General features: G+C 37.2%; 1 long non-coding RNA gene across 1 annotated transcript; it reads right to left on the bottom strand.

Annotated features, from left to right (window-relative positions):
• Nucleotides 1–28284: 28284 nt before the first annotated feature.
• On the bottom strand, nt 28285–34987 carry LOC114694762. Its single transcript, XR_003734753.2, has 3 exons — nt 34922–34987; nt 32313–32365; nt 28285–28379 (listed from the first exon to the last, which is right to left on the bottom strand). It is a non-coding gene; the product is annotated as an uncharacterized LOC114694762 (long non-coding RNA).
• Between the last annotated feature and the right edge of the window lie 37102 nt (nt 34988–72089).

Genomic DNA, 72089 nt, shown 5'->3' on the forward strand with positions numbered 1-72089 from the left:
TGCCTCACCATTGGCCAAACAGCTTTATTTATCAACCAATCAGAGCAGCATATATTCACAGCATACAGAATGACATCACCCATTACTCAATTCCAAACGGATCAAAGACTCAAACATAAAATCAGATACACTGAACCTGATAGAAGAGAAAGTGAGGAATAGCCTTGAACTCATTGACAAAGTTTAGAACTTTCTGATTAGAATACCATTAGCACAGACACTAAGATCAACAATTAATAAGTGGGACCTCATGAAACTGAGAAGCTTCTACATGGCCAAGGACATCATCATTCAGAAGTAGCAGCCTACAGAATAGGAAAAGATATTTACTAACCCCACATCCAATAGAAGGCTAATATCTAAAATATATAAAGAACTCAATAAGCTAGATATTATTAAAACAAAAAAAACCTAATTTAAAATTGGTTTACAGATCTAAATAGACAATTCTCAATAGAGGAAGCTCAAAGAGCTAAGAAACACTTAAATAAATGTTTAACATCCTTGCCACCAAGGGAATTCGAATCAAAATTACTTTGACATTCCATCTTACATCAATCAGAAAGGTTAAGATCAAAAACACAAGTGATACCTCATACTGGTGAGGATATGGAATAAAGGGAACACTCATCTGTTGCTGGTGGGAGTGCAAACATTTATAGCCATTATGGAAATCAGTATGACAGTTCCTCAGGAAGACACAAAGCAATCTACCTCAAGATATATTCAAAGGATGCCTCACAAATGCAGAGATCCACAACTGAGTGCCAGGCAGAATACCAGGAGTCCAATCAATGAGAGAGAGGAGGATTCTAGGAGTAAGGGACATCAAGACTATGATGGGAAAAAGTACAGAGACAACTAGCCAAACTAGCAGAAACACATGTACTGTGGACCAATAGCTGAGGAGCCCCCATGGTACTAGACTAGGCCTCTGGATAGGCGAGACAGTTGTTTAGCTTAAACTGTTTAGGGGACTCCCAGGCAGTGGGATCGGAACCTGTCCCTAGTGCATGAGCTGGCTTTTTGGAACCTAGTGCCTTTGGTGAGACACTTTGTGCAGCCTTGGTGCAGGGTGGAGGGGCTTGGACCTGCCTCAACTGAATGTACTAAGCTCTACTGACTCTCCATGGGAGCCCTTGCCTTGGAGGGGGTGGGAATGGGGATTAGATTGGGGGCAAGACTAGGGGGTGGGTGGAGGAAGGACAGGGGAATCGGTGGTTGGTATGTAAAATGAATAGAAAAATCTCTTAATAATAATATTAATAAAAATAAAAGAAAAAAGAAATAAGGATGCTTTATTCTATGACAGAGACAATTGCTAAACAATGTTCACAATTGCTTTATTCATAATAGCCATAATATATATGCCCCTCCAAGAAATCAATGAATAAATAAAATAAATAAACAAAATCACTAAGTGGAATATTACTCAGCCATTAAAATCATGAAATTTGCAGGTAACTGGATGAAACTGGAAAAAATCATCCAGAGTGAGGTAACACAGATCCATAATGACAGATACAGCATGTATTTGCTTATAAATAAATAGTAGTTGTCAAGTTAATGATATCCAACCTATAATCCATAGAATCACAGAGTTTATGGATAGAGTAAGTGACTGGTAGGAGGTTCAGATCGATCTTTCTAGGAAAGGAAAATGAAATAGTTATGGGTGAATGGGGTGGAGGACTGGATCAGGAGGGTCTAGTTGAGAGGGGGAGGTAATAGGCAGATGAGGGAAGGAATATGAAAAGGAGAGCTAAAACTAAGACCATTTGAAGGATAGTATGAAAACATACTACAGTAGGAACTTCATAAAATATATGAATATATGAAGGGGATCTAAATGAAATTTCCAAATAATGGGGAAGCATAACCCCAACTGGCTGTCTCTTGTCACCAAATGAAGCTTCCAATTACCAGGATTGGGTTACATCTAATTGAGTTGTTGGCCAAAGGGTCACCATTGGAAACCCCCCAAAAACCCAGGCTGTTGCCAATACTATAGGTTGCTCTCCACGAACTGATAGCAAGCTCAATTGCCGAAGAAAACACATATACACTCACTGAACATAGAGAAGTCTAGGTGATGCCTACAAAAATCCTTTACCCCTGTGTGCTAGCATCCTTGATTTAGGAAGGTCCCAAAGCAGAAACATAAATACCAACCCAGCCACAAACCCTTTGATCTACAATGGTGTCCTGCCTGCAAGATATGATAGTACATAGGTGTGATAAAGCACCAAGTAATACCAGATTTGACTTAAGGCACATTTTACAAGATGGAACTCATACCTGACACTACTTGCCAAGAATCTGAGACTAGATAGACAAGGGATCTAGACTAAAAGCAAATACTAATGTTATTATCAAAACAAACCAAAAAAAAAAAAGGGCAGCAATAAAATGACTCCTAATGAAATCTGCTTTACTCATAGATCATATCTTGTTCAACCATCAGAAAAGCTTCCTTTACAGCAGTTGGGAACAAATACAGACACAGCCAGATATTATGCAGAGAAAGAGAGACCTTGAAACACTCATCCCTAAATGGGATGTCTCCATCAAATCCCTCTCCTGAGCGATAAGGAAATCCAGTGGGAGAAGAGGCAGAAAGAGTGTACTATCAAAAACTGATGCAGCATGCACAGAACCTACAGGGGTTTGTACCAGATGGGCCCTATATCTAAAAGGAGAACTGGACATATGCCTGCAGAATACATAATACAGAAGCTGTCTCCAACTGATAAACACAAAGTAAACAAAAGTTTTCACCAAGGGAGTCTCACCTGGGACAAACACCACTCTTAAGGATAGGCTGCATACGCAGCAGTAGATGGCCAACAGAAAATGAACTCAATTGCAATTATTGGAGGTTCCTTGTCATATGATTTCATGTCAGGGCTTTTCAAAAATCTTATTTTTAATTTTAATTTATTTTACTTATATATTTCTCTCTTTTTACCTTACATGTGCTTTGTATACATTATGGCTCCAGTTTAGAGTTCTTATTTTCCCTTAGAAGCTTGTTTTCTAATGAGAGACAGAAAGGGGGTAGATAGGAATGGGAGAAGGATAGGGAGGAACTGGGAAGAGTAAAGGGAGGGAAAACCATAATCAGGATATATTATATGAGAAAAAAATATTTCTAATGAAAGGAAAAAAAATATTCCAGCATTTTTCAAGTTGACCCAATAACTATCTAGCATAGAGAACAAAAATAAATGAGTAAGAGACCAGATACCCAGTGGAAAGTAATAATCCTGACATATATTCCCATTTCCAGGTGGGTTTCATGCCCTGGACTCATCATTTTTTGAAAAGGTTGAGTTTCCAGAACAAAAGGACCAGAACTCATGCACAAGTGATCTAGCATATTCCAGGCCTCAAGTGACATATGGCTTGTTATTCAAATGACCACATACTGAAACACTTGCTGTACATAGTCCAGGTTGGTGGAAAACAGGAACTTATCTGATCTTGCCCAGCATGCACTTGTAAAACAGGCCAGTGTAATCTGACTGTTTAGACGTGTCCTTTCTCTATTCTGTCAACATCCATTCAATGACTATTTCACCAGTTACATCTAACTCCAAATGCTCTCTTCTATCTGCCTCCTCCTTACTCCCAGTGATGCCTATTTTATCATCATCTCTTATTTATATCTACTAAAATAACTTGTTATTGGAAGTGTTTTTGGTTGCTCTACTGTAGCTAGAGTTTTCCTTCCTTGCCCACAGTCAGGACAAATCTTTGTCACCCGCCAGTCCCACAGCCACTCAGACCTAACCAAGTAAACACAGAGACTTATATTGCATACAAACTGTATGGCCGTGGCAGGCTTTTTGCTAACTGTTCTTATAGCTTAAATTAATCCATTTCCATAAATCTATACCTTGCCACGTGGCTGGTGGCTTACCGGCGTCTTCACATGCTGCTGGTCATGGCTGCGGCTGGCAGTGTCTCTCCGCCTCCGCCTTCTGCTTCCCAGAATTCTCCTCTCTCCTTGTCCCACCTACTTCCTGCCTGGCCACTGGCCAACCAGTGTTTTATTTATTGACCAATCAGAGCAATTTGACATATAGACCGTCCCACAGCACTCTACCCTGGCAGTAGGATTAGGATCCATTCCTGGTGCTGGCTTTTTGGAGCCCATTACCTATGGTGGGACACTTTGAACAGCCTTGATGCAGGGGAAGAGGCTTGGACCTGCCTCAGCTGAATGCAGCAGGCTATGCTGACTCCCCATGAGAGGACCTACCTTTCCAGAAAAGGGAATGGGGGTATGGTGGGGGGAGAAGGCTGGTGGTACGAAAGGGAGAAGAAAGTGGGATCCGTGATTGGTATGTAAAATGAATAGCAAATTTCTTAATGAAAAATTAAAAAAATAATTTCATGATGGTTTTCTTAACAAAATAATGCTATGTTGATCTTCTCCTTAAAAATGATCAGTGAAGTCAGGATGTATTATATGAGAGAAGAATAAATAAAAACACAATAAAAAAAAGATTAGTGGCTCTCATTTTGTCGCACATTAAAACTAAAGCTCCTAATGTTGTAATTTAGGGCCTATCATAGCCAAGCCACAGTTTGTTTGCAATATATTTTCTTTACATATTATTTTATATGCAAAGGCTACTTTAATATAAATTTGACCTACAACAGTGAAATAAAGCCCTATAGACCTGACTCAACTGTCTAAGTACATGCCACTTGAATAAACAAGGAAACCAACCCATACTTGATCTCTAGAGACCATATATAATGGTGAAAAGAGCAATATGATGCCACAAAAATTCATCTGACCTCCATGGTGTGTCTGTCATACGCATGTGTGTTAATAACACACATCAATAATAATAATAATAATAATAATAATTAATAATAATAGTAAATTTTTAAGAAAGTATAATCATGTTGACTTCAATCAGTATTTATGATAGAATAGCCCCTGGACTCAAGAAATAGCCAACTAAATAGAGGAAAGAAGAAAAGAAGGGAAGGAGAAAAATCTTTACACATAAATCTATGTTTGAAATCACTCTTGGAAAATGAATAAGAAAACAAAATAAAAGGGGAAAAATAAGTATTCCTATGAAAGAGTCCAGTATAGGAAAGACAAGATGGAATAGAGAAAAACTCAGACATCACATGAGATATTTAGTGATGCCACAGCTTACAGATATGGAAACTAAGGTTTAAGTAGGTTAATTATTCCTTTGTCCATACTTGCAGAGCTAGTAGACAAAGCTTTCAAGCTTTAGTCTCAATGCCTTTGGATCCATATTTTACTGGGATATAAATTTATGCATAAATATTTATTGAGCACTCATTGAGTGTCAAAGACTGCAATTAAAAGCAAAGACACATCAGTCACTCTCTGTAAACAGCCTATTGGGCTTTGCGGGTGAGTGAGGAAACTGAGCTCCCAGCCCAGTCTCACTGCCCCTCATACATTATTTCCACTCTTCAGTGTTCTCATAGGTATATACATGCATACATACATACATACATACATACATAGTGTGTATGTATATGTGCATGCATGTATATGTATTGCAAACACTGAAACTGTTTATGTAAGTTCATACAGATAACTTTAAACTGCTGTCCCCTGTTCTCCACTAATTAACCTTTGACAAAAGAATCCTCCTGTTTCAGAAAAGAATTAGACCAAGATTACTTAGAAACATATCTAAAGAAGCTCCTAGCTGGAAGGAACTGCTGCAGCAAGTCCTTGAGAGCAAGGATTTAGTAAAATCCTCCACTGTAAAATTCAGCAACATGTTCTCTGCATTCCTAAAAAACACATTCACCTCTATCCTTCATTTCCATTTTGTTGTTGTTGTGTTAACATATGAAACAAACTACTGACCTCATTGTCAGGGATCCAAAAGTAGAAAATCTATCTACTTTTCTACAACCACAACACTCACCGTCTCCCCAACTGTGAGAACTCTGCAATGCACAGGAAAATTAGTGGATAAGCAGGCCACCCATGTCTTAAGTGGATTCCCAGCCTCTCAAATAAAACCTGTCAATCTACATTGGGCTCTGTGAGAAGGGCATCTGCAGGACCCAGGAAGGACTGATAAATATGGATATGCTTCTTGTTCTAAAGGAGCAGTTAAAACACATTTCTGGAAGACTTTCCCCTGCAGTTCAGTCATCAACTAGACAGAAAGTTTTTAGTGCCCCCTATTATCTTGAGTGAAAAAAATTCTTTAGGGCTTAAAAGAAGACATAGCATAAATTGGATACAATGGAAAAGAAACCTTTGATTGATTGATGGATGGATGGATGGATGGATGGATGGATGGATGGATGGAGTGAATTTGTGTGTGTGTATGTGTGTGTGTGTGTGTGTGTGTGTGTGTGTGTGTGTGTGTGTGTTTGCTTGTTTTATAGCCAAGGTCATACTATATAGGTGACCTGATGTTTGTTATATAGAACAGACTGACCAACTCACAGCAATCCTCCTGCCCCCAGCCTACATTTTCTGGAATTACAGATGTGCTCCACCCCACAACACACTCTGAATTATAATTAATGTTATTTTAACTTGATTATTACATTTACTCGTGTGTATGTGTGTGTGTATGTATCTCTCGTTCGCTCGCTCGCGCGCATGCGCGCACGTGTATGTGTGTGTGTGTGTGTGTGTGTGTGTGTGTGTGTGTGTGTGTGTGAGAGAGAGAGAGAGAGAGAGAGAGAGAGAGAGAGAGAGAGAGAGAGAGAGAGAGAGCCCATGTGAAGGCAGAGGACAGCTTTCTGGTATTGATTTTCTTTTTTTATCATGTAGATCCTGGGATCAAACATCAAACAGATCTCCAGGATTGGCAGCAGCAGCACTAGCTGCTGGTGTATCTCAATGGTTCTAGTTCACATACCTATAGTATACTTTTTAGTGAAATATGTGTACACACACACACATTAGAATATAGTGCTGGGCAGAGAGTGGGAGCAGAGGTAACACATGCCTAAAACAATAATTCATTTGTTCTACCTCTTTATCCTCTCAGATAAAGGTCAGGACACTAGAAAACTCTTCATATACCTGCTCCTACCTGACTAATCACTAATAGAACTGGAAGAGTTGAACCGCATTTTATGTTCTAGAGATAGTCAACCTATAAACCTACATGAAAAATCTCAGTCTCAAATTTCTAAAAAATGCCATAAAAAGGTCTTGCAGTTTATTAGCTTTAATTCTTGCAAAGTTATGTTTATTTGGCTTCTAATTTTGAATGTACCCCGAACAACAAATTAAAAGCTGTTAAGCTTTGGCTGGGTTTGAGTCCCCTCTCAGAAGTCCATTTTTATCAAAATAAGACAGGACCCAACTGTTCAGAGACGTGAGGTTTTCTTTATCTCAAACAAACATAGCTAGAATATTAGAAAGGAGGAAGAAGCAACATTCTCTGGAAAGGCTTAACATTTTATTACCAGCATGCACACTTGCTTTGCAAAATCTCCCAACTGAACAATGGTTTGCATTATCCTCAGCCTTCAGTTCGCCTCCAAATCCTCTCTCGCCAGCATTTCTTAGCTCTCCCTGCACTGCTTGACAGTTTTGTTATTTCAGTCGGATTTTCTGCAGTTTTGCTTCTCTGTCGTCTGGATGGTTTTATTATTTACCATATTCTTTCTTTCGGACTGTGGGTTTTCTCCTGGTTTTGGCTTTTCCGGGGTTTTGGCAGGTGACTGCTATGAACTACAAGAGATTTGGAAGCGATGCAGATGGCAGACATAGTGTTGTGTGCTTTCATTCATGATGGGTTTCCGTCTTTTTTATAACAGGTGGGAAAACTGCCAGCTCCTATTTCCTGTGCCTACTTTTGACATATTTAGGCGAGACTGTGGGATTGACATGCAGAGCTATAATATTGCTGGTTTAAATAGGCTGTGGTAGTTGGAATTTAAGGGGGAAATATCTGTGGCTATTTTTCATGAATCTTCTTGCATTTGTCTTATACTTTGGTATGTTCAGACATTCCATTTACCTTTGAAGTTAACATCCCCTTCCTTTTACAAGAGTCAAATTATTTCCCAAAGTTTTATTTTAGTTTCCTTGCATGTCCCTTGTACAAATACACATAATGATGGGTTATCTCTCAAATCTTACAAAGAATTACCACTAAAATAACAAGAATTGCTCCCTCAACTGTATATTAAACTTGTTTCTAGAAATTATTTATAGAAATGTGAAACAATCACTTCAGATATCTTGAGACAGTGGCTCAAACTTAGATAATCTGTCCCTTTTCAGGATAAAAATGTTGCCACTCACAAAGCTCACATTTAGGGCCACATATCATAAGCCAGGAGAGTACATATTTAATCACAGAAAATTTCCCTGGAAAACTGGAAACAACTAAGTGTGCTTGGTGCCACAGTTTCCCTTGATTATGCTTTTATACTCTCATAGGAAAAGTTGAATTATGGAAAATATAATTGAAATTAATGTCTATGCAAATTTAAAACCCAAGATAAAAACATGCATAAGCCCCTAGCACAAGAAATGCAAACTTAAACAAATCACAGTTCATTGATACAAATCGTACACTGTATCAACGTATTGTTTTATTCCTTTGTATATTATAGAGCATCTTATTGTTTTATGGTTTTACTGTAGAAAGTTTCACATTTTTTTGTGTCAGCCTACATGTAAGTAACATGACAAAAAAGCAAATCCCTGGGGCCAGTTTTCCCTATGACCCTAAACATGTCACCTTCACTCAATAGGAATCAGTCAGTGGGTGGGGCATGTAAAACCTATGAAGCCCTTGCCATGAGGAACATGAGCAAGGATTCCATATATCCCTAGAGATTTCCAACATCTCCCACAGAATCAGGGCAAAACAACTTATTGCCATTGAGGACCCCATTTTTCAGTAGGACATTGACCTCTCTGGTTCTTACTACAAAAATTCAACAGCATTTCCCCCTTGTTGATACACCAGAAAAAAGAAAATCCCCCTGCAACTGCCAGTTGCCCCTGGAGAGCAAGATACCATCCATCTGCATTTAAAAACCATCATTATCACAATTTAGCCTTGGAAGTTTGCAAAAGAGAGCCCCAAATGACAAGACAAATCTGTCACACAGTAGGCATTTAATAACAGGGGTTGTGTATTCTTCAGGCAGATAATGCAAGTATGAAGTTTGATCATTTATATCATTTAAATATTTAATTTATTTACTCTGATTAAACCAATAAGTGAATTATTTATATAAGTAATAAAACTAAATACTTACTGCTCCTTAGTTCTGGATGCTTCACTTAATATATAATCATTATTTCTTTTATCTTATTTTTTTGAGATTACAACACATTTACATCATTTCCCCCTTTCCTTTCTTTCCCCAAAAACTTTCCAAATACCTCTCCTTACTCTCCTTCAAACTCATGGCCTCTTTTTTTTTCGTTAATTGTTAGTGTGTGTGTGTGTGTGTGTGTGTGTGTGTGTGTGTGTGTGTACATATATATCCCTAAATACATAAATACAGTGTGCTCGGTCTATGTAATGTTACTTGTATGTATGTTTGAAGGAATGGTCAATAGGTATTCGATAACCAGTTGGTGTTCTCTTCCCTAGGGAAGACTATTTCTACTTCTCTCAGCATTCTTTAGTTTCCTGTGTCTCTTTAATGCTTAATGTATGCTTAATGTCTCACGTGCTTTCCTCTCTCTGCTTTAGCATGTCTCCTGTTGTTGTGTTTGTTCAGCTATTGTGTAGGGAGTCATGTTGGTAAGATTTATAAAACAACTCCCATCTAAGACTCAGATGTCATTGTGAAAAAGGGGACATAAAGGTTATTAAAGCCAGTGCAAAGGGGAGTTTGCTTTGAGATTGTGTCTTCTAGTAATATCAGAAGCTACACTCCTGAAGTCTCACAATTATGTACTTGTATTTAATGGTAAGATATCTCATATTTAAATGAAATGTATAAATACAGGTGCAGTTGCATTATATAAAGATTTTGAATACTCCAATTAATATACCAGCCTCATATCAAGTTATCTCTTAGAGTATGATCATGTATAAAGTAATGAAATCAGGTCTCCTGAGTAATATATATTTTGCGGCCAAAAGTTTTCATAAGGAATCATGACCTTCTCATTAACCTATACACATATTCAAAGCCAGAAACTGTAGCTATAATTGTCTAAAATAGTATGCCTTGTAACACATGACTTGAGATCACTTTTTTCTGTGAGAACCTTAGGAAGATTTCAAAATAGAATTGAGGAAGAATAAATTCATTTTTTTCATAAATGATTGATTTGCCTGTAGAGAATTTGGGAAGAAAGAATAAAGAATAAAGAAAGAAATGAAGAAACAAACAAGAAGGAAGGAAGGCAAAGATCTAAGTAAATTTTTTTTATCTTCATTCAAATAGAAAATTTATTACTGCTATAGCTCGGAAAGGAGTCAAAGTATTCCTTTTTATAGGTATTACATAAATAAAAGATCCTAAGTATTCTATCAGAAAAATTCTAGAAAAGATGAAAACTTTCAACAAAGTGGAAGAATACAAAATCAACATACAAAAATTAGTAGATGTTCTCTAAGCCATTAATGCACACACTGAGAAAGAAAATATAGAACCATTCCTACTCAAAATAGCTTCAAAAATTATCTGGAAATGAAGACAAGCTTTGATGATGAAAGACGTCTGCAATGGAAACTTCAGTTCTCTGAAGAAATCGATTAAGGAAGACACTAGAAGATGGAAACGTCTTCCATGCTCATGGATGGATAAAATTAATGTTATTAAAATGACCATCCTACCAACAACATTTTACAAAGTCAATGCAATCTCAGTCAAAATCCACATGACATTCTTCACAAAAATAGGACCCAGGATAACCAAAGCAATCTTGAGCAAAAAGAACAATCCTGGAGGTATTACCATACCAGATCTTGAGCTGTATTACAAAGCTATGGTGATAAAAAGAGCATGCTACTGACATACAAAGCAAACGTGTATCAATGGAACAAAATAGAAGACCTAAACATGAGTGAATATAATTACAGACATTTGATATTAGACAAATAAGTCAGAAGCACTTGGGGAAAGACAGAATTGTCAACAAATAGTGTCAAGGATACTAGGTGCCCAAATGTGGAAAGATGAAAGATGACCCATATTGATCACCATGTCAAAAACCATCTCAAGATGAAACGTGAAACACTGAAACTGCTAGAAGAAAATATAGGCAGTGACCTTCAAGACAGAGATGAAGGAGAGAACTTTTTCAATAGGTTTCCATCTGCTCAGTAATTAAGGCCAGCGACTGGCAAATAAAACCTTATAAAACTAACAAGTTCTGTAGAACAAAAGAAACAATGGATTGAGAGAATAGGAAAATCACAGAATAGGAATCTTTGCCATCTATGCATCTAAGAAAGGATTAATATACAGAATCTATACAGAAATAAAAAAATAAAGAATTAAGGAAACAATTCAATTTTAAAAATGGGCTGTAGATCTGAGCAGAGAATTTTCAATAGAAGAAATAGAAATACTTAACAAATCCCTTGAAGTGTTAAACATTCTTAAAAATCAGTGAAAATGCAAAATAAAATATCTGCACAATTTCATCGCATCCTAATCAGAATGACTAAGATAAAAAAAATTATCTCCTTGTAAGGATGTAGGAAAGGTGAACTCTCATTCACTCTTGGTGGGATTCCACAGTGGTGCACCCACTATGGAAATCAAAAAGTCTGAAGTAGGTCTACTATAGGATACAGCTATACCACTCTTTGGCATCCACTCAAAGGGCTCTCTATTGCACTACAGAGAAGCTTGTTCTGTGTTGTTCATAGCTACTCTATTCACAGTAGCTAGGAAATGGAAATGATCTAAATGTCCTTCAGCTGATGAATGGATAATGAAAATGTGGTACCTATACACAGCAGAATTAATTTCATTTCTGAAGAAAAAGAAAATCATGAAAATTTCAAGTAAATGGCCTCGAACTTACAGAGATCTGCATGCCTCTGCCTCTCAAGTGCTGGGATTAAAAGTGTGTGCCACCACTGCCTGGTTAAGAAGTCTCAATTTTCTTAAGGGTAAATAACAGTAGTCTATTTGGACATAAGGCCCACTCAGTAGGAAGGAATTCATGATGGATACTGTGAAGCTGGATAGCTTTCCATGACTAAGGAGGTAATAAACCCAAGAGGAGAACCCACCCCTGCCATTTTCTCAAACTAACATGATTTTTAGCTACATTCTAAATAGTTATTCCTATACCCAGAGATAAGTGTAGCTCTCACTGCTCATCAAAGTAGTTCATTTTGCAATATATGGAAACTGTTACCAAGACCCACATCTGGTCAAATGCAAAGTCTAAGTAATTGTGAGATCCCCATCCCTAATTAGTACTTTTGCAATACAATCCTTACATTTAAGGCTCAAAAACATCATACACGAAGGGTCAGAAAGAATGTAAGAGCCGTAAGACCAAGATGTATGATGTGCAATAGTGTTTTCTAGACAAGACAGGGAAGCTGAAACTCATAAAAATCTCAACAATATGGTTGCCTAAACAAGATGTGTATTATAACATTATAAGTCATCATGATAATGTGAACGAGGAGAATTCATAAGACCCTATTTTAGATGAAGAATTACAGGCAATGAAGGCCTGCTGCAATAAAGAATCTTATCCAGTTGTAAGTGGTCAGCTCTACTGGTGGAAGTATTAAGGCAACTCCACATAGTTAAAAGGGAGGTTTATTTCGTGGGGTAATTTACAAGTAAAGGGATAGGTTATAGGTCCAGAAAAGGTGCAGTCCAGGGTGTTCTCTGGAGAACTCTGCTCGGTCTTCCTTCAGCATTCGGGATCCAGGAACCAAGGAAGCTAGCAAATCTGGATCTCAGGGCTTAAGCTCTCCTGTCTCAGCCCCACCTCGTAGGCGTGACAATCACAGGAAGCCTCAGTGGGGGTTTCACTTCCAGGACAAAGCTGGAACAGCCATGCACTACACAGCTCTAAACACATGTACATAAGAGCAACACTAAATGACCTCAAATATTGTACATACATGTACCAATAATAATTAAAGAAGAGATTATGAATTTGAGAGATAGTCAAAGATATGAGAGGAGATGGGGGAGCAAGTGGGAGAAAATATTGAAAAATCAGGTCTCATGTATTATAACCTCAGAAAAAAATTAAATATAAAAAAATCAATTTAAATCTAACATTGGATATCACCTATATGTATCATATGTCTAATATGATATATTAGACATCATCATTATCATGCTATTAATATATTACAATAAATATACAATTATTTATTAATCAAAGGACAAATAAAATGTTTGAAAACATATCATATAGCTATCCTGTGGAAATCAAGGTTTTATGTACTGTTGGGAGGAATGGAGAAAGATATAACACGAGAGAATTTGGTATCTAGGAAAATTATATCTAATTACCCTTTATCCCAGCAATCCATATAAGCTTCAATAGACAATTCTGCAGCTATGAAATTAAAGGAAGAAATATTACTGGGCTTGGTATTGAGTCATCACTAGGATAAATTATTGGGTGAAAAAATTTTCACTTTTTTATTTAATATCATTACTTAATAGTGGGGAATTGAACTAATAGCACTAACAGGAGTGGGCACTGAAGGGCACACATGTGCATGTGTATACATATCTATATAGCTCAATGATGGGTAAGATCCTCTACAGCTCTTCCAGAAGAACCAAGTTGAGCCTAGCACCTGGTTGCCCACCAGCTCCAGAGAAACCCAGCACCTTGGTCTTATTGGCACCTGCACAAATATTTACAAAACTAAAGATTATAAAATTATATCCTAAAAACAGTAAAAGGAGATGACATAGAGTTGAAATTCAGACTTCCATCTTTAGTTTTGACTTTGAAGCCTTCTAATGAACTGCGTATCCACTAAATAAAATTAACAATTGTAACTGTATCTTGGAAAGAAACTAAATAAAGTAAGGGTATGTGGAGGAGGGATAGTAACAGGAAGGATCAGGTGGAGGGAGGGACAGTGGAGGGAGAAAGTACTAGGAGAGACAATTGGAATTGATAGGGCATCTCTGGGAAGAGCTAGAAACATAGTGCAATGGAAATTCCCAGGAATCTATGAGGGTGATGCTAGCTAACACTCTTAGCGATGAGTGGTAGGGAGCCTGAACTGGCCATCTCCTATAATCAGGCAAGATGAACAGTGGAGGGACTGGAACATCAACCCATCCACAAAACATTCGACCTACAATGTATCCTGCCTACGAGATTTACTGGGGTAAAGGTGCTGCAGAATATGTGGGAGTGGCCAATCAATGACAGTTCCGACTTGAGACACATATCATGAGAGGGAACCCATTCCTGACACTGCCTGGGGGGCCAGGATCCAGAGGCTAGATAGCCCAGAGACCTAGGATAGAACTAAGCAGGACTGAGGGGAAAAGTCAACGAAATGATCCCTAATGATATTCTGCTATACTCATGGATTGATGCTTAATCCAGTTGTTATCAAAGAGGCTTCATCCAGCTACTAGTGGAAATAGATAAAGAGTGTTTTTTTATGTTAGCCATTCTGACAGGTGTAAGTTGGAACCCCAGAGTCATTTTGATTTGTATTTCCCGGATGCTTTCTTTTTCCCACTGTATATGTCTGGCTTCTTTGTCTAAAATCTCCTGTCCATAGGTGTGTGGATTTACGTCTGGGTTTTCAATTTGATTCAATTGATCAACCAGTCTGTTTTTATGCCAATACCATGGGATTTTTATTACTATAGCTCTGTAGTACAGCTTGCAATCAAGGATGGTGATACCTGATAGTGATGGCCATTTTTACTATGTTAATCCCACCGATCCATGAGCATGAGAGATCTTTCCATCTTCTGATATCTTCTCCAGTTTCTTTCTTCAAAGACTTGAAGCTATTGTCATACAGGTGTTTCACTTGCTTGGTTACAGTTACCCAAAGATATTTTATATTCTTTGTGGCTATTGTTAAGGGTATTATTCCCCTGATTTTTTTACTCAGATCATTTATTGTTGGTACATATGCTTTTGATATTTTTTTTTGTTTTAATCTTGTATCCAGACACTTTACTGAAGGTTTTTTATCAACTATAAGAGTTCCCTGGTAGAATTTTTTGGTTGCTTATGTATACTATCATATCCTCTGTGAATAATAATAATTTGACTTCTTCCTTTCCATTTTGTATCCCTTTGATCTCCTTTAAGTTGTCTTATTGCTCTACCTAGAACTTCAAGTGCTATATTGAATAGAAATGGAGAAACTTGACAGCATTGTCTTATTCCTGATTTTAGTGTAATGCCTTGAGTTCTCTCCATTTTTGACTATCAGCTTGCTGTATATTTCATTTATTATTTTCCAGTATATCCCTTGAATCCCTGATCTCTCCAAGACTTTTATCATGAAAGAGTGTTGGATTTTGTCAATGGCTTTTTCATCACTTAATGAGGTAATCACATGTTTTTTTTTTTTTTCAGTTTGTTTAGATGGTGGATTATATTGACAGATTTTTGTATGTTGAACTATCCCTGCATCTCTTGGATGAAGTCTACTTGATAATGGTGGATAATCTTTTTGATGTGTTCTTGGATTCATTTTGTGAGTATTTTATTAAGTATTTCTGCATCAATGTTCATGAGGGAAATTAGTCTGTCATTCTTTTTTGTTAAATCTTTGCATAGTTTGGGTATCTAGGTGACTGTGGGCCTCATAAAAAGAGTTTGGCAATGTTCCTTCTGTTTCTTTATTGTGTAATAATTTGAGGACTATTAGTATTAGCTCTTCTTTAAAGGTCTGGTAGAATTCTGCACTAAAACCATCTGGCCCTGGGCTTTTCTTTTTGGTTGGTAGACTTTTAATGACTGCTTCTATTTCCTTAGGGGTTATAGGTCTACTTAAATTGTTTACCTGAACTTTATTTACCTTTGATGGGAGCTATCTATCAAGAAAATTGTCCATTTCTTTGAGAATTTTTAAGTATGACCTAATAATTCTTTGGATTCCTCAGTGTCTGTTGATATGCCCCCTTTTTGTTTGTGGTTTTATTCATTTGGATATTGTCTCTCTGCTTTTTAGTTAATTTGGATAAGGTTTTTAACATCTTGTTGATTTTCTCAGAAAACCAACTGTTTGTAGAGCTTTCAGGTGTGCTGTTGATTTGCTAGTATGAAATCTCTCCAATCTCTTTATGAATGCACTTGGTGCTATGAACTTTCCTCTTAGCATGGCTTTCATTCTGTCCTACAAGTTTGGATACATTGTGTATTTATTTTCATTGAATTCAAGAAAGTTTTTAATTATTTAATTATTTCTGTATTGACCCATTTTCTTATTCAGTAGAGAATTGTTCAGATTCTATGACTTTGTAAGCTTTCTGTTGTTTCTGCTGTTGAAATGCATCTTTAACCCATGGTGGTCTGATAGGATTCAGGGGTTATTTCAATTTTCTTGTGTCTGTTGAGGCTTGCTTTGCGATTGAGTCTGTGCTCTATTTTGCAGCATATTCCATGAGGTGCTGAGAAGAAAATGTATCCTTTTGTGTTAGGGTGAAATGTTTTGTAGATAACTGTTAGGTTCATTTGGTTCATAATGTCTGCTAACTTCAGTATTTCTCTGATTAGGTTTTGTCTGGATGATCTGTCCTTTGATAAACATGGGTTACTGAAGTCTCCATTATCAATGTGTGAGGTTGGGTATGTGATTTAAGCTTTAATAGTGTTTCCTTTACAAACGTGGGTGTCTTATGTTTGGGGCATGAATGTTAAGAATTGGAAAATCATCTTGGTTGATTTTTTTTTCTTTGATGAGTATGAAATGTCTTTTTCTGTCTCTATTGATTAACTCTGGTTTGATGTCTATTTTGTTTGATATTAGAATGGCTACACCAGCTTGTTTATTAGGGCCATTTGCTTGGAGAATTGTTGTCTAACCTTTTACTCTGAGACAATGTCTATCATTGATGTTGAGGTATGTTTTTTTATATTCAGCAGAAAGATGGATCCTATTGTTGCATTCATTTTGTTATTCTGTGTCCTTTTATTAGGCAATTAATCCCATTCATGTTGAGAGCTGTCATTGTTAATTTGCTAATTCTTGTTATGTTGGTGTTGGTGGTAGTGTGTGTGTGTGTGTATGTGTGTGTGCATGTGTGTATGGGTGTGTGTGTGTGTGTGTGTGTGTGTCCCTTTTTAGGGTTTTGCTGATATGGGATTATTTATTGCCCATAGTTTTGTGGGTGTTAACCTTTTGTGTTGGAGTTGTTCTTGTAATACCATCTGTAGGGCTGGATTTATACATAGATATTGTTTAAGTTTGACTTACTGTGTAATAATCTTGTTTTCTCCATCTCTGGTGATTGAAAGTTTTGCTAGATATAGTAATCTGGGCTGTTACTTGTGTTGTCTTAGAGTCTGAAGGACTGTCCAGGCCCTTCTGGCTTTTAGAGTCTTCATTGATAAGTCAGTTACAATTCTAATTGTTTTGTCTTTACATGTTATTCAGCATTTTTCCTTTGCAGTTTTTAATATTTTTTCTTTCTTCTGCATGTGTTTAGTGTTTTGATTATTATATGGCAAGGGAACTTTCTTTTCTGGTCTAATCTTTTTGCTTGTTGTGTATGCTTGTACTTTTATAGGTCCTTTAGGTTAAAAATTTTTTCTTCTATGACTTTGTTAAAAGTATTTTCTGGACCATTGAACTGAGATTCTTCTCTGTTTTCAACTCCTACTATATTATTCTTAAGTATGATCTTTTCATAGTGTCCCAAATTTCCTGAATGTTTTGTGTCAGGGACTTCTTGAATTTAACATTTGCTTTGACAATCAGTCTATTTCTTCTTTCATATCTTCAGTTCCTGAGATTGTCTTTTCCATCTCTTGTATTTTGCTTGCCTCTGTAGTTCCTGTTCACTTACCTTGATTTTCCATATCCAGAATTCCCTCAGTTCGTGTTTTCTTTATTGCTCCTTTTTCCACTTTCAGGTCTTGAACTGTTTTATTCATTTCCTTCAATATTTGGTTTTTCTATGCTTTCTTTAATAGGTTTATTCATTTCCTCATTAAGGACCTCCATCATCTTTATAAAGATGGTTTTTAAGGTCATTTTCTTATATTCCAAATGAGCTGGAATATTCAGGGCTTCCTGTAGTAGGGTGGCTGAGCTCTGGTGGTGATATATTGCCCTGACTGTTGTTTATTGTGTTCTTACACTGGTGTTTAGGCATCTGGGTTTAGGATGATTATAGGTCTAGGTGCCGGCTTCTAAGTTTTTCTTTGTTAGATGAGTGCTTTGTTCCTCAGTTTCTGCTTCCTCTAGGGTCTTCTTGCCAGAGCAGACTCTCGTTGAGTAGAGTGTCTCTGTTCAAGTTGGGGGCAAGACTTCTGGCAGCTGGAGTGGTTTCTGATCTATTTGGGGGATCTATGGGGTTCTTCCTGATCTACCAGAGGTGGGATAGAGTGACAAGGAGAGGAAGGCCTGTTAGAGATAAACTAGATGAGGTCTGGGGAGTGTTGGTAGTCCATGAGTGGGGAGAATTACCTGGAGATCTGGGTGTTGGCATGGCCTCATGCTCTGATGGAGCAGGGGTTTCTGTCAGAGGTGTGGGCCACAATAGGATGATGAGTGTTAAGGTGTTTTTACAACATATATTCTTTTGGGATATGTCCTAGGACAAAATGAAACAAAACTCTAAACTAAAATGTGTTTTTTAATGTTAGTGCTCTCAATGATTTTATTGCTAGTAGAAACCCTAGATTTGTTTGTAGAGGACATTATGAATACACATAGGATGAAACAACTGAGTAGCATGTTAAAGATATTAGGAAGCACAGTTCTCAAAGTAAGGGAAAGAAATCTCAACATGACAATCAGATAATTGGTCTGGGCACGGTGGCATAGCACACACCTCCAGTCCTAGCACTTGGAAGGCAGAGGCAAGAACATCATGAATGACGTCACCATCAGCCACACAAACAGGTCCAAGATAGACTGAGCTAATGAAACCCTGACTCAATGGGGTATAAAAATCAATAAATAAATGTATTTTTTAAAGAAGAGGACCTAAAATAAGGATGGAGATGTAGAGAGATGTTAGAGAGGGTGCAAAATATTAAATGGAGAAGGTAGAAAATTGTGAGTGGGTACTATCAAAATATATCATATACATGTGTTAAATTACCAATATTTTTTTAATATTTGCAAATTAAAAATTAGAAAATTTAAGTACATACCATGCAATCTTAAATTTAAGATGCCAATGTCACGATCAATTCCTGAAACATATTCTTTCCAAAAAGAAGACTGAACTGTCAAGTTCTGTCCCCTGAAGATCTCCAAAAGACACTACACTTTGGTAACAATTGGCAACCTTAGAGCCTCATTTAAAGGCAATTTGTCACTTAATTCTAAAATAACAAAAGATCTTTAAAGAAATGCATGTTTCTAGGTCTTGGAATATTCAAATGGGCCCTGGCACATTTTGTGTTAAAACTCAAACCAAAACCAACACCATCTACTAATAAACACTACAAAAAATATGGAGTCACAGGGGTAAAACAGGAGAGCTAACCAGCTCTGATCAGTAGCAAGGGGATTTGCAAATCAGAAAAGCTTTCATCTGTGACTGATTAAAATATACCAAATATTTCTTTACAAATCATTGATGAACTTTGAAATCACATCAATAACAAATCCTCATTCTAAAAATTAATGATAAAAGTAGGTTCTAAAAACTCAATTATACCCTTATTATGCCATTGCTTTTGGCAATACCAATATTGCTTGAATGTCTTTTTCATTATCGAACAAATTTAGCGACCAATTATTTGAAAATTAAAAATCATGGTTCCATAACTTCAAAGAAAAGACAGAGTCTTAGCAATGGTCACTGGGAAATCAGTAGGTAAAAGGCTGATGAAGAACCTATGGTATGCGACACTACAGTCACTCAGGTGAAATGGACCATTCTCCTATCATGATGATGTGCAAGGTCCATGGAATCTCTTCAGGTGTCATTTGAAAATGAGATTGATTCAATTACGATGTCAGGTTTATAATTTATAGGAAAAAGGGATAAATTAGCTAGGTGAGTCCATGTCAGCACATGACAAGCAGTCAAACTCAAAGTCTTAAAAAAAAAACTGCAAAGCTAGTCTATTTTTCAAGAAATAAATGATAGTTACAAGTACTACCAAGTTCTCTGTATTGTTCAGGTTTGTATTTTAATTTGAACAAATTTTAAAGTTAGGGATATTTTTAGATAAGTAAGCAAATTTGAAGTATACTAGTTTTCAGATATACTTAATACTAACAGTCTGTGATTTACTGTGAAGTAAATATTAGCAAAGCCAAAAACTATTGGAAATAAATTCCTTAGAAGTCATACTACCTGAGATCTGTGTATAAAATAATTAAGAAACAAATGAACAAGGGATGAAAACAAATTTTAAAAAATTGGTTCCTAGAAGTCATCCAGTGATTAAATAGTGGCTTGTTGTGCTGTTCATTTTTCTTATTTGTAAGATTTTCCATGCTAATATTTTTGTATCAAGTGATTCCAAACCATCTACCATCTACTTGTACTACTAAACAATGCAAACACTGCAAAAACTGCAGGCACAGGAGAGTCCGCTTACATAAACTTCGACTGTGTTCATTTCTTAAGTGGTATCATTCTTCTTGAGACATTATGTATTTACAGGCATTATGGCAGTATGTTCTGCCTCACATACTTTCTTAATCCATCACATAACACTGCATGAGACTTTCCTATAATTTCTTTGTAATAAAGGTAAATAAAACACAATTCTGCCTACAAAGAGTCCTCTGTGTTCACTTGATATTTTATCTCAGCAATTTCCAATCTGTGGATCCTGGACTTCTGGTAAATCACAGAGAAAATTACAAAGAAATAAAAAAAAATGTGTGTCTGGTCTAAACAATGCTTTTATGCATGGAAGTAGAAGTTTTGTGTTTTACTTATTTTGAATTGACAGACAAAATTGTTGTATTTATTATATACTGTAAGATTCTGTGAAGTATAGTATATTGTAGAATGACTAAATCTAGGTAGCTAATACATTATCACACAACCCCCATTTTTTGGTGAAAACACTTTATGTCCACACTTTTAGTGTTTTACATAATAGAACTATAGTTGTACTATATCAACAGTTAACTGAGATATCTTTAAGATAGATAGAATAAAATTTTAATCAGATTTAAATTATAACTTTTCTCATAAGATTGCAAGTTTTTCACATTATAACCACACCTTGACCTCACTCAGAACCTCTGGATATTGGATATGACACTATCCTGTGTTTAATTTCCTAGCATTTTTAGAAACAACCATAATTGTGTTACTGGGGAAAATTATCTCTAAATGTTCCTGTTAAAAAATATTCTTAGAGGTGTAGCCTTCCATCAATCATCGAAAATGAATCCTTCCAACAAAATGTTAATAGGCAGAAAAACTCCATTCCAGTCTAGAGAAGTCCAAATCCGTACAAATAGAGAACCATGGACTTGTACAATACAGTGACATAATAACTGACAACATTTTCTCCCTAAGACCACAAAATGAAGAAAATTGAAGGATTATTACAACACAATCACAAGTTTTAAAATACAACTGTGCAAAACTACAAAGCCATAGTGTTGCCAGTATCAACAGCCAAGAGAGAACGTAATTGTGCCCTTTATAAAACAAAATAAGTCCCTGTGGGTTCTTACCTAAATCTAGCCTTGAGGGTAACCATCCAACATTGGAAAAACTAGAATGGGTGGAGAAAATAAACTGGGAAGGATGTTCAACATGCTTGTCACCATTAGTTATTATTTAGAGCATATGAAATTTTGATTACCTGCTCAGAAGCTTAACTATTTTGTTTACAGTGCCCTTAAAGCCAAGGTACTTCTCATGTCATTATTTTTCACTCTGATGTTCCCCTCCAAACATTTTCTTTTGTAAGCTGAAGATTGTCAGGTGTAATTACATATATATGAGGCATAGGTGTTTACTCAAACAAAGGAAGATTTGGGTTCTTTTGATAAAATGTTAAGCACCATGTGTGGATTAATTACCTCTTCCTCCTTCATATGACCAAGCTAAAGCTGGAAGAAATGTAGGACCTAAAATCACAGATACCAGCGCACAAATACTCACCTAGTATAATGAAGGCATGAAGTTATCATTCTAACTAGGACACTGTTAAAATGTTTTGAGAAAGAACCCTCCAGACAGCCTGCCAGGCAAGCAGGCAGGCTAAGTATAGATCTTTACCTCTCCCTCTTCCTCCCAAATCCAGTCCCCCAGTCTCATCCCTAGCTCTGTAGCAGATCACCTGCTGCATTCCTCCTTCATTCTCTAGTCCCTTCTCCAGTGGATCACACAGACCTCCTCCTCTAACCTTTCTCCCAGCTTATCACCTTAACCCAGCCACCATCTACATCAGGCTTTCCCTGTGAACCCACTGGACATGAAGGCCAGAGAAGCAGCCATCCTATCAACTCCAACAAGCACTCCGTGAGAACACACAAGCCAAGCCTGCCAGAGGAGCGAATAGGCCAGAAAAGCAGGTAGGCAACCTTCAGACCTTCACTCTCCTTCATCTCCTCCATATGCAATCCCTCAGTCACATCTCCAGTTCTGTGCGTTGTGGCCTCTGACCTATTCTCTCATTCTCTGAGCTATTCACAAGGAACTAAGCAGATTACAGTGAACCACACTGCTTTCATTCCTCCTGTGGTCCCCATTCTTTACGATCAATTTCCAAAACCTAGAAACACGTTGTACCTGGAACCCCCTGTGGCCACCTCTTGCCAGTTGCAAGAAGTATTCCCTACCAGACAACACACAACTACTACAACCTCCTAAGAGTCAGACAGAGCAACAGAAAGCAAGGAACAAAACTCTCACCCAAAAATGACAAGACTAGTTATCAGCAACTAGAATTACAATCATCCCAAACCCAGATGCCTAGACACCAGTGTAAAAACACAACCAATACCAGCAAGGACAATATTTCCCTACTAGATCTCATCAACCTTACTCCAGTAGGCCCTGAGAAATGCAACATAGCTTAAGTGCAAGTCAAGGACCTTAAAAAGCCTTTATGGATAAAATAGATGCCCTTAGAGGGGGAATTAATATATCCCTTAAAGAAACCTATGAAAACACTGTTAAATGGAAAGAAATGAATAAAATAGTCGAAAACCTGAAAGGGGAAACAAAATCAATAAAGAAAACTCAAACATTTCTAGGAATCTGGAAAAGAAACATTTAGGAACTCAAACAAGAAACTCAAAGGTAAGCCTCACTAAGAGAATACAAGAGAGAATCTAAAGCATTAAAGACACAATTGAAGAAATGGATACATTGGTCAAAGAAAACATTAAATCTAAAAAACTGACAAAAACAAGAAAATTTGCAATACCATGAAAAAAGTCAAATCTAAAAATAATAGATATAGAGGAAGGAGAAAGAAATCAGGTCAAAGACATAGAAAATATTTTTAACAAAATTGTGGAGGAAATTTTTCCTAACCTAAAAAATGAGATGTCTATCAAGTTACAAGAAGCATACAAAACACCAAATAGGCTGGATGAGAAGAGAAATTTCTCTCAGCACATAATACACAAAACACTAAACATACAGAACAAAGAAAGAAATACAAAAATCTGCAAGGGGAAAAGATCAAGTAATATAAAAAAGATGGACCTATTAGAATAATAACTGATGTCTCAAGGGAGACTCATAAAGCCAGAAGGGTATGCATAGATATTCTACAGACTCTAAGAGGCCACAGATGCCAGCCCAGACTACTATACTCAGAAAAATCTTTCAATCATATTAGATAAAGAAAGAAACATATTCCATTATAAAACCAAATTTATCGAGTATCTGTATACATATCCAGCCCTATGACATTCACTAAATGGACAGCTTCAACCTGAAGAGGTTAACTGATACTCAAGAAAAGAAAGACCAGCCAAAATTAAAATCAAAGAGGAGGAAAAAACAGCACAGGAACAAAATAAAAGGAATCAACAAACATTGCTTGTTGATAACTCTCAACATCACTTGTCTCAATCTCAGATAAAAAGAAACTGACAGAATGGATGTGAAGACAGAATCCACACTTACAAATCGAATCTAAGAACACATCAAAAACATCATTCACCATGATCAATTAGGCTTCATCCCAGGAATAGAGGGATGTTTCAATATAATCAGTAAATGTGACCCACAACATAAACAAACTGACAGACAAAAACTACATAACCATCTCATTAGATGCAGAAAAGACCTTTGACAGTATTCAACACCCCTTCATGATAAAGGTCACAGAGAGAATAGGGATACAATGAACATACCTAAATATAATAAATGCAGGTTTCATCAAGCCCATAGTCAACATCAGCCTAAATGGAGAGAAACTCAAAGCAATTCTACTGAAATCAGGAACAAGTCAAGGTTGTCAACTCTCTCTACATCTATTCAATATAGTACTTAATTAAGTCTTATCTAGAGAAATAAGGTGCTTGATGGAACTCAAAGGGATATATTTTGGAGGAGAAGTCAAAGTATATTTATTTGCAGATGATATGTTAGTCTACATAAACAATCCTAAAAAAATTCCACTAACAAACTCCTACAGCTGAAAAATATTTTCAGCAAAATTAACTCACAAAAATCAGAAGCTTTTCTATATAAAAATTGCAAATGCACTGAAAAAAATGAGGGTAACAACACCTTTCACAATCGTCTCAACAAACATAAAATATCTTGGGGAAATTCTTAGCAAGAAAGGGAAAGCCTTGTATAATTAAAAAAAAAAAACTTTAAGACACTGAAGACAAAAATTGAAGTTAGAAGATGGAATGATCTCCCACATTCATGGATCAGTAGGATTCAGACATAAAAATGGAAGTTATCCTTTTGAAAGCAACCTACAGATTCAATGCAATATCCATCAAAATTCCAGCACAACTTCACAGATTTTATAAGATCAATTTCAGCTTCATATGGAAACACATTTTTAAAAACACAAGATAGGCAAAAATATTCCTGAATAATCAAATAACTGCCTAAGATATTACCATCTTGGAATTGTACTATACAGCTATAGTAATAAAAAATCATGATATTGGCACAAAAACAGACTCCTTTGTCAAACTGAAGATCCAGATATAAACCCACACACCTATGGACACCTGATTTTTGTTAAAGAATCCATAAATATGCATAGGAAAAATGATACCATCTTCAAAATTGGTGCTGATCAAACTAGGCAGGTGCATGTAGAAGACTCCTAATAGATCCATACTTATCACCCAGCACAAAATTCAAATCCAAAAAGATCAAAGACCTCAATGTATGATCAGACACACTGAACCTGATAAAAGAGAAAAAGGGGAATAGCCTTGAACTCATTGGCACAAGAAAAGACTTTCTGAACAGAACACATTAGCTTAGGAATTAAGTCAACAATTAATAAATTGAACTTCATGAAACAGAAAAGCTTCTGTATGGCAAAGGATACCATCATTCAGACAAAAGCAGTAGCCTTCTAAAGTGGAAAAGACTTTTCCCAACTTCACATCCAAATCGCCAAATAATGGGGGAGACAGGGCTACAATTGGAAGTCTCTCATACTCAAATGAAGCTTCAGGACAGAAATGGATTATATCTAATGGAGTTGTTGGACAAGGGAGTACCACAGGAATCCCCAAAATACCTAGAGTGTTGTAAATGCTATCACTTCTTTCTCCAGAAAGTGATAGCAAGGCCCTATCGCTTAAAAATAACACCAGCACAACTCATTGAAAATGGAGAATTTGAACTAGTGCCTACCTATAAACCTTCCCCTCTACTGCATTCTTGATACCAGAAGGTACTGTGCAAGGAGAAAGGTAAAACATCGACCCAGTTACAAACCCTTTGACCTGCAATAGTGTCCTGCTACAATTTCTGCTAGTGCAATAGTGGCACAAAGCTTATGGGAGTTACCAATCAATATCTTATTTTTTTTGTTTTTTTTTTTTATTCATTTTTCATACCAACCACAGATCACCCTCTCATCCCTCCTCTCACTCCCCCCCATTCTCCCTCCCAACCCACCCCTTATCCCCTCCTCTGACAGGGTAAGTTCTCCCATGAGGGGACAGCTAAGCCTGGTACATTCAGTTTAGGCAGGACCAAAACCCTCCCAACTGTATCCAAGGTGAGCAAGGTGTCTGACCATAGGTAATGGGATCCAGAAATCCAATTCATGCACCAAAGGATAGATCCTGATCACACTGCCAGGGGCCTCTCAAACAGACCCAGTTACACAACTGTCTCCTGTATGCACAGTGTCTAATCCAGTCCCATGGAGGTTCCACAGCTCTTAGTCTAAAATTTGTGATTTCCTTTGAGCTTGGTTCAGTTGTCTCTGTAGATTTCCCCAACAGGATCTTGACCTCCCCCCTCCCCCACCCCCCACCCCACCCTCCACTCCCCGCTCATGTAATCCCTCTTCCCAGTCTTCAACTGGACTCCTGGAACTCAGCCTGGTGCTTGGTTGTGGATCTCTTCATCTGCTTCCATCAGGTACTGGATGAAGGCTCTATGATGACAGTTAGGGTAGTCACCAATCTGATTACCAAGGTAGGCCAGTTCAGGCACCCCTACCACTGTTGCTAGTAATCTAATCTGGGGTCATCCTTGTGGGTTCCTGGGGATTTCCCTAGCTTCAGGTTTCCCTCTTATCCCATAATGTCTTCCTCTATCAATATATCTCTTTCATTGCTCTCCCACTCCATCCCTCCCCAAGCTGGACCACCCTCTGTTTCCCCTTCCCAAGGTGATCCATACATTACTCTTAGGTTCTTCCTTGTTTCCTAGCTTCTCTGGATCTGTGGTTTGTAGTCTGATTACCCTTTGCTTCACTTATAGTATCAACTTATGTGTGAGTACATACCATGTTTGTCTTTCTGAGTCTGGGTTACCTCACTCAGAATGACATTTTCTAGTTCTATCCATTTGCCTGCAAATTTCACAATGTATTGTTTTTATAGCTGAATAATACTCCATTTTTATATGTACCATATTTTCTTTATCCATTCTTCTGTTGAGGAGCATCTAGGTTGTTTCCAGGTTCTGGCTATTACAAATAATGCTGCTATGAACACAGCTGAGGAAGTGGCTAAGATAAAAAACACTGATGACAGCTTATGTTGGAGAGGATGTTGAGCAAGGGGAACACTCCTCCACTGTTGGCGGGAGTGTAAACTTGTACATCCACTTTGGAAATTAGCATGACGGTTTCTCAGAAAATTGGAAATCAATCTACCCCAAGGCCCAGTGATACTACTCTTGGGCATATACTCAAGGGATGCTCAATGCTATCACAAGGACACTTGATCTTTTTTATTTTAAGGCTCCACGAGATAGAACCCACAACCCACAGTGTTTGTGTAACCAATGAACTGAAACTAGATAACCCAAGGATGTAGGAGAAAACCACATACTAAAGGAATGTAGCAAACAAGACATAATTATATTCTGCTATACTCATGTAAAGTATAAAAGGTCTTGTGCACACCGATAAGCACTGGAGAAGCCAAGAAAATTAAACACACAGCTTAACTCTTCAATAGAATGAGGTACTTACCTGTTTTCCCAGAATGCTAATGAAAAAAGCAGTTTACCACCTAGTAATCCTTTGTTACCTGTTGAGCCAGGTCATTTCCATATCTTCCAACATTTATGCTTTACTTATCCCAGGCCCTTTTCCCTTATATCCTTGATCATTACTTCTGGATCATAAAACCCAACCTTGGGAGATGTCATTTGTATTTTCCAGCAGCCTCAGTGTCTTCTGTGTTATCTTTGGACCAGGCCAATCATGACACCCACAGGCATTATGTTTACTTCAGTCAATCTTCCTATACCCTAATCTTGGAAACTATCTCTGAGTCAACAGGATCCATTCTTGTGAAAGATGCCAGATGTACTTTGTAAAGAATTTCAATGCAAACGTGTCTGTAAAGTGTTGTGTACTTGGGACTGAGTTAATTGTTATCAGGAAAAGGTTTTTTATGTGTTTTTTTTTTATTTTTTGTTTTTTGTTTTTCCAGAACTTGTACTGTGCTGAAATATGGCTAAAGCACAATGATCTAGGTCATAATCCATAAAGCCTCAGCCCAGCACTGGTTATGAAAATCAGGATGATCTGAGTTTCATTCTTACCTCACATTGATCTTTTTTCTGCCAGTTGTAAATCCTGCATGGACCTTCCCACATACTGGTAGATAAGTGCCTTGCTTAACCATCGTTGGAGAAGCTTCCTCCTGCAGCAGATGGGAAGAAATATAGAGATGTACAGACAGACAATATGCAGAGAGTCAAAGACCTCACAACACTCACCTCTAAACCCTACAGGAGATGGGACAGAAAGAGTAGACACCAAGGAAACAAGGCCTTCTAGACACAACAGGACAGAATTACATAACAACTCACAGAGACTGAGGCAGCATGCATGGGGCCTACGGAAGTCTGTACCACATGGGTTCCTAGGGCTGAAAGGAGAACTGGACCCATGGTTCCCCATAACAACAAGTTATTTCCAATTGATAACCATTTGCAAATGAAAAACTGGTTTTCCCCAAGTGAGTCTCACTGAGAAAACAAACTACTTTTAAGGGTAGGCTACATGCCCAGGAGTAGAAGGACAACAGAAAATGAACTCAAAGGCATCTTTGGGTTTCTTGTCTCATAATGTTGTGTCTGGGCTTTTAAAAAATTCCTTTTACTTTTTTTTTTTAATTCAGTTTTCCTTTTTTTCCCCTACAGGTTTTGTGTATATAATAGGGCTTCATCTTTGTGATTTTATGTGATCTCTGGATGTGAGACAGTGGGTCTCTGCACCTCTATCTGTTTCTTGTGCGCTTTCGTTGACCCTTTTCCTTCTGTTTGTTTGTTCTATTCCAGTTTGCTTTTGTTTATCTTATTTTATTAGTATCCCTTGCAAGCCTACTTCTTTTCTAACGAGAGACAGAAAGAGGGTAGATGCAGATGTGGGGAGGTGGGGAATTGGGAGGAATAGAGGAAGGGGAAACTGTAATTGCAATACATTGTATTTTTTTTTTAAAAAAAAATATATTTCCAGGAGCAGAAAAAAAATGTTGAGAGAGTAACAGATCCCTCCTCATTGTTTTCCCATCTTCTGTTTATGCTTGTTTTTTATGTTCTTCTCTGCTGGAGCTCTGTTTGTGCTTTTCTCTGAAATATTAAAGGTTAAAAAAGTCATTACTGTAAAAAAGTTTCTATATATAAATGTGCCTAGATCACCTCTCAAGATCCTACAGCCTAACATTAAATTTGCCTATAGCTGAAGGAATGTTTAATATTTAATATTTATAGCTAAATTTATTTGAGACTGGAGGTGGAAGAGGCTTTTACACAGAAAGAGCTGTTCATGAACTCGGCACCAAATCTTGCAGTTCTATTACAGTGGCCAGGCCTCTGGGTCACTTTTATAAATCTGATAACTGTAAATTCAGAGATAAAGGGAATGGTTTGATAACAGAATAACATGGACCCGAGATTAAAATGATGACCGAAGAGGGCAGTGAAATGAGATGAGTTCCTTCCCACGGCTACTGATGGCACTTGGAAGAACAACTCGGCCAATATGGGGCAGCATGAGCCAGACTGCACTGGCTGAGAGAGGTGGTGTTGAGGGCAGGGTTTATTACAGCTTTGTTCTCTCGCTGCTCACACCCCCGTGTGCCATAACTGACTGAAACGATAAACCGACTTCCATGGAAGTTGACTTCGGTTTCTTTGTCCATTTGTAGAGGAGTAACATGAAAAGAAGGCTCCCCTGTACCGTGAATCTAAAGGGGCTTAGCTTCCAGTGTCCTCAGCAGAAGTGAAACACTAAAAACTAAAACTAGTAGCAAGAGGAAATTAAATGTAAGGAATTCAAACACAGAAAACGTTAGCTTCATCAGTGGGTCACTCGGAATTTGATTTAAAAATTTAACACTCTCACTTCTAGAGTGCTCTTTTTCTTATGCTTAAGGGATAAAAATATGCCTCTTCTTCTTACATTGGGGTAGGAACATGGAACCAAAGGGACTGAGACAGAATAACTATTAGTTATATACGCAGAATTGCGTAAGTTGACGTGCGAAAACTCCATTCACACCAGAAACTATGTGCCAAGGCATTCTCTTCAGACCTTGTCTGTGATATGTCCCCTGGGTAAATCACTCATTCAGCTGGAACCCAGAAGTGAGAGCATGCAAGCTATCCAATTCCTATTTAATTCTTTCTGCAATATAACAAGTCTTGTTTTTTAAATGCTGGATGGAGCTGGAGAGATGGCTCAGCCATTAAGAGCCACTTACTTCTCTTGGAGAGAACCTATGTTTGGTTCTAAGTACCCACATGTCAGCTTACAAACACCTAAAACTCTGTTTCCAGGGGATCTGACACCTTCTGCTGGCTCATTCATGCATGTAATACACTTACAAACACTCAGAAACATATACATACACATAAAATAAAGTAATTGTAAAAATAACATCCTGGATGAGGCTAGAGACACATCTCAGTGGATAAGAGCACTTGCTACTCTTATAGAGGACCAGGTTTGAGTCTCAGTACCCACATGGCACCTAACAACCATCTGTAACTCTAGCTCCAAAGGATCTGCCACCCACTTCTGGCCTCTTTAGGCAATGTATGCTAATGGTACACATACATGCATGCTGGAAAAGCACCCATACACATAAAATAAATAAATCTTTAAATAAAAACACATAGACTAGGGTCCTGGGAAATGGTGAAGAATTTGTTGTACAAGCACAAGGATCTACATTCAAATCTTAAGAACCAATATAAAAAGCCAGGTGCAGCAGATGATTCTTTTACCCCAGTGGTAGGTGATGGTAAACAGTACGATCCCCAGGCCTGCTGGCCATGCAGTTTAACAAAATCACTGAGCTTCAGGTTTAGTGAGAAACTTTGCCACAACTAAGATGGACAGCGAGTGAGAAATATACCAAGTGTGAACGAACCCCCTACAGCAGACACACAGAAGGAAAGAGAACAGGATGTTGGGAAGAGTCATTCAAATATAATCTGAAGTTATCTAGTCATCAGCAATAGTGCAGAGATGGGCATTGTAAGGTCCAAGTATCGTCGTAAAATTTGTCATTAACAATTCTCTTATTACAGAAATTCTGATTTCAAATGCATGCATCACTGATGGAAAAACTCTCACCCTACACCATGTAAGTGGGAAGATGCTGGTAAGACAAAAAAAATCTTCAAAAACAATACATAAAAACAACACACAATCTTGGTCCATAATGCAAGCACAAATAACCACAGAGAGTATGTAGCACCTTAATAGATAATATAGGTGAATAAACAAAATGTTATTTTTGTCACAAAATAACACAGCAAGAGCCACTAGGCCAGTATTGCTGTAGTAAAAACAGAAACTGGGCTCAGCTGACCCTAGTCCAACTGCTTCTTGGCTCTATCAGAGAGAAGCCTAAGAGGAAACAGAAAATGCCTTAAATTAAATACATAGTAACTGTTCATCTCTGTATGTTATAGTCAAATTCCATAAACTGAGAACTTACAGATTTATTTCACAACTTTTTAAAGTTTGGAGGTTCAAGTTTACTATTTATACTATGTTCCCACATAGAAAAGTCAATAGAGTCGTCTGTAACTTCTCTTATAATGGGCTCTATTTTTATGGCCAAATAACCTCAAAGGCCCTATACCATCTCATCATGTTGGTGATTGATTTGAGAAAGCAATTGAGACTAGATGAATTTTGAAGAGATACATATGTTCAGAAAAGAATAATAACTTGTCCCAAATCCATCAAATCCATCACGGCAAAAGAAAATACATTTGTTCTTGCCAAGTTCATCCTTTGCTTTAGTTTTTTGTTCAAATTTTAGACACTAGATTCTAAGGGATTTCCAATGACTCCATCTTCTGTTAACCATGAAAGTAGGAAAACAATCATCACAAAACCTCTGGATTTTGAAAGAGCTGATGGGGAAATTTAATTCCAACAGACCCCAAGGCACTCAAGTTTCCCTTCCCATAATATCTAACTCTCCTTTGTCTTGAAGCCTTCCCTTTCCAGATGATACACATTTCAGTCCACTTCTCCCACCCATTATTTACTTAATAAACACCCCCCTGGTTAAAAGTCTCCATTTATAAACTTAGAAATATGTAAGGCTTACCCAAATCAACACCCAGGGTCTACAGGTAGACATAAACATGGCCTCCTATTTATCTATGGTGTGACAAAAGTAACCATTACACTCATCCAGGAAAAGACATATCATATCTATGTTTTATTTCCAAGTTATTTGCTAACATCTAATCCACTAAATCTTTCAGTGTGCTTAACACTTCAGTATCACTTTTAAGGCAATGGTGAGAAGCAATGGTCATAGGCAATCAGAATAAATATGAATAAAATTTACATTCTAAAAATACTTTTATCAGTATTAATTATACTAAAAGATAAGACTCAGCAAAATTAGAAATTTGTACAACTTCAGCAAAAATGCTGGTGTAATTTCATTTCTGAAAACCTACAACTCAAAATGAAATCATGGAAATTGCATACCTTAAGAATCGCTCACATAAGAATCTATCATCTTTCAACAGATGCCACATAACTTTTAACTGTGAAATAAACTATTGAAACCTCAGTAGCATATTTTAAGACAACTTAGAGTCATATATAAAGAATCACTGGTTTGTAACAATAACCAATGACAAGTATATTTTACCTGAAATTCAAATCTGGAAAGTACATTCTAAAGACTTACTGTGACTCCAAACTCCAAAATTATATTTGGAAAAAAATTAGGGTTAGTAGGCATTTACTAACTTGGAGTTCCAGAAGTAGACAGTCATTTTTCATTTTTTTCAACTCAGTGCCTATGTATAAATCACATAAACATTATTTACCATTTCATCCCTGACATGATGCCATTAGTATTTGTAAGAATGAGGTGATGGTTATATTCATTATTAGTATTGTTGTTACAAATTCTTAGACTAACAAATGGCCAAGTCAACAAAGAACTCTGAAGGTTCAAAACAGGATTTTTATTGTGTCCTTATCCAAGCCTCCATTATACAGAACTAACCCCTGGCTTCTCAGCTACTTGGCTGGCAAAAAAGAAGTTCCTCAAAGATCTCAGCTAGCATCTCTACTTCATGGTATTTTAGACTAATCATTTTCCAGTACATCCCAAAAGGTATCAGTCCTTCTCTTTATGGCTGCTTCCCAGGCTACCATTAAGGCCAGGTTTTTGCCCTGACAGGAGATGGAGCTATGTATGTGGCAAAATTCCCACAAACATAGTGAATGAGATGAAAATTAGAGGCTGGTAGAGACTTTAAAGCAGTGGTTCTCAACCTTCTTAATGTTGTGACTCTTTAATACAGTTCTTCACGTGTGGTGACCCCCCCAACTATAGAATTATTTTCATTGCTACTTCATAACTATAATTTTTTATACTGCTTTACATCACAATGTAAATATTTTTGGAGGTAGAGGTTTGCCAAGGGGGTCACCACCCACAGGTTGCAAAACACTTATTTAAAGCCTTATTTATACAGCCAGCATTCTGTAGATAAATATGGCACTTTCATCCATGGTAATTTATTGTACTTTGAGAATGTGGGCTGCTTGGCAGAATGGTTACAGGATTATCAAGCCCACATTTGCCTTTTTTTAGTTCTACTGATGGGAAGGGTGGTTCACCAATCACCTCCTTTGGGACACAACTAAATGGGATATACTAACTAGAGAAAATAACCTTCCTCTTGCTGTTATTATTTCATAAAACTGGAATATCATGCTGAATGATTTTTTTCTCTAGCCAAAGCTCCTTGTATTATCCCATCCTGATGCTGGTCATGACTCCAAGCATGGAGTGAAAAACTTACTTAATCTATGAGGGAAAGAGTAAATAGAAAATGTCTGCTTCCTTAAAGGAGTATGGCAGCATTTGTGGAATCCATCCACCACATCATGCAGGGCATTTTGGGAGGAACAACATAAAGATCTGGTGTGGTCACAAGGTTTCTCTGTCCCACCTAACCAACCATGGTCCCACAGCCTGCTTATAAAATAACCACTTAGAAGCTTTTATTAATTATAACTGCTTGGCCATTAGCTCAGGCTTATTATTGACTAGTTCTTACACTTTAATTAACCCACAATTCTTATTTATGTTTAGCCACACTACTTGGTACCATTTCTCAGTTCTGCCTTGTCATCTTGCCTCCTCTGAGTCTGGCTGGCAACTCTTGACTCTGCTCTTCCTCTTCCCAGCATTCTTCATGTCTCCTCGCCCTGCCTATACTTCCTGTCTGGCTACTGGCCAATCAGCATTTTATTAAACAGTATACAAGAGCATTATCCCACAGCAGGCTGGTAGTCTAGTCCCTGCCAAGGTATTCTCTAGTCAAGTGGTGACAGGAGGACCTCTGTAAATAAGTTGCCTTTGTTGATCAGTGAGAGTGATGAGAAGCACGTCCACCAGGTGCCTTTGTTGTCTTCAAAGGGAGAATGATATCTAACTTGGCTCACAAGTTAAGCTTCTTGAGATCTTCAGAAATTTATACCCTTGCCTCTCACCCTTCCTCTCTAGTGCATTTCACAGGCGGCTTTGCTAGCCAACTGGACTGGCATAAATAGACTGTCACCTTAGAAATAGGACTGTCCTTTATGGGCATATTGATGGACTAGGTGTCAAGGTTTTTAGAGCAGTAGCATGACTGGGGCAAACACTGTAACCCCTAGACCTGATATTGACAAATGTCCTACCTTGCCCAAATGCTCCTATTTGTCACATTGTCTTTGCTAAGCCATACCTGAAAAGAGAAGAACATAAGAGTTTATTGGCAAGGTTTCAGAAATAAAGTGTTTGGAGTAAAATGTCCATCAATAGTTAAATATTTAAAACATTAAAAGAACAATATGTCTTAATTTTGTATTTCAGCATCCTCAAATTTGGCTATAATTCTTGAATGTCTAATTAGCAAAGGTGATCCAGGCTTTACAGATTTTGATTAAGACATTTCATTTGTGTTTCTTTTTTTGCCTTTGGAAAGTCATTAGGGATTTAAGATAAACTGTAATAAAGAATAAATTCTATAGCATGTAACATAAATTAGATCTTTGCAGAGTTTACATTTAAGTATAGTTAATATAAGTATTTAAGAAAATAACATACATGTCATGGTATAAATGCTTTGGAGATCACTAATAAAATTGGTGTGTTGTCATCTATCTAAACAGGCATCAAAATCAAGGAATATCCAACCACCAGTCTCATTCATATCACTAATTTCAATATTGACTTGAGAATGTCCATTGTCTTTCTGTGTATATTGGTTCCTTATAATTTATCATGTTGACCTTGTTAGCTAGGGATTTTCACTAATACAAAATACCATCCATAGTAACGTCCATTGTTATTTTATATACCATCAAGAAACAAAAAAAAAAATGTACTGTCAGTTATAATCACAAGAAACACTCTGACTTCAGTGACATTACAATATTCAAATATAGGCAGCTTAGAGGCTGTGAAAATAGCTCTGACTGTTCACAGGAAATTGTTATTTGAAGAAAAGAGGTGAAAGGAGAGGAAGGTGTTCTGCTGCCGGCTCTCATGGCTCTCTCATTTCAAAGTGCATTCCTATTTTGGAGTTCAGGAAGAGAAGCCTATTCGACTTCTACTTTTCATAAAGAACCAGTAATGTAAGGCAAGCCTACCAATCCTACTTACACTGTGCTGGGATTTTGTTAAATGTTTAGAGAAGAAATTCAGTTGAAGGGAAAAAAAACTGGACAGGCACAATCAAACAAACTACACATTGGGACAGAACACAAAGGATCGTCAAATTATTGATACCAGAAACACACAGACAATCCCAGGTTAGAACTGTGCATTTCAAATACGTTAGGCTTGAACTGTCTTTGAGAACAATACTTTTGCATGAGCAACTGCCATCCATGAGGAATCTGCACTCACCTTATACCCTTTCTGTCCTCGTGGGCATGCTACATTGAATTTGAAAGCAACACTCGCCCTGAACTTCCGCAGAAGTGCACAGACAGATGCCAAGTGCAACAAAACCCCAGATCCTGAGATTTCAGGTCAGCAAGAAAAATGCCAAACAACAGACCCATTTATGCTCACACTGGCAAGGACACTATATCAAAAAAATCTAAGCTTTTTTTCCTTCTGCAATAAAAAAAAATTAAAGAAAAGAACAGAAAGTCCTTGCACAGGCCTCTATCAAAACACACCCAAATTTTGGTTCAAGACTTACTTATGGAAACAGAGATGCTTTCCCCAAAGCCCTTGTATGGCAAAGCATTCTGCCCAATCTCCAATAAGGACCAAGCATCATAAATCCATCTTCTACCCAGGATGGCCCCTTGACTGCTGAGGAATCATCACACTCTTCACACAGCCAAGCTGCTTTGACATGAACTGCTTCCTCAGCCTTCCCTTGTGTTCACTGTCATGAGTAACACTATGAAGTTCTTAGTTGATGTTCCAGTACAAATCTGGAGACCTCTATTAATTTCTCATCTTATTCTACCTCCTCCATCCACTTTAGAAGCTAGACACTCTTGAGTTTCATTTTCCACTTTATGCACAGCAGCCATAGGAAGCAAATGGAACTACAGTGTTTCTTCTAAACTGTTTATTTCTCTCCCACTCCTTCACTGTATTTCCTACACAACCACAAAATAATTGTTTTTGAATCACAAAAGCATCAGTCCTGTGACATTTCCTACGATTATATATTTGATTATATTATTACCCAATTATGTTGTTCCTGTCATTTGCCCTTGTGTTCCTATTGTTATTTCATGGTCTAGACTTCAGCTCCCCCGTCTGCAAAGTGGGATTGTCAATGAAAACACCATCTCATACAAGAGCCGTGTAGAAGGACAATTGTATCAGAGAGATGCTGGTCATGCAGCGCCATGACACCATGCATGACGCCATGCAGCGTCAAGATGCTGGTTTCAATGAAAATGCAAACCCCTTACCAAACCACACCTTTACCCCTTATCTTGTTCTGCTTCACTGCTCCCCACAGTTCCTCTGCTTGTCTTGGCTTCTTTGTCCTTACTGAGCACACTATAATTTTTTCCCTTTTGAGGGCTTAGACCTTTGTGCTTCCTGTAAGAAGCAGTCCTCAACACTCTCTGGGCTTCTTTACTATAGGGTAAAAGTCTGAGTCCACTTCCAGGTTTGAAAACCTTCCACAACCCACCAATCCCTGAGCCCCCAAACCCATGAATAGGGCCCTGATCCTGAAATATCACCTATCTCTGAGCCCCCAAAACTTCACCAATCCCTGGTCCTGAAATTCCACCTCTCCCTGAGTTCCAAAACCCACCAACACCCCACTCTGGAAATATCCACTCAGAAAATCTTCTCCCCTTGCCCCGAAGCCCTATATAAACCCATCTCCTGCTGAATTCCCTGCTGCTTCTCTGCAGAGGCAGCCACCATCTTTTGTCTTTCCCAATAAATCTCTTGTGTGAGGTTTATTGTGTGATGTCACTTTGTGGTATTCCGTGGCTTGTAGCTGCCAGGGTACCTTTCCCATCTCAGCTGTATCACTTACATTTACATCATCCATACCTCAGACCTTGTGCTATTTCTAAATTGGATGTCCTTGACACCTGAAGCCAATCAGCATCACTTTCTGTGATGCTCTAGTCTAGAATGTTGCTCTGATTCATTTCCTCCTTCTAAATCTCTGAATACCATATTGTTATCTTTGTAAATTTTTAGCATCTGTTTCTTCATAGAACTCATCAAATACAGGTCATGTGGTTATCAGCTGTCAGAATTTGGGCAAGTATTTAACCTCTTTGAATTACAGTTCCCCCGTGTGTAGTTAGGTTAATCTAATGCTTTCTTCTTAAAAAGCATGAAAGATACAGTAGCTAATTCATGTTAAGTATCTACTAATGTCTGCCTGACAAAAAATCAAATTCATCACACATTAGATTTTGCTTTAACAAGGAACAGAAGAAATAAGTAAAATAAACACTACCATACAAAGCCAGTTTATCCCTGAAGTGAGACTGCATTAGAAATGGAAACTGATATAACATTGTCTTGATACTTATAAACAGATGACCTGAGCACTTTGATGTGCTAAGAAATGCACATAGATGGTCCAACCACCAAAGCTGGAGGGGTTCCCAGTTTGCCTTGTCACCTTGTCAATTATGATCATTTACTAAGGGACACAAACTTTGGTCTCAAATGAAACATCAGAGTGTGTCCTGCTTTCTTTCCTTGGAATCTGAAACTGTTAACCTAATGTTTAATAAGCCTATAAAGACATCCCAAAACAATTATTTTTATTAAGCAACACCGTTTTGTCCCCTACATGCTTGGCCTACTCCAAACAGACAAGTTGACGAAGTCATAGAGTCTCTCTGTTGATGAGTCCCACAGGGCTAACCTGCTCTGGGCAGTGCTCTAGACTACCTGAAGTCATGGTGTTGTGTGTCTTTTAGTAATGTTTATTTTGGTTCTGGGCTGTTAGTAGTAAATCTCATTGTGACTCACAAAAGATACCATCAGTAGTATGGGGCACTGTGAAGCTTGCATGAAATACAAAATAATTATTTTTCCATATAGTACTTTGGATAGAACTAGTACAGCCATCAATCCATCTATTCCTGAGAAGTGGCCAACATTTCAGAAAACAAATTGCAAGATGTAGGGGTTGTTTATTACACTATAATCTGGGGAATACATTTCTGATATGTCATTTTAATTTGCAAAGACATGATTAATAAAATTATGTGTTTGTTACTCTCAGTCTGTCCATGGTGCAATTTTATACTTTGAGCCTTGTATTTAAATGACAGAGCAATTTGAGGGAAGGAACAGCACTGGCTTCAGAGGTAAACACATTTATCTTCCCATTAGTTCAGATGAAATCTATCTACAGGCAGGTTATGTGCCAGGACACTGATGTATGCCATAAGGATGCACTGCTATGAACTCTATCTCAGCAAAGTCTTCCAGATGGAAAATAAATTCAAAAGCATCTCCAGAGAAAAGTGCTAACAGGAAAATTTTCACTCTCTGGTTACATATCTCTGCTTAAGCATAGTTCCTCTTAAGAAAAGCCAGTGCATGTATCAGTAGCAATTCTAGAAAGCCTGAGACCTAACCAGGCAAGCTCAATGAACTTAAGCAAATGCAAGCAAGTTTCCTTTAGGTTACAGCCCAAGAAAGTAAGTTTTCAAATAAGTTATATGAGTTAGCTGAAAAAAAAAACTCTATAAAAATATGCATATTTATTTTTGCTTGACTTCAGGAGAATCTGAGAAGATGAAAGATGTTTAAAACAAAGTGCATAAAACTGGGAATTATCTTAAACCTTCAGAAATACATCAGAGAACTAATGTTGTGTAGAATTATCCCAGGAACATGGAGAAGGACATATTAAAACAAGACATACACTCTAAGGAAGTTCTTGAGAAATGACCTAAAACAACAGGCACCATTAACAAGGGATTTAGGACAATCATCCTAAGAGGCTATTGCTAAATGTCAATACTGACAACTGTCCAGTTCAAATAAAGACAATTTTTATAAGTTAGCAGGGACATACTGCTGTCTGTATATCCTTTTATGTGTTCTCTACATATATGTATGTCAAGAACCCATGAACTAGTTATCTACATTTTCATTTGGCAAGATCTTAAAATATATTTATTCTCAAAGGTAACTTACCAGTGTGGTACATGACAAAATTTTTCATGGAAGATGCAACACATATCTATTAATCTCAGATAAGGATTCCCCAACAAACCATAGTGTGGATACAACCAAAGTCCAACTTCATGAACCAGTGAGTTGTACTGGGGTTACTTACAGGAGTATGGGAGAAGGTTTACTTATAGGAGCAGAAATTACTCAAAAACAGCTGCATAACCAAGGCCCACCCAGCATGGATGACAGCTCACAAAAGCTGGGAAGCCTGGAGCACACTCCCAGCCTCCAGGCAGCTCATTGGGTTGAAGAGTGTCCTTTCAAAGGGACTCAGCTGGTCAAAGCCTCTTCCCCACAGCTCTGCTGGGTTTTGCTTCTTCTAGGCAGCTAGTCTAATCTCTGAGTCTTCTTTGCAGCCTAGCTTGTCTGGGAGTCTTCTTTTCAGCTCAGATTCCTTCTGTCTGGGGGGAATGATCACCTTTTAGTGTTGACTCTGACAGAGGGAGAGGGGCCCAGTGAATCTGGTCAGTTTCAGGGACTTCCTGAAGCTATTCGAGCTGTTTAGGTTCTAAGCTTAAGAAGCTTCCTACAGGACAAAATGTTGCAATCTTAGAGGCAACTGTTACACAGCACAGTGACATCTGCATTAGTGACATTTTTCCATATTGGCTGCAGCACAAATTTAATATGTAACTGGCAAGCTGCAAAGAAAAGGCTTATAAATTGCCAAAAGAAAATGGACAAAAAGGTATTAAAAAGTAATATACATGACATAATTTTCCTATTGCCATCACTAAATATAAATTTAAAATAATTATATATATATACCATAAGACTATCAGAGTTGGTCACAAGTTAGACTGGCTAAAGACTTCAAGTCCAAGGATGGTCACTGGCAAGTTTCCTGTTTTGTTTTCTGGTTTTGTTTTGTTTTAACTTTATGGATTTCAGATTGGTACAGAAAGAAACCATTACACAAGTAAGTACAGATAAGGCAAAACCTACCACCCTTTCTTTTTTAAGGAGAACAGTCTAGCAAGATAAAAATAAATATCTTCAGCTAATATCTAGCCCCCTGTGGGCCTCTTCCACCTGACAGGATGCTGTCAGAAAACACTAGAGAGGAATCTGGAAACTTTATTACTGTTGGGAGTTTCTAGGTCCATTTACAATATTACCAATGGAGACTGGCAGTGGACACTAAATCACCAGTGCTGTGTAGCATTAGTGAGGACCTGCCCAGTCTTGCAATCATCCAGTCTCAGCAGAGATTGAGTGGACATTCTGGAGTGTAGTGCAAAGCACAGTACTGGCTCCCTCCCCAATCAGAATGATGTCACGGTTAAAGTTAGCCTAGTTAAGATGGAATATTTAAAGACCTGGGGGAGGGGAGGTTGTAACAATCAGAAAACATTCGACTTTTAAGCAGAAACAAAATCATCCATCAAGTGAAGAATAAGAAATCTCTCAACCACAAAAGACATTCAACACATGCCAATACTAAAACACAAGATATTAGAATTACCTAACAAAGGTTGTGAAGCAACATGATAAAAATGTTCCAATGAGCCAATGAGATGCACAAATAGAAAGTCTTCGACCAGAAACAGAAAACACAAGCAAAGGAGAACCAAATGGAAATTTTAGGATTGAAATAACTGAAATTTAAAAATAAAAATAAAAAATCTCACAGTTCAACATTGAAACAGAAGAGCCAGCTGACAGAGTAAATAAGAAAATACTCACTCTGAATGAGATACAAATAGTACACTGCTAAGAAAAAAAAAAAAAAAAAGAGTGTCAGGAGCTTCTGGAATTTATCCAAAGATATAACATTCATATCAAGAAGAGGAAATCACTAAAATGTACCCAAAGAAACAATGTCTGAAAACTTCTCAAACTGAACAAGAAAAATAAAAGATTCTATAAGCTGTTGGAAATCTAAATAGCATGATGCAGAAGAGCCTATACCCAAACAAACCATAATTTAACTTAAAAAAAAATAGACAATGGAAAGAGATTTAAAAGCAGCCAGGAAAAACTGAAGCTTCAACTTTAAGGAAAATGTATTCGAACAATTGATTTCTCCTTGAAAACAAGAATAGTCGAAAATGGTACAGTATTTATGAAGTGATGAAAGAAAAATAATTGCCAACCCAGATCTTTAGCCAGTATAAATGTTATTCAGCAATAAAAGGGAAATATTTTTAAGTTATGGGTAACTAAGTAAATTGTTACCAGTATGCCTACCTTAAAATAATGGCTAAGGAAACATTGTGAAAACAAAATGAAAATGATAAAATAATTTTAAAGGAAAGAAAAACATCACTAAGAAAAAACAGACTAAGCAAAAAGTACCTATAAATATGATAATCTTTCTCTTTTTGAGATTTTCTTTAAGGTTATAATTTATATTAACTTTAGTTTCCTGAACATTTTTCATTAATATTATTCATATATGAATAAAGATATATGTATAATTCTCTTATCTTACACAATCACAATTTGCTGTCATTAAAATGTATCAAGCATTTACTTCTTTCTGAGATGTCTAAGTTGCTTGTTGAAGCAAAATGTTATAGTACTTACTAATAAGGCTATAAAATGCTTTAAAGGTGAAATACTCATAACATGTCATAATGGGAGATGGTAAAGTGACACAGGGAAGTGTAACCCTTGTGTGTTTAACAGAAACAATGAAAGTAAAACCTGTTATCTCCTAATATGTTTTGTGAGTTAATAAATTACCCATAGCAATAACAAAAAAAATCCATAGCATAAGGGTTGAGTTTCATAATTTACTTTTGAAAAATTATTAAAAATAAGTTAAAATTTTAAAGAGAAACATCAAGCATTACTATAGACCCACAAAACTGGAGTCCTAAAAATAGGTTCAAATAACCCACAGTAGTATACAAAAGAGAGAACAGAAATAAATACCAAGGGAAAAAACAACAAACAGTAGTTAAACCCAAATTGCACCAGCATTTATGTTTAATCTAAATAATCTAATTATGCAAATTAAAAGACAAAGATTAAAATAGATTATAAAGCATGATCCAACTTTATATTGTCTATGAGACATTCAGACAACTTGAAAGTAAACAGAGGGAAAGAAGGCACAGTATGCAAACATTAATTAAAGGTAAACAGGATAAACATCTATTAGATGATACTAATGATATCATATGAGGTCAACCTAGAGCAAAGAATATTAGTCATGGTGGAAAAGATTGTTAAAAGGATCAGTCCACCAAATAGAATTATCTTGATGTGTATAAAACAAATAGAGCTACATTCTGCAAATGCAAGGCAAACATGAAATGGGAAATGGGCAAATCCACAAGTGTATTTGGAGAAATTAACTCACATTTTTCAACAAAATTTAGAACAAATAGACATAAAATTCTAACGAATATAAAGGACTTTAACAACCTGATTGTCATTTACACGATGTACCATGTAACAGCACAACACACATTCTGCTAAGGTACCTATACGACAGAAACTGAAATAAGTTGCATCCTGAGTGTTGACATCATAAACACACAGTGACAGTGAACACCACAAGACTTAAAAAAATAAACAAACTACAGAAGTAGGAGGCAACTGACTGGGAAGAAGAAACGGGCGGCAGCATTAGGTAAGAGGAGTCAGAGACTGTGATGGCAATAGGGGATGAATGTGATCATAATACATTGTATACAGTAGTAAGTGGCCAGAAATCTAAACCCTAATAAAAACATAAATAACTTCTAAGTTGTTAAAAATCATAGTCTGTTCTCTGACAAGAAGAGCCAAACTATAAATAAACAACAACAAAAAAAAAAAAGACAGGAAAATATAGCTAAGTATTTGGAGATTGTCTTAGATTTTATTGCTATGGAGAGACACCATGACCATGGCAACTCATAAAGAAAACATTTCATTTGGGTGGCTCGCTTACAGTTTTAGAGGTTAAATCCATTATCATCACAACAGAAAACACGGCGGCATGTGAGCAGATGTGGTCCTGGAGCTGAGAGTACTACATCTTGTGGACAACAAGAAGTCAACTGACTACTTAAGGGAAGCTTGAGCAAAAGAGACATCAAAGCCTGCCACCACAATTATAACAAAATAAAATATAGTATAAAACAAAGACCATCACAATGAAGTCAGACAAGGCAAACCAACAGAAGAAAAGGAGCCCAAGAGAATTCTGGCAAGAATCATTGACTCACTCTTTCACACACTCAGGTGTCGAATAAAAATGCTAAACTGAAAGCTATAGTATGTATGCAGAGGACTTTGTGCAGATCAATGTAGGCTCTGTGCTTGCTGCTTCATTCTCTGTGAATTCATATGAACTTTGTTCAGTTGATTTAAAGAGGCTTGTTTGGAGTCCTCCATCCCCTCTGGCTCTTCTTATATTCTTTCTGCCTCCACTTCCAAGTGATGCCCTGTGCTCTGAGGGGAGGGATTTGATGAAGATATCACATTTATGGTTGTATGTTCCAAGGTCTTTCTGCATAATGTCTGGTTGTGGGTCTCTGTATTTGTTCCCATCTGATGCAGAAGGAAGCTTCTCTGATGATGGCTGAATAAGACACTGATCTATGAATATAACAGAATATCATATGGAGTCATTTTTATCACTACTTTTTTTTTAACCAGTAGTATTTGATTTTACCCTAGGTCATGGGCTATCTAGTCTCTGGTTCTGGGTCACCCAAGCAGTGTCAGTTATGAGTTCCTTCTTGTGGAGTGGCCCATGAGTCAAATCAGATGTTGAGGGAGTACCACAAGATTTTTACCACCATATCCTCAGCATATGTTGCAGGCAGGACAACATTGTAGATCAAAAGGTTTGTGCCTGGATTGGTGTTTACATCTATCTTTTGGTAGCCTGAAGAATACTTTACCATACCAAAGGCACTGGAACAGAGGGGGTAAAAATTCTACATAGACACCATCACTACTTCTTCATATTCAATGAGTTGTGTGGGTGTTGTGTTTAGGAGGGCACCTTTCTATCAGTTTGTGGAAAGCAATCTATTGTGTTAACAACATTCTGGGTTGTTTGAGGATTTCTATGGGATCCCTTTGACCAATAACTCAGTTGGATGTAATTTAGTCCTGGTACTGAAAGCTTCACTTGGTGATAGGAGACAGCCAATTGGGTCTCTGTCTCCTCCATTATTTGCAGACTTTATTTGAATGACTTTCATATACATTAGGAGGTTTCCACTGCACTACATTTCTATACCACCCTTCACGTCCTCTCAATCTGTCACTCCTCACATTCCCTCCCTCAACTCCTCCCCCTTCCCATCTGATCATCCTGTTCTTGTCTCCCCTGCCTCAGTCCACCCATAAAATCTATTCTATTCCTCCTCCCAGAGACATTCATGTATCCCTCCCTTAATTCCTTCCCCTGCACCTAATTTCTCTGGGTCTGTAGATTATAGCTTGGTTATCATTATTTAAAGCTAATATTCACATGAGTAAATTTATATTTTTTTGGAGACTGTGTTACCACACTCAGTTTCATTTTTTTCTAGTTCTATCTATTTGCCTGTGAATTTGATAATGCCATTATTTTTAACATCTGAGTAATACTCCATTGTGTAAATGTACCACAATTTCTTTATCCATTCTTCTGTTAAGGGGCATCTAGATTGTTTGCAATTTCTGGATATTATGAATAGAGCAACAATGAACATAGTTGAGCAAATTTCCTTACAGTAGAATAAATGTCCTTTGGTTATATGCCCAATAGTATAGCTGGACCTTGGGGTAAATTGATTCCCATGTTTCTAAGGAATTGCACATTGATTTCCATAGTTGTTGTAAATATTTGCATTCCCATTAGCAATGAATGAGTGCTTCCCTTATTCTGAATCTTTAACAGCATAAGCTGACACTTTAGTTATTGTTTGTAACCTTTTTGACAGGTGTAAGGCAATTCTCAAAGTAGTTTTGATTTGCATTTCCATAATGGCTAAGGGTGTTGAACATTTCTTTTCATTAATTTCTTTTCAAATGTTTCTCATTTGAGTTTGTTCTATTGAAAATTCTGTTTAGATCTATACCCTACTTTTTAATTTGATTATTTGATTTTCTGATATATAGTTTATTGAGTTCTTTATATATTTTGGATACTAACCGTCTATCAGATGAAGAAAATCTTTTCCAATTCTGTAAGCTGCCACTTTGTCCAAAGGACAGTGTCATTTGCCTTATGGAAGCTTTTCAGTTTCATGAGGTCCCATTTATTAATTCTTGATCTTAGTGCCTGTACTAACAATAAACTGTTCAGAACAACTTCTCCTGTGCCAGTGAGTTCAAGGCTATTCCCCACTTTCTCTCCAGTTATGTTCAGTGTATCTGGTTTTATCTTCAGGTCTTTGATCTATTTCAAATTGAGTTTTGTGCAGCAGAAGTATGCATCTATTTACATTATTCTACATGCAGCCATCCTGCTTGACCAGAATCATTAAATGAAGATGCTATCTTTATTCCAGTGTGCATTTCTATCTTCTTCATCAAAAATCAGGTGTGTATAGGTGCGTGGATCTATGGCAGGGTCTTCAATTAAATTCCATTGATCAGTGTTTCAGTGTTTGTGTTAATACCATGCTGCCTTCATCACTATAACTTTGTAGTAAAACTTGAAAATGAGAATGGTGATACCTCTGGGAGTTCTTTTATTGTTCAGGATTATTTTAGCTATCTTGTATTTTTTTTGTGTGTAGAAGAAACTAAGAATTGTCTTTTCAAGGTATGTTAATAATTGTGTTGGAATTTTGATGGAGTTGCATTGAATCTATAGATTGCTTTTGGCAGGATGGCCATTTTTACTATGTTAATGCTACAGATTCATGAGCATGGGAGATATTTCCAACTTCTAATATCTGCTTCAATTTCCTTCTTGAAAGACTTGAAGTTTTTATTGGACAAGTCTTTCACTTTTTTGTATATTGTTTGTGGCTATTGTAAAGGGTGTTGTTTCCCTGATTTCTATCTCAATCTGTTTGTTATTTGCATTTTGGCGAACTACTGATTTTTGTGAGTTAATTTTGTGTCCAGCTACTTTGTGAGAAGTATCTGTTTATCAGCTGTAAGAGTTTCCCAGTGGAATTTTTGTGATCATTTATGAATACTATCATATCATTTGAAAATTAATATACTCTGACTTCTTCCTTTCCAAGGTTTCTCTACTTGATCTCCTTCAGTTGCCTTTTTGCTCTAGCTAAGACACTAGAAACTATGTTGAACAGGTATAGAGATAGTGGACAACTTTGTCTTGTTCTGGTTTTAGTGGACTTGCTTAGAGTTAATGTTAGTTTTTACCTTGCTATAAACTGCCTTTTTTACATTTATGCATGTCCCTTGTATTCTTAATCTTCCCAGGAACATTATCATGAAGTAGCATTGAATTTGTCAAAGAACTTTTAGGCATCTAATGAGATGATCATGTTTTTTTGTTGTTTGTTTTTTATGTCTCCCTTCAGTTTGTTTATATGGTGAATTACATTTATTGATTTCTATATACTGATCCATCCCTGCATATCTGGGCTGAAGTCTATATGATCATGAGGGATGATATTATAATGTATTCTTGGATTTTGTTTGCAAGTATTTTATTAAGTATTTTTGTAACTATATTCATAAGGAAAATTGGTCTACAATTCTTTCTTTGTTGAGATTTTATGTGGTTTGGACATAGGGTGACTGTGGACCCATAATATGAATTGGGCACCATTCCTTCTGTTTCTATTTTATGGAATAATTTGAGGAATATTACATTAGCTCCTCCTTGAAAGTCTGGTAGCATTCTGTTCTAAAACTAACTGGCCCTGGGCTTTGGAGGGGGGACCTTTAATGACTGCTTCTGTTTCAATAACATTATAGGACTGTTTAAATTACTTATCTGATCTTGATTTAGATTTGGTAAGTGGAATCTATCAAGAAAATTATCTATTTCTTTTAGAAATGCTGGGGTACAGGTTTTTAAAGTATGCTTGTATAATTATCTGGATTTCCTTAGTGTCTGTTGTTATGTCCCCCTTTTCATTTCTGATTTTGTTATTTGGATATCCTTTCTGTGTATTTTAGTTAGTTAGAATAAGTGTTTGTCAATCTTACTGATTTTTTTTTAAAGAACCCAATTCTTGGTTTCATTAAATCTTTGTATTGTATTGTCTGTTTGTTTCCATTTTTATTGATTTTCACTCCAAGTTTGATTATTTCTTGCCATCTACTCCTTTTGGGTGTGATTTTTTTCTTTTTGTTCTAGAGCTTTTCCTGCTATGAACTGCCTATGAGAACTGCTTTCATTTTGTACCATAAGCTTAGGTATGTTTTATATTCATTTTCATTCAATTTTAGAATGTCTTTAATTTCTTCCTTGACCCATATTTCATTCAGTAGAGAGTTGTTCTGTTTCCATGAATTTGGAAGCTTTCTATTGTTTCTGTTGTTGTTGATATCCAGCTTTAATCTGTGGTGTTCTCCTAGGATTCAGTGAGTTATCTCAATTTTCTTGTGTCTGATGAGACTTGTTTTGTGTCTAAATAAGTGGTCAATTTTGGAGAAAGTTCCATTAGGTGCAAAGTAAAAGGTATATTCTTTTGTGTATGGGTGAAATTTCTGTAAATATCTGTTAGGTCCATTTGGTTTATAAAATCTATTAGCTCTAGCATTTCTGTTTAATTTTTGTCTGGATGAGATGACCTGTCTATTGGTGAGAGTGGGATATTAAATAAAGTCTTTCACTGTAAGTATGTGAGGGTCAGTGTGTGATTTAAGCTATAGTAGTGTTTCTTTGACAAACTTGGGTGCCCCAATGTTTGGGGCATAGAGGTTAAGAATTGAAATGTACTCTTGATGGATTTTTTCCTCTGATAAGTATGAAGTGTCCTTCCCTGTAACTTCTGATTAGTTTTGTTTGAAGACTATTTGTTAAATATCAAAATGGCTACACTAGTTTGCTTTATAGGTCCTTTTTTAAAATATCTTTTTCTAACCCTATACTCTGAGGTAATGCCTATCTTTGATGTAGAGGTATATTTCTTGGATACAGCAGAAGAATGAGTATTGTTTTCTCATCCCTTAAGTTACTCTGTCTTTTTATTGGGGAATTGAGACCATTCTTGTTGAGAGATATAAATGACCAATTATGATTGATTCCTTTTATTTTTGTTATTGGAAGTGGTATTGCCATTGATGGTGTGGTGGTGGTGGTGGTGGTGGTGGTAGTAGTGGTGTGTGGGTGTGTGTGTGTGTGTGTGTGTGTGTGTGTGCTTCCCTTCTTTCATGTTTGATGGTCTAAGATTATTCTTGTATTTTCATGGCTATAATTAACCTCCTTAGGTTGGAGTTTACCTTCTAGCACTTTCTGTAGAGCTGACTTTGTATGTATTGTTTGAGTTTGGCTTTATCATGAATAGAGACTGGAGAGAGGTCAATTCAGCAGGTCTCCTGTAGAACTAGGGATGAGACTGGAGGATTGGAGCTGAAGTAACAAAGGGAGAAGAGAAGATCTATCTGCTTTCCTGGCCTGTGGAAGTTATCAGGGGTGCCTTCTGGAGTGGGGACTGGGATAAAGTAAGTAGTAGGTCAGGGAGGTTAGGAGAGGAAGGTGTGTAGGATACACAGAAGGTGTTGTGGGGGAGGCTGCAGCAGGTGTTCTTTTGCAGAGGTTGGTATTAAATTAGGGAATTGGATTTGGAGGAGAGGAGGGAGTAGTAAAGGTCTTTAGTCACCTTACCAGTTTCCCTAGCCTGCTCAGCTAGTGTGTTCCCTGCTGGTTTTGGAGGTTGGAGTAATGGGATGAGTTCGGAGAAGGAAGATTGGAGGAAAAGATCTTCATGATCAATTGGGGGTGCAATCAGAGAGGAAAGAGATGTCCTACTACAGCACTAGGGATGAGACTAGGGGATTGGAAATGGAGGAGCAGAAGGAAAGGTGAAGATCTTCAGTCAGCCTACCTACTTCCCTGGAAAGAGTGATGTTTGAGTTGGCAGGGAGTACCTGCTGGAGTTGGGTGATTTATTTTATTTTTAATAATTTTGTGTGGGGGTAGTACATGTGAGTGCAGGTGCCCTCAGAGGTCAGACATGCTACATCCCCCAGAGATGGAGTTGCAGATGGTTGTGAGCTGATCAACATGAGTGCTAGGAGTCAAACTCTGTTCATCTGCAAGAGCAGCATATGTTCATCACCTAACAATTTCTCCAGACTATACCTATAATTTTTAAGTTCCTGCAAAAAAAATGTCTTAAACCTGTTGATTTCACTGGAGTATTCCACCAAATATCTGAAGAATTAGGATCAACATTACATAATCTTTTCCAAAAATGGAAGGAGTATATTTCTTATTTTATTCAATTAATGTAATTTTACCATGATATTCAAAAAATAAAACTCAAAAAATAAGATGTGCCCTATGAATATGAACAAAAGATATTAACAAAATGTTAGCATAGACTATTTAGTAGTTTATTTCTCAAATGATACTTGAAAACTTAATTGTTCCAGGAATAAAAGGTTGACTGAAATTTTTAAAGTAAAGAAATGCAAACACTGTAATAGGTTACAAAGAAAAGTCACATGTCTCATTGACAGATACATAAAGAGCCGTTGACAAATTGATAAACCTCAAAACTGTACAGAAGCATAATGTCATCTTAGTTTTAACTCATACACTTTATATCACAGTAACTGTGAAGTATCTCTACACATAGCATCTATGTAAAAAAACACTCAGGTGTCTTCAGTGTGAGTACAAGCGAGATTGCATTATATGACTGTGTTCATGGACTTCAAAGAGAGCACCCTCAGCAGGCTCTGAACTGATCAGCTCCTGATAAAAAAAAGATTTGGAAAACGATAGTCAACTATTCTCTTTTTCTCAAAGTCACAAGGTCTCTCATCTTTCTCTTCCTTTTCTCCTTAAAGAAAAATCCACAGGTCCCAAGTTTGCACATTCTCTTTTCCCATCATCAAACTTGAATCTTTCACTCTGACTTCAAGATCACAGGAGAGAGAATCCCACTCAGTTTGGTTAAATCAAGCTTGTCTAACTTGATTAAATCAATTAAAGTCTGTTTTGCAGTAGGTGAGAACCCCATGGGATCCACAGGGCTGAGAGAATCCACTTTGTTGAGAGATAAGGGATATGCATTCTTAAACTGGACAAACATTCTAAAATACACTGAGAACTATCATTGCTGTCAAGGAAATTAGACTGTGGTGAAACTGAACTTTTGTTGCTTTCCACTTCTGCTTATCTTCTCTCATATTTTCTGACTCCACCCATTCTTTTAAAATAAATCAAACTCACTTTCTCCATGAATATCTATCTGTATGTTCCTGTCTTCACTGATCTCAACTCCTTGAAAAGCCCCACCAGAACACTGCAATGTAGTCAGCCATTCAAGATGCAATGATGCATTGCCACCTATGGCTCATGGTTCACTATTATTTTGCATGAATTTGTGTTGCTCAGAAATCATGACCAAACTTTCTCTGTCTCTGTGTTCTGTGTGTGTATGTAGGGGTGTTATGAGACAGATTCTCACTATGTATCTCAGGTTGGCCTCAAACTCGGGTAATATTCCTGTCTTAGCCTCCTAAGTCCTGAGATAACAAGACAGTTATCATGCTAAACTTTGTACTTCTAAATGTCCCTGATGTTGGCACTTCTTACATATATTGATAGTATTATAGGAGATCAATAAATTCTGTTTGTTGAATGATTACCAACACATATTTAGAATATTTTCCAAAACAGAATCTAAACAGTTACATATTATATTAAAATTGATACAAATGTATAGACAATATTGAATATGATGATTGAGTTGAAGAATATTCAATAACTTAATGGAAGTTTTCATATTCAAATATTTTTACAAAGGCCAGAAACATGGAGTTATTTGCCACTGCTGTTGAATTATTCTTCACAAAATATAGATGATAAGAAATAAGTCATTGTCAGGGACAAGGATAGAATCTCTAGTTAGTGGGAAAATACAGACCCCCATAAGACAGGGAACTAGATTATCTTACAGTCAGGTTGCCTAGCAACAGGACATTGAGTCAGAGCCCTTGACCCTTTCACCCTGTAAACATCTTATACAAACATCCTGTTAGCTTGCCCCACCTTATGCAGATGACAGCTTCTTGCTCCTCCCACCCTGCAGGAACTATATAAACCCTCCTGGAGAAAAATAAAGTTGCACCTTGATCAGAATCTAGACTTGGTGTATTTCCTTTGTATCTCCTGTCTCTATCATTCCGTCATTAGGGTGGTCTAGAACCACGTTGAAGCCCTACTGGCTGGGGCAACTCATCTGCTTTATTGACAATGTACAATGGTCGAGGAGTGCTAAGGAAATTATTAAGAATTGAAACCAAATCAGCTATGATGCTGGGGCTCAGTTTTATGTGTATTCATTTATTCATTCTTTATTGAGTACAGCTATGGTGCTATGAGAGGAACCAAGAAATAAAAGAAGTGGTCCCCACTTTCAAAGAACTCATAATTTAGTAGAGGAGACAAAATACATTAAAAAGTTAAAGATAATAAAATTTTGCCCTTGAAATCTTTCATCTCTATAATCATAAACTCTCACAGTCTACTCTTAGATGTCAAACTTCTCTCCTGACATTTCTTTATATTGTCCAGCCCTTTCATATCATTTAAACTCAGCCTCTGTATCATTTTTCTCCCAACCTATCATATCTCCCATTTAAAATATGGTCCCCACTGTACCCCATGCTAAAACAATATTTCCCTCAATTTTTGTTCTTTTTGTTCTATGTACTCACTCATTCATTCATTTAATACACCACTGGGTGAATACCAAACATTCACCCTATACAGACACTGCCCTTGTCTTTCACACTAGCGGAAGAACAACAAGTGAAATAAGTTGCTGTCTCTGTCCCCCAAAACTAGCTTGTTTATAAATCAAGCCCTTCCTCTGCTTACCTAGACTGCAATTTGATCCTGACAAGGAAAAGTGAGTGACACAATCAGATATGTCCAATATCACTGGAAATACATTATTTCCTTCCTTGCTTCCATGATGAATTTAAATAATGATCACTTTGGAAGAACTTTCTGTCCCACATCCCAAATGTTTCCTCTTACTTTAATGACCTACTCCCAATGTCTTTCCCTTAGCAAACAGCCTTTCCTCTTTCCACACCATGGCCCGTGAGCCTGCCTTGTGAGAGCCTCCTGCCTTCTGCATCTTTCTGCTGGGTTCCAGCTTCTCTCCTGCTCACTTCCCTAGCAAGGCCATTTGGCTTGTTTTTTAGATCTTGCCCCCTCGTGTGTCCCCAGATGTACTGTTCCACTAACCAATCACAAGGTCCTCATTGCATGTGCAGCCCTATCATGAGTCTTTTGCCTTTGCATATGAAAATGTCTCTCTTATGTAGACGAGGTAAAACCCCCTATTTACCACCTTATTGTTTTCTTTCCCCCCCAAAAAAAAGAAGCAAAAAGAGTAAACTTCAGCAAAGCATCCTAGACGTACCCTGCAAGATCATGCAGGTCAGCAAAGCTCTCCACGGAGATATATTCTAGAAGGGTTGACACGTGGTTTGCTACTTCTCAACTACCTGTTTGAAGCTTTGTTTAGTCCTGTGATGCAAAAACCCCCAGAGTTACTCTTCCGTTAGTGCTAATCCACACATGTTCAATAAAAGCAGAGATGGTATTTCATTACTATTTGGCCATCACAGGCAAAAATAGGTAGCTTGTAACAGCACACATCTAAGCAGGCGAAGGGTATGATGGGTAGGAAAATGACTCATAGCTCCATACACCAGGACGGAACCCAAGATCACCCTCTGGAGTAGGGTGAGCTGTGAAGCCACTGAGGATGGACATGGCTCCTTTTTCCTTTCTCACCCTGCTTCTCTTCTCCCCTATAGTCCCCTTCCTGTGGCTTCCCAGAGAGTTCTGCTTCTATTCTGAGTATCACCATCATTCTCCATCCTTTGATGACAGTGCAACTTAGAAGATGGGATTGTCTGCTGGAGGAACAGCAAAATCTATTTTTCAAATAAATAAGTAAATAAATAAATAAAACACCAGTGTTTGATCCTGCCAATACCTACAAGATCCGGAGAAGCAATGGCTATAAAAAGTTCCCGCCAACTGCAATATCATTTCCATTATTTCTCCTGGCTCCTAGTCTGAATTCAAAGCAATTTATCTAGAGTTCAGACACTGCCACTGTGATTTAGTTTCAGTTTTATGGCAACTTCAGGTCTCTAATACATACGCTCCTACCATTGATTTTGTTCCCCTTCAGCTGCTGCTGTAAATGTAATTGAAATTTTTGTATTTTTTTTCTCCTGACCTAATGTTCAAGAAAAAGAAAGGCTAAAGAGCAATCCTCCTGTGCATTTCATACACTCCTTTAATGAGAACTGGGTTTCTTTAGAAAAGGACTTTTCTGTCATTTCTCTTTAACAAGTTATGCATTTTATGGTGATTTATTTATTTTTACTAATTAATCAATTAATTTTTGCCAGTCCAATCACATTTTCCCTCCCTTCCTCCTCACCTCTCAGTCCCTCCCTTCAACCTCCCCTCTGCCCACCCTCTCCATCCACTCCTTCGCTGGTCTCTCCAGAAGAGGGCAGGTCTCCCATGAATATCAACCATATATAGCATATCAAGTTGCTGCAAGACTAGGCATCTCTCCTCCTATTAAGGCTGGACCAGGCAACCCGGTATGAGGAAAGGGGTCCCAAAATGGGCAAAACAGTGAGAGACAGCCCCTGCTCCCTCTGTTAGGAGTCCCACAAGAAGACCAAGCTACACAACTGTAACATATATAGAGTACCTAGGTCAGTCCCATGCAGGCTCCCTGGTTGTCAGTTCAGTCTCTGTGAGCCCAGAGGAGCCCAGGTTAGTTTATTCTGAGGGTTTTCATATGGTGCCCTTGAAGCCTCTGGCTCCCACAATTGTTTCTACCCCCTCTTCCACAGGATTCCCCAAGCTCCACCTACTGTTTGGCTGTGGGTCTCTGCATCTGTTTCCATCAGTTGCTGGATGAAGTCTCTCTGATGACAACTGTGCTAGGCACCAATCTATGAGTATAGCAGAATATCATTAGGAATCATTTCATTGACATTTTTTATTGACTGCCAAGTTACACATTTTTAAATCCCAATAATCCACTCTATAATAGGGGGTGGGGATATAGCAAGAGATACAGACAGTAAAACCACCTTATAGGAGAATTGTGCAGATTTTAAGCTTTTCTTCAGCGTCAATACTTTTTATATAATGAACTATTTCATTTTCAAGAGTTAATTTAGGGCCTTGTGGTGATAGGAAGCAAATATGGCTCCCAGGCAAACAGAGGCAGTTTTCCTTACACCAGGAGACTGACAGACTTGCCTGTCACAAGCTGATTCTCAGATACAGCTGGCCTGTCTTTCATGTGTAATCCTTAGACATATACTGAAAGTGACAGCCTGAAGGGCCAGCCACATTTCATTCATCTCTGTTATTTTCTCTGAACTTTCTCCACTGAAATGAAATGCCACGGTTAATATGCATTAGATTCTCATATATAGCTGAGGATATTTTGATGACACTCTTGGTTATTTGAGGGAGAACTATTTAGTTTACCCAGTCTAGTCAAATTCCACATGTTAATAGTATATTTGCAGCCTGAACAATTAGAGCTTTCTTCTTTTAGTCAAATACTTTAGGTTTGCTTGCAGTTGGTTGCTGTAAATAATTTTTATTAAAAGAGACCAAAATGTTATAAAATTTTCTAAATATTTTCAAAATTAAGATAATGAATTCATATCTATCAATATTAATCTTCATTTAAGATTTTTATCATATAAAACAGACTTTGAAACCATTTTTTTTCATCCAATTAAGGAGAAATCACTGCTAATAACTAAATTCTATAAATTATCATGTATACTTTAATTCCAAGTTTGATAAAATTTCAAATGAGAGCTTTGTGCTTGTAAAATATAGAAAACCTTGCCCCCTGGGGCCTAATCTTCCAATCAGTAAAAATTCATATATTGGTCTTTGTTGTTTTGTTTAGAGCTGACTGCTAATGGATGTTTAACTAAAGAGCCATAGGTACAGAACATGCAGTGATCCTACCCCCACAGCTCTGCCCTAAGCACCTGTATCTGATCCATCCAAAACAGCCACCAGACTATTGCTCACAGCTTCCTTTAGCTTTAGTTCACTATAGTTCTCCCATATGGAGTTTCTGTGCTGACTTCCAATAGCTGCAATGTTGGACCCTCGTATAATTGAAAGCTTATAGCATGGATAACTTTATACCACCCACTCTTTGTGTCTGTAGGACTCATTGGTACTGTAGCTGGAATGCCATTCTAACTGCCACGTGCTATTCCTTTCTATAAACATGACATTTATTCATCCCACTGTTAATGTACATCTGAATAATTACTACTTTAATACAGTTCATTTACACAGTCAATACTAGCTTTCCCAGAAAATTATCGTTGTAAATTTTTAAATTGCCCCAAAATGTGTTTGAGAAACTAAACATTCGAATTATTTTAAGGTCAGTTTTGATTGAGAAATAGCAGTGGCCATATTTTAACAGTAACAGTTAAGGTTACTTCTTGCTTCAGAAAACAATGAATATGCCACAGAATTACAGCTTATCCAAATCTTAAAACAACAGCAAGAAAACAATACAAATGCTTCCTTAGTCACAGCTCCCACTGTCAGAGCATATGGGTTCCTATATTAATTCCTGGATGATCAGCTTTTCATCATGGTATTATTACAAGATAATGTTTCAAATATGTAAGAAAGCATAATTTAAGGCTATTTAACCATCTTCTATACATGTTGTTCTCCTATGCCACTGTAGGATCCTGGAAGGTAAAGGCAACCCTTTTCCCCAACCCACACACCTCTGAACTTCAAGTCTTTCAGACTAGAAGAACCTGGAGACAATATGGAGCTATAATAGGAGTATAACCTTCTAAGTTAACAGGTAACACTTTGAACAATTTACATAGTTTGGATCTTGCATATCCCTCAAAGATCCGATGTTAAAGGCTTAGATACCAGGATGGTTTCACATCGCGAGATGGTGGGATCTTTTCAAGGACAAAGCCCAAACATGATTGAAGGCATGACCCAGAAGAGGATTATGTAAGTCCAGTCCTTTCTTCTTCCTTTCTTTTGCTTTGTAGCAATAAGATAAACAGTATTGTTCTATGACATGTCCTGTCATGCCTTACTTTAGGCTTAACAGAAATCAAGCCACCAGTCATGTGCTAGAACATCCAAAACTGTGAACCAAAATACATCCTTTGTCAATATAACTTGATTAGCAAGAGTGTTTCATTATAGTGTCAGAAAGCTAATACACAAGTAATCTAATTTCAGTGAGTTTCCATTTTCCCAACCAGAAGATGGAAATAAAAATGCTTACTTTACAGGATGGTACTGAGAATGAGCTGACATGTGGGGGAAGATTCCAGAACAAGGCACACAGTTTCCTTTTCTTTGTGATAAGAGAAGGCAAAACTTTTGGTCACTTACCAGATCAATAGGTTTAGAATATTTTTTCTCAACAGAAACTTATCCAATGAAAATTCATATATAACCATAAGCAACTAATATAATGTGTCTGTGTGTACTCCTGAATATGTACATTCATATGTATAGATATATACATATACATAGATACATACATAACATATATTCCTAAATACATAAGTATATCCTTTTCAATCTGTATAAGTTATGTGAATGTATGTTTTCAGGGCTGACCATTTGGTGTTGGATAACCAATTGGCATATTCTTCCTTGGGGAAGTTTAAATTTCCTTCATGAAAAACAAAAGACCATGAATTTTAAAGAAAAAAGAGATTTGTATGGGAAGGTTTTGATCAGGAAAAGGGAAGGATGAAATTATATAATTATACTATAACGTCAAAAAAAGATTTTTAAAAAGTAAAGCATTCTTTGAAGTGTGTACCTGTTTCTTAATAAAAATGTTTTACAATTTCTCAGGGCCAAACTCAGACACCCACTAAAGATAAGATTATTTAGAAATAGAAAAGAATTAGATACATTGAAATCTCCTGTGGGTCAGGTTCTGATTTAGTGTTATTGTCCTACACACTTGCTTGCACACACACATACACACACACACACAAATGGTGAGACAATAATTTTTAAAATCAAGAAATTAAACTTAAAGAATTCAAACACAATCACTGGAGTTACATAACTGTTATTAGGTTGAACCAGAAAACAAGTAGATATCAGACTGATCCAAAACAATGATTTAGGGGAAGAAATAAAATCTTTAGGTTGTAAAAACAGTTTTCTAAACATTTTTGCTCCATGTGTCTCCTAGGTTCCAGTCAACTAGAGTAATTAAGTCAATTCACCAACAATGCTGTTTCTTCTTTGTGAAGGGTTAATAAAATAAAAGTGTCAGGTATGCCTTGACTCTCTTCCCACTGCTATCCTGACATCCAGTGCTGAAAGCCACAGCCAAGAGAGAAGGAAGATGTATTTAGGATTGAGATCCAGGCAGGCTAAAAATTGCAGTCAGAAAGCAAACACAAACTTCAGACAACCTGTTGTCCTCAAGCTCTGACAATTTCATCCGTCTGAAGACAGCCTTGAAAAAGCCATTTCTCCGTTTTTCAGGAGAGATCAGGACTTGCTTTTCCCTCTCTCTGGTCTAATGAATAGGTCCCCAAGACCTACGAAGCAAGCATTGTTCACTTGATGTGGCTTGTGTATTGGCAATCTCACATAATCAGACTCCACATCTATTATATTAATAAAATGCCAAGTCTCAGAAGAAGAAGAAGAAGTGAAGTAATGTTCTTTTTAATTCAAAAGCCTTGCTACACATCTGCGCTTAACAATTATTTGCCTAAAACAAATTGACTCATTGGTTAATTTCCTGAACTGAAGTAGTATATAAATTAAATTAGAATCTCCATCATTGGAGAATAATGACATCAGAGTTATGGATTTAGTCATTTTATTGACTTAAAACAGTTATTTTCCTGAGGAAATATTAGTAGATAAAACTACTACCAAGGTAGTTAATAATAATTAATGCCTAAGGTCAGAAAACAAATCATTTTTAGCCCCATAATAAGCATTTCCTGGATACTAGTTTGATTTTGACCTTGTGAGTACAGATGTCAGAGGGCACATATATATCCATGTAATGTTAAAACATAACTCTTCTAACCTAAATGGCCTTTCTCTTGCAGTAGTTGAATAGTGGCACATTGTACAATCTGCCCAGTCTTGCTAGTACTTTCTTCAGGCAATGTTTATACAGTTATTTTTTCAATTTGTAGTAGTAAATTTTGTTTTGTTTTGGTTGGTTGTTAATTTGGCTTGCATACAAACTGAGTTGCCAGAGAGGCACACTGACAGAATTTCAGAGAGAGGAAGAGAGATAAAGAAACTAAAAGGCAAAGTCTGAGTAGGGTCTCACAAAAGGGGGAGTAATTCAGCAGCCTAGCACCCTCCCACACTCCCTCGGGACCGATAGGGTTGCTGGGAAAACACTGACAATGTAAGCATAGGATTTTGCAAAAAAATGCAAACATAATTTTCTTCTTCATTGAACTTGATGAATTGACTCTAAAACATCCCAAAGAAAAGCACTAATAACTATCATTCAAGAAGCTCCTTGCAATTAGATGCATACATACACACTCCTTACTGTGAGGTCAGAATAATTATCAACCCCATTTAACAAATGAAGAACCCAATTATTGGTAGTTAATGTATTTTTACAAGGAAACCCAGCTAGTACGAATTGGAAAACCACTGATGGCATTCAGAGGGCTCTTTGTAATTGAAAGCAATACACACACACACACACACACACACACTTCTTATTGTAAAGTTACTATAACGATCATTCCTATTTAATTCATGAGGACCTCAATTATTAGTGATTAAAGTTATTTGATCAAGGTAACCTAGCTAGTAAGAATTAAAATTAGGACTTGAGCCTTGGTCTGCTGAAAAAAAAAGAAAAACATGATTTCCATTATTCTTAATTAGAAATTGTTTATGTGACAAGAAAAGCAGTAATTGCTTTCTCTGAATCTTTTCTACTAGGCAGAATTTGCTAAGTGCAGAAGATCCATAGTATACCTTTTATGACCCCAGAAGTGGAGGAGGAAGATTATCTTAATATTCCTAGAGGATAAAATGATTCCTAGAATAAACAGATCAAGTTGAGAGATACAGGAAAGGACAGGGAAAAAAAAAAAAAAAAGAAAATTCTTTCACCCAGAAGGAAGCTGTATGAATGTTTAGAATTAAGTGTTCCAAGAATACTTAGAATTTGAGTTGAGCATTAGTTAAAGACCTGATACTTTTATTGTTGATGCTTTACTATTTTACACATACACACATATAGTGTGGAACAGTATACTGTAGTACAGTACAGTACTATATAGTATAGTGCCGTGCCTCATAGAGATGGTGCACTTTGCTGTATAGAAATTGTCCCTCAAAGGCCTGCAGAGATGGCTCACTGGGTAAAGTGATTGGTGTAAGAGTATGAGAACCTGAGTTTGGATCCCAAATATCCATGTAAGAAGTCGGGTGTGATAGCCATAGCTGTAATTCATCACTAAGAGGGCAGACATGTGAGGATCCAAGGGGCCCTTTAGCCAGCCAGTCTCATCAGTCAGTAAAAGACCGGCTCAACAAGAGTCTTTGTCTCCAAAAATAAGTGAAGACAGCGATACTGACAGATACCCGACATCAACTTCCTGCCTCTGCACGTGTGAACAGAGAGACAGACAGACAGACAGACAGACAGGCAGACAGACAGAGTTTTCCGTGGCTTTGTGTCTGTGTTTCAGTTTCCCTCCTGAAATAGCTTCCTCGGCTTTCCAGGTAAGGACTGTGATTCTTTTTTTTAAATTTTCCATGGTAATATTTATTCTTAGATTAAAAAAGCAAGTGGAAGCCGGGCGGTGGTGGCGCAAGCCTTTAATCCCAGCACTCGGGAGGTAGAGCCAGGCGGATCTCTTTGAGTTTGAGGCCAGCCTGGTCTACAAAGCCAGTTCCAGGAAGGCGCAAAGCTATACAGAGAAACCCTGTCTCGAAAAAACAAAAAAAAAAAAAAAAAAAAAAAAAAGCACGTGAAAAGAAAATAAATTCTAGTCAAAGTACATGAAACCATGTGCCTATTTTAGCAGTAGGATGCAGAATTAACATTTAAAAGTGAGCCTTTGTGGAAAAATTAGGGAAGGGAGTATGACTATAATAAAAGCACATTACATAAAACACACTTAAAGAAGTAATTAAAAATATCAAAAAAATAATTTATTCAAAATAAATTAGGCCGGGCGGTGGTGGCCTTTAATCCTAGCATTTGGGAGGCAGAGGCAGGCGGATCTCTGTGAGTTCGAAGCCAAGTGAGTTCCAGGAAAGGCACAAAGCTACACAGAGAAACCCTGTCTCGAAAAACCAAAAATAAATAATAAATAAATAAATAAATAAATAAATAAATAAATAAATTAAAACTTTAAAATGTGACAAGAATGCTATGTTGTTGTCTATACCTTGTGAAATAAAACTGTCTGTAAACCTTTATTTATGCTGTACAAATGTTTCTTCCCATAACTAAACATATGGTTATGTATAAGGAAAAGAAATCACTAGCCTTTTTACACACTAACAAACACACTGGGAAAAAGATCATGAAACATTCCCACTCACAATAGCCTCAAAAACTATCAGGAAATATGATTTAATAAAGAGATCTCCTCTCAGAAAAAGATACTTAAAGTCATTCATTTGTTCATTTTATAAGAATAATTGTATTGAGTCCGTAAAATAACAGGGAAATTTAAAAGTGAGTCTTCTCTGTTTATTTAAAGAAATACTGTATGAAACTGGAGAGTAAGGATGATCCCAGTGCATTTCAGTGACCAAAATAAAGATGTAAGCATCAGACCCTTTGGCTAAGTGAATCTTGAGGAATTTTGATCACTTTTACCAAGCATAAGGCAGCTGGGAAGATGAGACACAGACTCATTAGCTGATTGCCAAAGCAAAGACATCCCTTCCTTCAGCAATTTGGAAATCAAGCATGGGGGACTGGGAAGGTTGCCCGGCAGGCTGTAAGATCTTCTACCATAAGATGATTAAATGCATTTGAATAGTAGAAACTCAGTTGTGGTCTTCATTCCTGAATCCCTTATGCATGGACACTGAAAAACATGAACCTGTTTGTGACCCTAGTGAGACAAGCCCTAATATGAGTAAAGCAATCAATCTCCCACACTTACTTTAGGTATTAAGGTACTACTCAAGGCAGCAAGCTGAAAAATGGAAAAACAGTGTAGTCAACCCCAAGGACAAGAATATGTTTTCTTGTTCCCACATGAGTTTAGTGATATCCTGCATTCTCTGGGTTTCGTTTTCCTTGAGTCTAGTACGCTAGACTTACAGATTGCTAGTCTACAGACAAAGGCAATCACTTCTCCTCATGCTTTGAATATGGAGCCAATAACTTGATTCCAAAAGGAGGTAGGCTTCCTTTGAGGTAACAATTTTAGTCCATATAAGATGATACACCACAACATGCATTTAAAGTAGAATGAATATGCAAAGGACAGCATTTTGAACAAATTTGCATTCAAGTCTATATTTTTAATATCACTGATTACATTTTAATTAAAGTAAAATAAAATAAATACTTTATGGTATTAGGAGTTGGAGGTGATAACTTCAAAAACACATCACAGATTTTATTTAATTTTCTTAGCATCTTTATAGTTTGTAATCAACATTTTGTTAAACTGATAGTTTCTAAGATGTGCCTAATATTCCTTGTTTCTGGGCTCTTTACAAGAAACAAGTGAGCTTCATATTCTTTCTTTCTTCCTTTCTTTTTTTTTAACTGATCACTCCCCAGGTCAACCCAATCCAGTCCACTTAGGAAGAGAATACAGTGGTAAATAACATCCATTGCCTCACTTTAATCCCTGAACTATACAGAAATTGGTTCCTACCATAAAATGTGTTTTGTAACTAGCAATCTAAATGTTAGAAAAAGTGAAACAGGATTTGGCTACATGGGAAAAAAAACAATTTAAAGAGGTATTATAAGTACTTTGAGATAACTTGAGGCTATAGTATTTATGCTGCTATGAGTCTAGATAAAGGCACAAATGACAATCATTTTAGGAAGCCACAATGTTATTGCTGTATAGTAAGATATTCTGATATATCTACATATTTACAATTAGAATATGTGAATTTAAAATTAAGGATGGAGAATAGCAGTGAGATTGTTTATCTTTTTACAAATGTGTTGTTTTCTCCAGAAAGATATACATGGATTTTTGTCTTTGGGAAAAATTTCAGCAGTGGAATAAAAATTCTCCTTGATTCTGAGGAGGTATATTCTTTTTTGAAGTTAATGGCTGGCATTTATGACAAGGCCTACTTGAAAGAAAAAGGAAAAAAAAAGAAAAGCTGTTCAATTTCTCCTATAAAAAGCAAAGTGAGTGTAATAAAAGGCAAAAGTTTTAACAGAAAAATAGAACATTCATAATAAAAAAAATGTACATGAACCCAAACTATCTTTAAAGTAAGTGACTTCAGAGTCAGTGTTTGGAACAGTTAGGTGGAGAGGTTTTTCTGAAACCACTCTACATGCACAAAAGAATCTTTTCCAGTGAAAAAAAAATTTTTTTCCTGAGTATCACAGATGTAAAATCATTAATCATTTCCTGAGTACTTGATTGTACAATGATCAGCTCTGATCCCATAGTGATAGCATAGATAAACACCCAATAAAACAATGCCGAAATTGCTGGCATTTCAGAGAGTTTTTAAAACTTCAAATCAAAGCCAGTGCACTTTGAAGTTGAAATGAGTCCAATTAACCTTGCTTGCCAGAAGTCTCTAAATTCTTTCCAAAGAAAATACAACCTCAATAAACTTCAAAAAATATTTACTTTGTTGATTTGCAACATGTTTTAGTTTTACTTACTGGGAGACAGAAGGACCTAAGAATAATTTTTGTTCACCTTAGTTACATCCTCCAGTTGTGCTGAAAGCTTCAAGCAGGTTTTATTTCAGGTTGCTACCAGACTTAATATACTCTGAGAATTCTCCCTGGTTAATCATATGTGGTTCCTTTTTTACAATGTTCTTGCATAAGCAAACCATCTTTCTCTGGATTCCCAATTCTGTAGGTGCATTGATACATTTACCTAAAATCAGATTGGAAAAAAAAAAAAGACATGATAAACTCAACATATTGTTTTCACACATTTAATACAATTTTGGCCACAGAAAAATTATGTGGATGGGGAGAATAGGAACTGAATTCCGGTAGAGTAGTAACTCACAGAATTCAAGAGTCATTGTACATTATCTTATTTAATATCTTCAACAGCTTTATGGAGTAAATGTCATTATTTATCACTCCCACTTCATAGATGAAGAAACTGACTCCTGAAAGCTAGAGCAATCAGTAGATTAAAATCATTGGCTTTTGTATTAGATTTCAGCTTAAGTTATATACAGTAACCACCCTAACTTTCAATATATTTGATGGGATAGGGTCTATATAGTTCTTCTAGTTTCTGTATATTGGGACTTTAAAGGTCATATTGTCCTAGACCAGCTATGGTTAATACCTGTTACTGAGAAACTCAAATCTCCTGTCAGATCATTGGTCTCTGTCCTACTTCTTAGCAAAATAGGAGAAGCTATAATCTAAGTTTTATCAAATTCATACCACTACAAGCAAGTGAATGGAGAAATAACTTATAGCCCAGGTTACTCAAGTACCAGCTGAATTACCATTCAAATACACAGCCTTGCCATTGATCTTACAAATCTACCAATTGTAGAGATGGAAACAGATAGCCCAGGAGGCTCACTAAATGTTATATAGAGTTTCTCTAATTATTAGGATTTACATTCCAAACCAATCAACTGTCTCACCTATTCAGAGGGCCTGTGGTACAGGTCCTGTGCTCATTGCATGAGTTGGAGTTTGAAACCTGGGGCTTATGCAGGGACACTTGGCTCAGTCTGGGAGAAGGGGACTGGACCTGCCTGGACTGAGTCTACCAGGTTGATCTTAGTCCTCGGGGGAGGCTTTGCCCTGGAGGAGGTAGGAATGGGGGAGTGGCGTGGGGGGAAGGGGAGGGGGGCAGGAAGAGGGAGAACAAGGGAATCTGTGGCTGATATGTAGAACTGAATGATATTGTAAAATAAAATAAAAGGAAAAAAAAAGAAAGAAAAATGGAGGAGCAGTGATCTGGGGTAGAGGGGTAATAGGGTGGAGCTGAGAGAAGGGGAGGGAGAGGAGGCTGCACTGAGGATGTATTTTATGAGAGATGAATAAAGAGAAAGAAAAATGGAATGCATAATAATAACAATAATAATATTTCAATTGAAAATTTTAAAGGTTAAAAAGAAATTGGGGATTAATAAAAAAAAAAAAAAAGAAAAGAAAAACGGATTTACATTCCAGACACCTATCACCCCAACCATTAGACTTGGATCATCTGTCATCAACTACATCTCATTCTAAAATTTTTGAATTATGATTTTTTTCTCTCATTTTCTTTCTTTTTTGTCTTCAGAAACACATCAATAGTGTGTAATATGAATTGCTAAATGGTCTTTTAATAAAAATTCTGCAGCCACAGTCTGGGAGGAAGGGACTGGACCTCCCTGGACTGAGTCTACCAGGTTGATCGCAGTTCTCGGGGGAGGACTTGTCCTGGAGGAGGTGGGAATGGAGGGTAGGCTGGGGGTAAGGGGAGGGGGTGGGAGGGGGGAGAATAGGGGAACCCATGGCTGATATGTAGAACTGAATGGTATTGTAAAATAAAATATATATTAAAAAAAAATTCTGGAGCCAGATATTGGGGTGAATGCTAAAAGATCAGAGAGACAGAGGAACAAGCCACTGCTTCATCTCACCTCACCAATTCCACGAATCCTCTGTTTGAATGTCTCTGAGTTCTCTGCCAAAAGGGGTCCTCTCAAATGAAAGGCTTCAGTCAAAAGGCTTCTAGCCAAAAGGGCATCTTCACTCAAAAGCCTTTACAGAAAAAAGCCTCTAGCTGAAAGGGATGATTCTCAAAAAGCCTCTAGTTCCTGTCTCCTCACGCCTTATGTACCTTTCTCCACCCAGCCATCACTTCCTGGGATTAAAGACATGTGTGCTTCCCAGTACTGGGATTAAGGTTGTGTGCCACCACTGCTTGGCTGTTTTCCCTCCTAGACTGAGTCAATCTCGTGTAGTCCAGGGTGGCTTTGCACTCACAGAGATGGATCTCTGTCTCCCAAGTGCTAGGATGAAAGGTGTATGCCACCACTGCCTGGCATCTATGTTTAATCTAGTGGCTTGTTCTGTTCTCTGATCTCCAAGCAAATTTTATTAGGGCATACAATAGATCACCAGAATGGTGTTACATTTTTTTTTCATTTTTCCCTTTTATTGAAAATAGATTCTTTACTCACAAATAAATGCTAATTATAGTATCTCCTCCCTCTATTCTTCCCAGTGTGTCCCAACCTGTAGACAGATGAATCTCTCCCACCCACCTGTTCTTGAATAACCAGTCAGAGGCTTAATATTAATCACAAGCTGTTTGATCTATGGTACAGGCTTATTACTAACTAGCTCACTCATTTTAAATTAACCTATTAAGATCTATTAATCTATGTATTACTGTGTGTCTTGTGGCTTTATCTGAGTTCCATTACATCTTGCCCCTCAGGTGGCAGTCTGCAATGTCTCCTCTGACCCCACCATTCTCCTTTCTGTATCTTTCTTGGATTTCCTGCCTGGCTATAACCTGTCTTGCCATAGGCTAGAGCAGCTTCTTTATTAACCAGTGATAGCAACACATATTCACAACATACAGAAAGACCATCCCAAAGCACTTCTCATTTTCTGTCTAATCAAAAAGGAAGGTTTTTACTTTAACATAGTAAAATTACATATAACAAAACAGTTATCAGGCAAGAAATATAGTTACAATATCTAGTCTATTTGTATTTAGCAAAATTAAAGAAAATATTCTATCATCTATCCTATATTTGTAAGTCTCAAGTTTCATATATAATTTATCTTTTATCATAACCAAGGAAAACTATAATTATAACTATCTAGTCTTCAACTGCATCAAAGACACCAGAAGGATATAATATTATCTGACTAAACAGGAAATGCATTGTAAGCAACTTCCATAATTCTAGGAATGATAGAGACCTCTGGCTGTCTGGACAGTCATCCAAAGTTCTTTTGTAACATTGGGGAATTCATCTTCAGCCTACAGGCATAGAGTCTCTGGCATATTTTTCAATGAAGCAGAAAAATTGAAGGACTGTATCACCTATTGGTGAAATTCATCAGTTGCTTTTCTCTGTGTCCTACAGAATGTCTGGCAGTTTCTTCTGTGAAGCAGGAACCTGAAGGATCATCTTGCCTTGTTTAGGCAAAGTTCAGTGGTCATTTTCTTATGGGTCCTGCATGTCCAATTTATAGAACATACTGTCAAGCAGTCCAGGCAAGAGCAGTTTCTTGCTCAAATGGTTAGCCTTTTCAATATTGTAATTAAACTCCATAACGAGTTTCTTCAATGCCCATAATTCTCTTTGAAGGAATTGGTGCTGCCAGGAGCAGATGTGTCTCATTGTCCAGAAAAGTCTAAGTTCTTAAAACATTCTAAATGCCATATTCTGTAGGTCTTTGAAGTGTTTGAAGATTACCTAGCTAATTAAAATATATCTTTGTATATGTAGAAAACTTAGCTAACATGACTATAAGTTTACCGTAGATGACTAATTATTAATCTGTATTTCTAAATTATACACTACAATTTTAAATGAGTTACATGGGCATAATAACCTTAAACAAGAGTAGAAAAATGCATACAGTATAATAAAATTTACCTTAAATTACTTTCAATAAACCAAATCCATATCAGTGTAAAGTATTGTGAGATTAACAGTTGTTTTTTGACTCAAAGTAGATTTAATAATCTTTTTATCATTTCTATATCATATGCCCATTTTTTTCTTTAGAAAGACATAGCATTTATAATCAATCCCCTTTAAATAAAAACAAACAAACAATATTTTTGGAAATTTGGGAGTAGCTTTTCATGCTACTTCCTGCTGTTTGGGGGCACTGGCAATCTTATAGGGATCCTGAGAAAATTTAGAATTATGGTCAAGTCTTGACTATAGTAGCCTGTGAGGCTGAATCTTCTCAGCCAGTTGCCTTGAAGCTGTTCTGGATGTTGTATCATCTGGGACATAGATTCCATTGGAGACCTTTCAAGGGGTCTTCCCTGATTTAAGCAAATTAAACTGGAAGGAATTCACAGCTTCTCACCTTCTGTGGAAACAAAAGCAGATCCTCTTTTCCAAAGCAACATATCCTTAGAGTCAAATTTTGAAGTCAAGACACATTTAAAATATATATGTTGTTTTAACTTAGCAGCCCCCACAATCAAATGTCTCTCTGTAGTTTAAAAAAAAAAATCCCAAAGACAACACAATAATATACAGTATCCAGATTCTCTGTGTATTTTCCATCTTTATGTGGCTTTTTTTTAATTACCCTATTTCTTTTTTTAAGGACTTTCTCTACTCTTTTTCTTTTCTCTCTCAAGCCTGCATATATTTTTCAACATACCATAACCCATTTGGAGGTTTTTTTTTTCCATCTGAATCTGCTTTATTGTGTATCTGTAAACATTTTCTGACCGTTGCTTTAAACTGCAGCACAGTTAGGACCAAAGCAGTGGTTCTGTGCAGCTCTGCCTTCCAATAGGGCAAAGGTACATTCTCTGACAATTCTGGGAATCATGCTCACGGCCCCAATTCTGGGAAGCAGCAGGTCTATGCCACCACCAAACAGCTTGCAGCATGTTGCCCACAAACCCCATTTAAGTGCTCTGTAGCAGGACTTCTGGAAAGAGCTGTCAGTGCCAACATCATGAACCAGGATGCCAACTCTTAAAGGAGCCATGCATCTATTAGTGACTAACAAGAAGCTATATTTGACTCTCATTTTTGTGGATCTAGAAGCCTTCTTTTTTTTTTTGAGCTTTTTTTAGGCTTTATGTGGATATACATGCACTATGTTGGCACCAAATGTAGATGGAAGTTTTCCTGTGTCCTGCAGCTGCTTGGTCCTAAATTAACACATTTAAGCTTATATTATTTACAAGCTCTTTGGTCTATGCTCCAGGCTTATTACTAACTAACTCACTTATCTTAAATTAACCTATCTGTATTAATCTATGTATCACCATATGTCTCATGGCTTTTCCTGAGTTCCATTACATCTTGCTTCTCAGGTGGTAATTGACAGGATCTCCTCCAACCCTGCCTTTCTTCTTCCTGTATCTTTCTTGGATTTCCCACCTGGCTATGTCCTGTTTTGCATGGGCCAGAGAAGCTTCTTTATTAACCAATGGTAGCAACACATATTCACAGCATACAGAAAGACCACCCCACAGTACCAAACTCCTCTCCCTCTAGATCCACTCCCTTTCTGACTCTCCTTAGAAAAGAACAGGCTTCTAAGAGATAATAACCAAACATGAAAAAATAAAATATAATATGATGAAGCAAAAGGATCACATTGAAGTTAGACATGGCAACGCAACAGAAGGAAAAATGACCTAGGTGCAGGCACAAGAGTCAGAGACCCACTCTTTCTCACAGTCAGAGTCCCGTAAAAATAATCAGCTAATAACATAATATATACTCAAAGGACCTGGCACAGATCCATGTAGGCCCTGTGCTTGCCAATTCATCCTCTGTGAGCTCATGTGTGCATTTTCAAAGGGCCTTGTTCTCCTGGTGTCCTCCACCCCCTCTGGCTGTTACATTCTGCCTCCCCTTCTGTGGTATTTCCTGACCTCTGAGGGAAGGGATTTGATGAAGACCTCCAATTTAGATTCTCTCTCTCTCTCTCTCTCTCTCTCTCTCTCTCTCTCTCTCTCTCTCTCTCTCTCTCTTTCTCTCTCCATAATGTCTGGTGATGTGTCTCTCCATTTGTTCCCATCTGCTGACAGAGAAATCCTCTCTGATGATGACTTATAAGGCACTGGTTTATGAGTATTGCACAATATCATTAGGAGTCATTTTATTGACTTGTTTTGGTTTTGGTTTTTTAGAGCAGTATTTGGTTTTACTGCAAGCCTCTGAGCTATCTAGTCTCTGGTGCTTGGTCACCCAAGCAGTGTCGGGTATGGAGTGGGCCTTAAGTCAAATCAGGCATTTATTGGCTGCTGCCCCAAGTTCTGTGCTACTAATGCCCTAGCATATTTTACAGGCAGGACAGATTGTAGGTCAAAGATTTTGTGATTGGGTTGGTGTCTGCATTTGTCTTTTGGTAGCGTGCAGAGTACCTTCCCACACCAAAAAGACTATACTGTAGGGGTGAAGATTCCATGTAGGCACTAGCTCTTTACTCCTCTATGTTTAATGAGTTATGTGGATATTGTCCACATCAATGGGGCTCTGCTGTCAGTTTTGGAGAGCAACCTTTTGTCTTAGCATCATCATGGGTTGTTTGGGAATTACCATGGGACCCCCTTAGCCAACAACTCAGTTTAATGTAACCTAGTCATGACACTGAAAGTCTCACCTGACAACAAGGTGGGGCTGTAAACATGTATAGCCATTATGGAAATAAATATGGAATTTTCTCAGAAACTTAAAAATCAATCTACCTCAAGACCCAGCTATACCACCCTTGGGCATATACACAAAACAGTCTCTATCCAACCACAAGGACACTTGTTCAACAATGTTCATTGTGTCTTTACTCATAATAGTCAGAAACTGGAAAAAACCTAGACACTCTTCAACTGAAGACTAGATAAAGAAAATGTGGTACTTTTAAACAATGGAATATTACTCAGCTGTTAAAAAATAACATGAAATTTGCAGGCAAATAGAAGCAACTAGAAAAAATATTCTAAGTGGGGTAATATAGACACAAAAAGAAAAATATGGTATGTATTTGTTTATAAATGGATATTAGCCATTAAGTAAATGATGACCAAGCTACAATCTGTAGACCCAGACTGGTTAAGTAAAGAGGGTGGGTCTGTGTGGGACACATGGATATCTCTGGCAGTGGAAAACAGAACAGATTTTACAGGAAGACTGTGAGAGTACAGGAACAGGAGCAGGGAATTGGGTGTGAGGGGAGATAGGTTAGAGAGAGAGTGGGGGGAAGACATCTAGAATGAAGGGGGGCGTTTGGGGGGCTGGTGTGGAAACCTAGTGCAGTAGAAACTTCCTGGAATGTATGAAGGTGATCTTAATGAAGAGTCCAGGTAATAGGGGATATGAACTGTTAATTTTCATTTATACAATTACAAGACTATTTTAAAAATAGAGACTTCATTTAATAATACTAATGTGGAGTTACTCTTTGAAAAACAAAAGAAAGCAATGGATGAAGAACTCTGAACTCTGGCAGACATGATCAAGACTTTCTGTGCAGAACATTCCTGGGGACAACAAACATGAAGTTATTGCGGTGACACTTAGTGACAGCACTAGCATTTGGTCTTCCTTAATTGGCACCTACGCAACTCTAGTGTATGTCAATATGTGCTTAACAAATGTTGCTCTGGGTATATGTACTATGGGTATATGTCTATGTAAGGCATGATTGTTAACATATCAAATTCTTACTCATTTGAATATAACATGAGCATTATAATGGTAGTTCATATGTCCACCAAAGGTTTCCATTTTGCTTCCCAGGTATATTGTAGGTTTGTAATTATCAATACTCTGGAGGTTGTAAGTGGACAGGAATTTACCTTGGACAAGGCATGTACACATACATGGCATGTGGTACCCTGGCAAACGAGCACCACATGTCAGGTTGAGTCTCACACTCCTCTTTTTCCGTTGCTACAATAAAGAGCTTCTCAATCAAGGACTGAGCATGGTGCAAAGCAGAAACCATACTTCACTGGGATTTTTATGGAAATTTAAAAATAACACAACCTAATCTTACCTTACCCACTCCAGTGTACATTGTCATCCTTCAAGGCTCAGGATAGTAGAGAAGTAGAGAAGTACTGTTATTTTACAAAAAAGAAAGCAAAGCCAGGAAGGATTAATCAATACTTGTCAATTACAACTTTCACCAATCA

This window comes from Peromyscus leucopus, chromosome 19, assembly GCF_004664715.2.
Source record: "Peromyscus leucopus breed LL Stock chromosome 19, UCI_PerLeu_2.1, whole genome shotgun sequence".
Taxonomy (NCBI): domain Eukaryota; kingdom Metazoa; phylum Chordata; class Mammalia; order Rodentia; family Cricetidae; genus Peromyscus; species Peromyscus leucopus.